Raw genomic sequence first — 72,089 nt, 5'->3', positions numbered from 1 at the left:
TCATCGTTTTTTTTTTTTTTTCATACTTTCCTATCATGGTTAAAAGGCAAAAGATATTCTTTAAACTGATGGCAGTTAAGCTCCATTCACAAAAAAATTGAGTTCAAGTCCCGGGTCATGTTTTTTTTAGTTTTTTTGTTTTTTCATACTTTTGGGATTTTGACGACAGGTCCCGGGTCATCGTTTTTTTTTTTTTTTCATACTTTCCTATCATGGTTAAAAGGCAAAAGATATTCTTTAAACTGATGGCAGTTAAGCTCCATCCACAAAAAAATTGAGTTCAAGTCCTGGGTCATGTTTTTTTTTTTTCAAACTTTTGGGATTTTGACGACAGGTCCCGGGTCATCGTTTTTTTTTTTTTTTTTCATATTTTCCTATCATGGTTAAAAGGCAAAAGATATTCTTTAAACTGATGGCAGTTAAGCTCCATCCACAAAGAAATTGAGTTCAAGTCCCGGGTCATGTTTTTTTTTGTTTTTTTGTTTTTTCATACTTTTGGGATTTTGACGACAGGTCCCGGGTCATCGTTTTTTTTTTTTTTTCATACTTTCCTATCATGGTTAAAAGGCAAAAGATATTCTTTAAACTGATGGCAGTTAAGCTCCATCCACAAAAAAATTGAGTTAAAGTCCCGGGTCATGTTTTTTTTTTTTCATACTTTTGGGATTTTGACGACAGGTCCCGGGTCATCGTTCTTTTTTTTTTTTTTCATACTTTCCTATCATTGTTAAAAGGCAAAAGATATTCTTTAAACTGATGGCAGTTAAGCTCCATCCAAAAAGAAATTGAGTTCAAGTCCCGGGTCATGTTTTTTTTTTTTTTTTTTTCTCATACTTTTGGGATTTTGACGACAGGTCCCGGGTCATCGTTTTTTTTTTTTTTTCATACTTTCCTATCATGGTTAAAAGGCAAAAGATATTCTTTAAACTGATGGCAGTTAAGCTCCATCCACAAAGAAATTGAGTTCAAGTCCCGGGTCATGTTTTTTTTTGTTTTTTCATACTTTTGGGATTTTGACGACAGGTCCCGGGTCATCGTTTTTTTTTTTTTTTCATACTTTCCTATCATGGTTAAAAGGCAAAAGATATTCTTTAAACTGATGGCAGTTAAGCTCCATCCACAAAAAAATTGAGTTCAAGTCCTGGGTCATGTTTTTTTTTTTTCAAACTTTTGGGATTTTGACGACAGGTCCCGGGTCATCGTTTTCTTTTTTTTTTTTTCATATTTTCCTATCATGGTTAAAAGGCAAAAGATATTCTTTAAACTGATGGCAGTTAAGCTCCATCCACAAAGAAATTGAGTTCAAGTCCCGGGTCATGTTTTTTTTTGTTTTTTCATACTTTTGGGATTTTGACGACAGGTCCCGGGTCATCGTTTTTTTTTTTTTCTCATACTTTCCTATCATGGTTAAAAGGCAAAAGATATTCTTTAAACTGATGGCAGTTAAGCTCCATCCACAAAAAAATTGAGTTCAAGTCCCGGGTCATGTTTTTTTTTTTTCATACTTTTGGGATTTTGACGACAGGTCCCGGGTCATCGTTTTGTTTTTTGTTTTCATACTTTCCTATCATTGTTAAAAGGCAGAAGATATTCTTTAAACTGATGGCAGTTAAGCTCCATCCAAAAAGAAATTGAGTTCAAGTCCCGGGTCATGTTTTTTTTTTTTTTTTTTTTCATACTTTTGGGATTTAGACGACAGGTCCCGGGTCATCGTTTTTTTTTTTTTTTCATACTTTCCTATCATGGTTAAAAGGCAAAAGATATTCTTTAAACTGATGGCAGTTAAGCTCCATCCACAAAGAAATTGAGTTCAAGTCCCGGGTCATGTTTTTTTTTGTTTTTTTGTTTTTTCATACTTTTGGGATTTAGACGACAGGTCCCGGGTCATCGTTTTTTTTTTTTTTTCATACTTTCCTATCATGGTTAAAAGGCAAAAGATATTCTTTAAACTGATGGCAGTTAAGCTCCATCCACAAAGAAATTGAGTTCAAGTCCCGGGTCATGTTTTTTTTTGTTTTTTTGTTTTTTCATACTTTTGGGATTTTGACGACAGGTCCCGGGTCATCGTTTTTTTTTTTTTTTCATACTTTCCTATCATGGTTAAAAGGCAAAAGATATTCTTTAAACTGATGGCAGTTAAGCTCCATCCACAAAAAAATTGAGTTAAAGTCCCGGGTCATGTTTTTTTTTTTTCATACTTTTGGGATTTTGACGACAGGTCCCGGGTCATCGTTCTTTTTTTTTTTTTTCATACTTTCCTATCATTGTTAAAAGGCAAAAGATATTCTTTAAACTGATGGCAGTTAAGCTCCATCCAAAAAGAAATTGAGTTCAAGTCCCGGGTCATGTTTTTTTTTTTTTTTTTTTCTCATACTTTTGGGATTTTGACGACAGGTCCCGGGTCATCGTTTTTTTTTTTTTTTCATACTTTCCTATCATGGTTAAAAGGCAAAAGATATTCTTTAAACTGATGGCAGTTAAGCTCCATCCACAAAGAAATTGAGTTCAAGTCCCGGGTCATGTTTTTTTTTGTTTTTTCATACTTTTGGGATTTTGACGACAGGTCCCGGGTCATCGTTTTTTTTTTTTTTTCATACTTTCCTATCATGGTTAAAAGGCAAAAGATATTCTTTAAACTGATGGCAGTTAAGCTCCATCCACAAAAAAATTGAGTTCAAGTCCTGGGTCATGTTTTTTTTTTTTCAAACTTTTGGGATTTTGACGACAGGTCCCGGGTCATCGTTTTCTTTTTTTTTTTTTCATATTTTCCTATCATGGTTAAAAGGCAAAAGATATTCTTTAAACTGATGGCAGTTAAGCTCCATCCACAAAGAAATTGAGTTCAAGTCCCGGGTCATGTTTTTTTTTGTTTTTTCATACTTTTGGGATTTTGACGACAGGTCCCGGGTCATCGTTTTTTTTTTTTTCTCATACTTTCCTATCATGGTTAAAAGGCAAAAGATATTCTTTAAACTGATGGCAGTTAAGCTCCATCCACAAAAAAATTGAGTTCAAGTCCCGGGTCATGTTTTTTTTTTTTCATACTTTTGGGATTTTGACGACAGGTCCCGGGTCATCGTTTTGTTTTTTGTTTTCATACTTTCCTATCATTGTTAAAAGGCAGAAGATATTCTTTAAACTGATGGCAGTTAAGCTCCATCCAAAAAGAAATTGAGTTCAAGTCCCGGGTCATGTTTTTTTTTTTTTTTTTTTTCATACTTTTGGGATTTAGACGACAGGTCCCGGGTCATCGTTTTTTTTTTTTTTTCATACTTTCCTATCATGGTTAAAAGGCAAAAGATATTCTTTAAACTGATGGCAGTTAAGCTCCATCCACAAAGAAATTGAGTTCAAGTCCCGGGTCATGTTTTTTTTTGTTTTTTTGTTTTTTCATACTTTTGGGATTTAGACGACAGGTCCCGGGTCATCGTTTTTTTTTTTTTTTCATACTTTCCTATCATGGTTAAAAGGCAAAAGATATTCTTTAAACTGATGGCAGTTAAGCTCCATCCACAAAGAAATTGAGTTCAAGTCCCGGGTCATGTTTTTTTTTTTTCATACTTTTGGGATTTTGACGACAGGTCCCGGGTCATCGTTTTGTTTTTTGTTTTCATACTTTCCTATCATTGTTAAAAGGCAGAAGATATTCTTTAAACTGATGGCAGTTAAGCTCCATCCAAAAAGAAATTGAGTTCAAGTCCCGGGTCATGTTTTTTTTTTTTTTTTTTTTCATACTTTTGGGATTTAGACGACAGGTCCCGGGTCATCGTTTTTTTTTTTTTTTCATACTTTCCTATCATGGTTAAAAGGCAAAAGATATTCTTTAAACTGATGGCAGTTAAGCTCCATCCACAAAGAAATTGAGTTCAAGTCCCGGGTCATGTTTTTTTTAGTTTTTTTTTGTTTTTTCATACTTTTGGGATTTTGACGACAGGTCCCGGGTCATCGTTTTTTTTTTTTTTTTTCATTTTTTTCTTATCATGGTTAAAAGGCAAAAGATATTCTTTAAACTGATGGCAGTTAAGCTCCATCCAAAAAGAAATTGAGTTCAAGTCCCGGGTCATGTTTTTTTTTTTTTTTTTCTCATACTTTTGGGATTTTGACGACAGGTCCCGGGTCATCGTTTTTTTTTTTTTTTTCATATTTTCCTATCATGGTTAAAAGGCAAAAGATATTCTTTAAACTGATGGCAGTTAAGCTCCATCCACAAAGAAATTGAGTTCAAGTCCCGGGTCATGTTTTTTTTTGTTTTTTTGTTTTTTCATACTTTTGGGATTTTGACGACAGGTCCCGGGTCATCGTTTTTTTTTTTTTTTCATACTTTCCTATCATGGTTAAAAGGCAAAAGATATTCTTTAAACTGATGGCAGTTAAGCTCCATCCACAAAAAAATTGAGTTCAATTCCTGGGTCATGTTTTTTTTTTTTCAAACTTTTGGGATTTTGACGACAGGTCCCGGGTCATCGTTTTTTTTTTTTTTTTCCATATTTTCCTATCATGGTTAAAAGGCAAAAGATATTCTTTAAACTGATGGCAGTTAAGCTCCATCCACAAAGAAATTGAGTTCAAGTCCCGGGTCATGTTTTTTTTTGTTTTTTTGTTTTTTCATACTTTTGGGATTTTGACGACAGGTCCCGGGTCATCGTTTTTTTTTTTTTTCATACTTTCCTATCATGGTTAAAAGGCAAAAGATATTCTTTAAACTGATGGCAGTTAAGCTCCATCCACAAAAAAATTGAGTTCAAGTCCTGGGTCATGTTTTTTTTTTTTTCAAACTTTTGGGATTTTGACGACAGGTCCCGGGTCATCGTTTTTTTTTTTTTTTTTCATATTTTCCTATCATGGTTAAAAGGCAAAAGATATTCTTTAAACTGATGGCAGTTAAGCTCCATCCACAAAGAAATTGAATTCAAGTCCCGGGTCATGTTTTTTTTTGTTTTTTTGTTTTTTCATACTTTTGGGATTTTGACGACAGGTCCCGGGTCATCGTTTTTTTTTTTTTTTTCATACTTTCCTATCATGGTTAAAAGGCAAAAGATATTCTTTAAACTGATGGCAGTTAAGCTCCATCCACAAAAAAATTGAGTTCAAGTCCTGGGTCATGGTTTTTTTTTTCAAACTTTTGGGATTTTGACGACAGGTCCCGGGTCATCGTTTTTTTTTTTTTTTTTTCATACTTTCCTATCATTGTTAAAAGGCAAAAGATATTCTTTAAACTGATGGCAGTTAAGCTCCATCCAAAAAGAAATTGAGTTCAAGTCCCGGGTCATGTTTTTTTTTCTTTTTTTTTTCTCATACTTTTGGGATTTTGACGACAGGTCCCGGGTCATCGTTTTTTTTTTTTTTTCATACTTTCCTATCATGGTTAAAAGGCAAAAGATATTCTTTAAACTGATGGCAGTTAAGCTCCATCCACAAAAAAATTGAGTTCAAGTCCCGGGTCATGTTTTTTTTTTTTCATACTTTTGGGATTTTGACGACAGGTCCCGGGTCATCGTTTTTTTTTTTTTTTCATACTTTCCTATCATTGTTAAAAGGCAAAAGATATTCTTTAAACTGATGGCAGTTAAGCTCCATCCACAAAAAAATTGAGTTCAAGTCCTGGGTCATGGTTTTTTTTTTCAAACTTTTGGGATTTTGACGACAGGTCCCGGGTCATCGTTTTTTTTTTTTTTTTTTCATACTTTCCTATCATTGTTAAAAGGCAAAAGATATTCTTTAAACTGATGGCAGTTAAGCTCCATCCAAAAAGAAATTGAGTTCAAGTCCCGGGTCATGTTTTTTTTTTTTTTTTTTTTTCATACTTTTGGGATTTTGACGACAGGTCCCGGGTCATCGTTTTTTTTTTTTTTTTCATACTTTCCTATCATGGTTAAAAGGCAAAAGATATTCTTTAAACTGATGGCAGTTAAGCTCCATCCACAAAAAAATTGAGTTCAAGTCCCGGGTCATGTTTTTTTTTTTTCATACTTTTGGGATTTTGACGACAGGTCCCTGGTCATCGTTTTTTTTTTTTTTTTTCATACTTTCCTATCATTGTTAAAAGGCAAAAGATATTCTTTAAACTGATGGCAGTTAAGCTCCATCCAAAAAGAAATTGAGTTCAAGTCCCGGGTCATGTTTTTTTTTTTTTTTTTTTTTCATACTTTTGGGATTTTGACGACAGGTCCCGGGTCATCGTTTTTTTTTTTTTTTTCATACTTTCCTATCATGGTTAAAAGGCAAAAGATATTCTTTAAACTGATGGCAGTTAAGCTCCATCCACAAAGAAATTGAGTTCAAGTCCCGGGTCATGTTTTTATTTGTTTTTTTGTTTTTTCATACTTTTGGGATTTTGACGACAGGTCCCGGGTCATCGTTTTTTTTTTTTTTTCATACTTTCCTATCATGGTTAAAAGGCAAAATATATTATTTAAACTGATGGCAGTTAAGCTCCATCCACAAAAAAATTGAGTTCAAGTCCCGGGTCATGTTTTTTTTTTTTCATACTTTTGGGATTTTGACGACAGGTCCCGGGTCATCGTTTTTTTTTTTTTTTCATACTTTCCTATCATTGTTAAAAGGCAAAAGATATTCTTTAAACTGATGGCAGTTAAGCTCCATCCAAAAAGAAATTGAGTTCAAGTCCCGGGTCATGTTTTTTTTTGTTTTTTCATACTTTTGGGATTTTGACGACAGGTCCCGGGTCATCGTTTTTTTTTTTTTTTCATACTTTCCTATCATGGTTAAAAGGCAAAAGATATTCTTTAAACTGATGGCAGTTAAGCTCCATCCACAAAAAAATTAGGCAAAAGATATTCTTTAAACTGATGGCAGTTAAGCTCCATCCAAAAAGAAATTGAGTTCAAGTCCCGGGTCATGTTTTTTTTTTTTTTTTTTTTTCATACTTTTGGGATTTAGACGACAGGTCCCGGGTCATCGTTTTTTTTTTTTTTTCATACTTTCCTATCATGGTTAAAAGGCAAAAGATATTCTTTAAACTGATGGCAGTTAAGCTCCATCCACAAAGAAATTGAGTTCAAGTCCCGGGTCATGTTTTTTTTTGTTTTTTTGTTTTTTCATACTTTTGGGATTTTGACGACAGGTCCCGGGTCATCGTTTTTTTTTTTTTTTTTATACTTTCCTATCATGGTTAAAAGGCAAAAGATATTCTTTAAACTGATGGCAGTTAAGCTCCATCCACAAAGAAATTGAGTTCAAGTCCCGGGTCATGTTTTTTTTTGTTTTTTTGTTTTTTCATACTTTTGGGATTTTGACGACAGGTCCCGGGTCATCGTTTTTTTTTTTTTTTCATACTTTCCTATCATGGTTAAAAGGCAAAATATATTATTTAAACTGATGGCAGTTAAGCTCCATCCACAAAAAAATTGAGTTCAAGTCCCGGGTCATGTTTTTTTTTTTTCATACTTTTGGGATTTTGACGACAGGTCCCGGGTCATCGTTTTTTTTTTTTTTTCATACTTTCCTATCATTGTTAAAAGGCAAAAGATATTCTTTAAACTGATGGCAGTTAAGCTCCATCCAAAAAGAAATTGAGTTCAAGTCCCGGGTCATGTTTTTTTTTGTTTTTTCATACTTTTGGGATTTTGACGACAGGTCCCGGGTCATCGTTTTTTTTTTTTTTTCATACTTTCCTATCATGGTTAAAAGGCAAAAGATATTCTTTAAACTGATGGCAGTTAAGCTCCATCCACAAAAAAATTAGGCAAAAGATATTCTTTAAACTGATGGCAGTTAAGCTCCATCCAAAAAGAAATTGAGTTCAAGTCCCGGGTCATGTTTTTTTTTTTTTTTTTTTTTCATACTTTTGGGATTTAGACGACAGGTCCCGGGTCATCGTTTTTTTTTTTTTTTCATACTTTCCTATCATGGTTAAAAGGCAAAAGATATTCTTTAAACTGATGGCAGTTAAGCTCCATCCACAAAGAAATTGAGTTCAAGTCCCGGGTCATGTTTTTTTTTGTTTTTTTGTTTTTTCATACTTTTGGGATTTTGACGACAGGTCCCGGGTCATCGTTTTTTTTTTTTTTTTTATACTTTCCTATCATGGTTAAAAGGCAAAAGATATTCTTTAAACTGATGGCAGTTAAGCTCCATCCACAAAGAAATTGAGTTCAAGTCCCGGGTCATGTTTTTTTTTTTTCATACTTTTGGGATTTTGACGACAGGTCCCGGGTCATCGTTTTTTTTTTTTTTTCATACTTTCCTATCATTGTTAAAAGGCAAAAGATATTCTTTAAACTGATGGCAGTTAAGCTCCATCCAAAAAGAAATTAAGTTCAAGTCCCGGGTCATGTTTTTTTTTGTTTTTTCATACTTTTGGGATTTTGACGACAGGTCCCGGGTCATCGTTTTTTTTTTTTTTTCATACTTTCCTATCATGGTTAAAAGGCAAAAGATATTCTTTAAACTGATGGCAGTTAAGCTCCATCCACAAAAAAATTGAGTTCAAGTCCCGGGTCATGTTTTTTTTTTTTCATACTTTTGGGATTTTGACGACAGGTCCCGGGTCATCGGTTTTTTTTTTTTTTTCATACTTTCCTATCATTGTTAAAAGGCAAAAGATATTCTTTAAACTGATGGCAGTTAAGCTCCATCCAAAAAGAAATTGAGTTCAAGTCCCGGGTCATGTTTTTTTTTTTTTTTTTTTTCATACTTTTGGGATTTAGACGACAGGTCCCGGGTCATCGGTTTTTTTTTTTTTTCATACTTTCCTATCATGGTTAAAAGGCAAAAGATATTCTTTAAACTGATGGCAGTTAAGCTCCATCCACAAAGAAATTGAGTTCAAGTCCCGGGTCATGTTTTTTTTTGTTTTTTTTGTTTTTTCATACTTTTGGGATTTTGACGACAGGTCCCGGGTCATCGTTTTTTTTTTTTTTCATACTTTCCTATCATGGTTAAAAGGCAAAAGATATTCTTTAAACTGATGGCAGTTAAGCTCCATCCACAAAAAAATTGAGTTCAAGTCCCGGGTCATGTTTTTTTTTTTCATACTTTTGGGATTTTGACGACAGGTCCCGGGTCATCGTTTTTTTTTTTTTTTTTTCATACTTTCCTATCATTGTTAAAAGGCAAAAGATATTCTTTAAACTGATGGCAGTTAAGCTCCATCCACAAAAAAATTGAGTTCAAGTCCCGGGTCATGTTTTTTTTTTTTCATACTTTTGGGATTTTGACGACAGGTCCCGGGTCATCGTTTTTTTTTTGTTTTTTTTTCATACTTTCCTATCATTGTTAAAAGGCAAAATATATTCTTTAAACTGATGGGAGTTAAGCTCCATCCACAAAAAAATTGAGTTCAAGTCCCGGGTCATGTTTTTTTTTGTTTTTTTGTTTTTTCATACTTTTGGGATTTTGACGACAGGTCCCGGGTCATCGTTTTTTTTTTTGTTTTTTTTTCATACTTTCCTATCATTGTTAAAAGGCAAAAGATATTCTTTAAACTGATGGCAGTTAAGCTCCATCCACAAAAAAATTTAGTTCAAGTCCCGGGTCATGTTTTTTTTTTTTCATACTTTTGGGATTTTGACGACAGGTCCCGGGTCATCGTTCTTTTTTTTTTTTTTCATACTTTCCTATCATTGTTAAAAGGCAAAAGATATTCTTTAAACTGATGGCAGTTAAGCTCCATCCACAAAAAAATTGAGTTCAAGTCCCGGGTCATGTTTTTTTTTATTTTTTTTTCTCATACTTTTGGGATTTTGACGACAGGTCCCGGGTCATCGTTTTTTTTTTTTTTTCATACTTTCCTATCATGGTTAAAAGGCAAAAGATATTCTTTAAACTGATGGCAGTTAAGCTCCATCCACAAAGAAATTGAGTTCAAGTCCCGGGTCATGTTTTTTTTTGTTTTTTTGTTTTTTCATACTTTTGGGATTTTGACGACAGGTCCCGGGTCATCGTTTTTTTTTTTTTTCATACTTTCCTATCATGGTTAAAAGGCAAAATATATTCTTTAAACTGATGGCAGTTAAGCTCCATCCACAAAAAAATTGAGTTCAAGTCCCGGGTCATGTTTTTTTTTTTCATACTTTTGGGATTTTGACGACAGGTCCCGGGTCATCGTTTTTTTTTTTTTTTTTTTCATACTTTCCTATCATTGTTAAAAGGCAAAAGATATTCTTTAAACTGATGGCAGTTAAGCTCCATCCACAAAAAAATTGAGTTCAAGTCCCGGGTCATGTTTTTTTTTTTCATACTTTTGGGATTTTGACGACAGGTCCCGGGTCATCGTTTTTTTTAGTTTTTTTTTCATACTTTCCTATCATGGTTAAAAGGCAAAATATATTCTTTAAACTGATGGGAGTTAAGCTCCATCCACAAAAAAATTGAGTTCAAGTCCCGGGTCATGTTTTTTTTTGTTTTTTTGTTTTTTCATACTTTTGGGATTTTGACGACAGGTCCCGGGTCATCGTTTTTTTTTTTTTTTCATACTTTCCTATCATGGTTAAAAGGCAAAAGATATTCTTTAAACTGATGGCAGTTAAGCTCCATCCACAAAGAAATTGAGTTCAAGTCCCGGGTCATGTTTTTTTTTGTTTTTTTGTTTTTTCATACTTTTGGGATTTTGACGACAGGTCCCGGGTCATCGTTTTTTTTTTTTTTCATACTTTCCTATCATGGTTAAAAGGCAAAAAATATTCTTTAAACTGATGGCAGTTAAGCTCCATCCACAAAAAAATTGAGTTCAAGTCCCGGGTCATGTTTTTTTTTTTCATACTTTTGGGATTTTGACGACAGGTCCCGGGTCATCGTTTTTTTTTTTTTTTTTTTCATACTTTCCTATCATTGTTAAAAGGCAAAAGATATTCTTTAAACTGATGGCAGTTAAGCTCCATCCACAAAAAAATTGAGTTCAAGTCCCGGGTCATGTTTTTTTTTTTCATACTTTTGGGATTTTGACGACAGGTCCCGGGTCATCGTTTTTTTTAGTTTTTTTTTCATACTTTCCTATCATGGTTAAAAGGCAAAATATATTCTTTAAACTGATGGGAGTTAAGCTCCATCCACAAAAAAATTGAGTTCAAGTCCCGGGTCATATTTTTTTTTGTTTTTTTGTTTTTTCATACTTTTGGGATTTTGACGACAGGTCCCGGGTCATCGTTTTTTTTTTTGTTTTTTTTTCATACTTTCCTATCATTGTTAAAAGGCAAAATATATTCTTTAAACTGATGGCAGTTAAGCTCCATCCACAAAAAAATTGAGTTCAAGTCCCGGGTCATGTTTTTTTTTTTTCATACTTTTGGGATTTTGACGACAGGTCCCGGGTCATCGTTCTTTTTTTTTTTTTTCATACTTTCCTATCATTGTTAAAAGGCAAAAGATATTCTTTAAACTGATGGCAGTTAAGCTCCATCCAAAAAGAAATTGAGTTCAAGTCCCGGGTCATGTTTTTTTTTTTTTTTTTTTTCATACTTTTGGGATTTTGACGACAGGTCCCGGGTCATCGTTTTTTTTTTTTTTTCATACTTTCCTATCATGGTTAAAAGGCAAAAGATATTCTTTAAACTGATGGCAGTTAAGCTCCATCCACAAAAAAATTGAGTTCAAGTCCCGAGTCATGTTTTTTTTTTTTCAAACTTTTGGGATTTTGACGACAGGTCCCGGGTCATCGTTTTTTTTTTTTTTTTTCATACTTTCCTATCATTGTTAAAAGGCAAAAGATATTCTTTAAACTGATGGCAGTTAAGCTCCATCCAAAAAGAAATTGAGTTCAAGTCCCGGGTCATGTTTTTTTTTTTTCAAACTTTTGGGATTTTGACGACAGGTCCCGGGTCATCGTTTTTTTTTAATTTTTTTTCTCATACTTTTGGGATTTTGACGACAGGTCCCGGGTCATCGTTTTTTTTTTTTTTTCATACTTTCCTATCATGGTTAAAAGGCAAAAGATATTCTTTAAACTGATGGCAGTTAAGCTCCATCCAAAAAGAAATTGAGTTCAAGTCCCGGGTCATGTTTTTTTTTTTTTTTTTTTTATCATACTTTTGGGATTTTGACGACAGGTCCCGGGTCATCGTTATTTTTTTTTTTTCATACTTTCCTATCATGGTTAAAAGGCAAAAGATATTCTTTAAACTGATGGCAGTTAAGCTCCATCCACAAAGAAATTGAGTTCAAGTCCCGGGTCATGTTTTTTTTTGTTTTTTTGTTTTTTCATACTTTTGGGATTTTGACGACAGGTCCCGGGTCATCGTTTTTTTTTTTTTTTTCATACTTTCCTATCATGGTTAAAAGGCAAAATATATTATTTAAACTGATGGCAGTTAAGCTCCATCCACAAAAAAATTGAGTTCAAGTCCCGGGTCATGTTTTTTTTTTTTCATACTTTTGGGATTTTGACGACAGGTCCCGGGTCATCGTTTTTTTTTTTTTTTTTCATACTTTCCTATCATTGTTAAAAGGCAAAAGATATTCTTTAAACTGATGGCAGTTAAGCTCCATCCAAAAAGAAATTGAGTTCAAGTCCCGGGTCATGTTTTTTTTTGTTTTTTAGTTTTTTCATACTTTTGGGATTTTGACGACAGGTCCCGGGTCATCGTTTTTTGTTTTTTTTCATACTTTCCTATCATGGTTAAAAGGCAAAAGATATTCTTTAAACTGATGTCAGTTAAGCTCCATCCACAAAAAAATTGAGTTCAAGTCCCGGGTCATGTTTTTTTTTTTTCAAACTTTTGGGATTTTGACGACAGGTCCCGGGTCATCGTTTTTTTTTTTTTTTTTTCATATTTTCCTATCATGGTTAAAAGGCAAAAGATATTCTTTAAACTGATGGCAGTTAAGCTCCATCCACAAAGAAATTGAGTTCAAGTCCCGGGTCATGTTTTTTTTTGGTTTTTTAGTTTTTTCATACTTTTGGGATTTTGACGACAGGTCCCGGGTCATCGTTTTTTTTTTTTTTTCATACTTTCCTATCATGGTTAAAAGGCAAAATATATTATTTAAACTGATGGCAGTTAAGCTCCATCCACAAAAAAATTGAGTTCAAGTCCCGGGTCATGTTTTTTTTTTTTCATACTTTTGGGATTTTGACGACAGGTCCCGGGTCATCGTTTTTTTTTTTTTTTTCATACTTTCCTATCATTGTTAAAAGGCAAAAGATATTCTTTAAACTGATGGCAGTTAAGCTCCATCCAAAAAGAAATTGAGTTCAAGTCCCGGGTCATGTTTTTTTTTGTTTTTTTGTTTTTTCATACTTTTGGGATTTTGACGACAGGTCCCGGGTCATCGTTTTTTTTTTTTTTTTCATACTTTCCTATCATGGTTAAAAGGCAAAAGATATTCTTTAAACTGATGGCAGTTAAGCTCCATCCACAAAAAAATTGAGTTCAAGTCCCGGGTCATGTTTTTTTTTTTTCATACTTTTGGGATTTTGACGACAGGTCCCGGGTCATCGTTCTTTTTTTTTTTTTTCATACTTTCCTATCATTGTTAAAAGGCAAAAGATATTCTTTAAACTGATGGCAGTTAAGCTCCATCCAAAAAGAAATTGAGTTCAAGTCCCGGGTCATGTTTTTTTTTTTTTTTTTTTCTCATACTTTTGGGATTTTGACGACAGGTCCCGGGTCATCGTTTTTTTTTTTTTTTCATACTTTCCTATCATGGTTAAAAGGCAAAAGATATTCTTTAAACTGATGGCAGTTAAGCTCCATCCACAAAAAAATTGAGTTCAAGTCCCGGGTCATGTTTTTTTTTTTTCATACTTTTGGGATTTTGACGACAGGTCCCGGGTCATCGTTTTTTTTTTTTTTTTTCATACTTTCCTATCATTGTTAAAAGGCAAAAGATATTCTTTAAACTGATGGCAGTTAAGCTCCATCCAAAAAGAAATTGAGTTCAAGTCCCGGGTCATGTTTTTTTTAGTTTTTTAGTTTTTTCATACTTTTGGGATTTTGACGACAGGTCCCGCGGGTCATCGTTTTTTTTTTTTTTTTCATACTTTCCTATCATTGTTAAAAGGCAAAAGATATTCTTTAAACTGATGGCAGTTAAGCTCCATCCAAAAAGAAATTGAGTTCAAGTCCCGGGTCATGTTTTTTTTTTTTTTTTTTTTCATACTTTTGGGATTTTGACGACAGGTCCCGGGTCATCGTTTTTTTTTTTTTTTTCATATTTTCCTATCATGGTTAAAAGGCAAAAGATATTCTTTAAACTGATGGCAGTTAAGCTCCATCCACAAAGAAATTGAGTTCAAGTCCCGGGTCATGTTTTTTTTTGTTTTTTTGTTTTTTCATACTTTTGGGATTTTGACGACAGGTCCCGGGTCATCGTTTTTTTTTTTTTTTCATACTTTCCTATCATGGTTAAAAGGCAAAAGATATTCTTTAAACTGATGGCAGTTAAGCTCCATCCACAAAAAAATTGAGTTCAAGTCCTGGGTCATGTTTTTTTTTTTTCAAACTTTTGGGATTTTGACGACAGGTCCCGGGTCATCGTTTTTTTTTTTTTTTTTCATATTTTCCTATCATGGTTAAAAGGCAAAAGATATTCTTTAAACTGATGGCAGTTAAGCTCCATCCACAAAGAAATTGAGTTCAAGTCCCGGGTCATGTTTTTTTTTGTTTTTTTGTTTTTTCATACTTTTGGGATTTTGACGACAGGTCCCGGGTCATCGTTTTTTTTTTTTTTTTCATACTTTCCTATCATGGTTAAAAGGCAAAAGATATTCTTTAAACTGATGGCAGTTAAGCTCCATCCACAAAAAAATTGAGTTCAAGTCCTGGGTCATGGTTTTTTTTTTTCAAACTTTTGGGATTTTGACGACAGGTCCCGGGTCATCGTTTTTTTTTTTTTTTTTCATACTTTCCTATCATTGTTAAAAGGCAAAAGATATTCTTTAAACTGATGGCAGTTAAGCTCCATCCAAAAAGAAATTGAGTTCAAGTCCCGGGTCATGTTTTTTTTTATTTTTTTTTCTCATACTTTTGGGATTTTGACGACAGGTCCCGGGTCATCGTTTTTTTTTTTTTTCATACTTTCCTATCATGGTTAAAAGGCAAAAGATATTCTTTAAACTGATGGCAGTTAAGCTCCATCCACAAAAAAATTGAGTTCAAGTCCCGGGTCATGTTTTTTTTTTTTTTTTTCTCATACTTTTGGGATTTTGACGACAGGTCCCGGGTCATCGTTTTTTTTTTTTTTTTTTCATACTTTCCTATCATTGTTAAAAGGCAAAAGATATTCTTTAAACTGATGGCAGTTAAGCTCCATCCAAAAAGAAATTGAGTTCAAGTCCCGGGTCATGTTTTTTTTTTTTTTTTTTTCATACTTTTGGGATTTTGACGACAGGTCCCGGGTCATCGTTTTTTTTTTTTTTTTTCATATTTTCCTATCATGGTTAAAAGGCAAAAGATATTCTTTAAACTGATGGCAGTTAAGCTCCATCCACAAAGAAATTGAGTTCAAGTCCCGGGTCATGTTTTTTTTTGTTTTTTTGTTTTTTCATACTTTTGGGATTTTGACGACAGGTCCCGGGTCATCGTTTTTTTTTTTTTTTCATACTTTCCTATCATGGTTAAAAGGCAAAAGATATTCTTTAAACTGATGGCAGTTAAGCTCCATCCACAAAGAAATTGAGTTCAAGTCCCGGGTCATGTTTTTTTTTGTTTTTTTGTTTTTTCATACTTTTGGGATTTTGACGACAGGTCCCGGGTCATCGTTTTTTTTTTTTTTTCATACTTTCCTATCATGGTTAAAAGGCAAAATATATTATTTAAACTGATGGCAGTTAAGCTCCATCCACAAAAAAATTGAGTTCAAGTCCCGGGTCATGTTTTTTTTTTTTCATACTTTTGGGATGTTGACGACAGGTCCCGGGTCATCGGTTTTTTTTTTTTTTTCATACTTTCCTATCATGGTTAAAAGGCAAAAGATATTCTTTAAACTGATGGCAGTTAAGCTCCATCCACAAAAAAATTGAGTTCAAGTCCTGGGTCATGGTTTTTTTTTTTCAAACTTTTGGGATTTTGACGACAGGTCCCGGGTCATCGTTTTTTTTTTTTTTTTCATACTTTCCTATCATTGTTAAAAGGCAAAAGATATTCTTTAAACTGATGGCAGTTAAGCTCCATCCAAAAAGAAATTGAGTTCAAGTCCCGGGTCATGTTTTTTTTTTTTTTTTTTTCTCATACTTTTGGGATTTTGACGACAGGTCCCGGGTCATCGTTTTTTTTTTTTTTTTCATACTTTCCTATCATGGTTAAAAGGCAAAAGATATTCTTTAAACTGATGGCAGTTAAGCTCCATCCACAAAGAAATTGAGTTCAAGTCCCGGGTCATGTTTTTTTTTGTTTTTTCATACTTTTGGGATTTTGACGACAGGTCCCGGGTCATCGTTTTTTTTTTTTTTCATACTTTCCTATCATTGTTAAAAGGCAAAAGATATTCTTTAAACTGATGGCAGTTAAGCTCCATCCACAAAAAAATTGAGTTCAAGTCCCGGGTCATGTTTTTTTTTTTTCATACTTTTGGGATTTTGACGACAGGTCCCGGGTCATCGTTTTTTTTTTTTTTTCATACTTTCCTATCATTGTTAAAAGGCAAAAGATATTCTTTAAACTGATGGCAGTTAAGCTCCATCCACAAAAAAATTGAGTTCAAGTCCCGGGTCATGTTTTTTTTTTTTCATACTTTTGGGATTTTGACGACAGGTCCCGGGTCATCGTTTTTTTTTTTTTTTCATACTTTCCTATCATGGTTAAAAGGCAAAAGATATTCTTTAAACTGATGGCAGTTAAGCTCCATCCAGAAAGAAATTGAGTTCAAGTCCCGGGTCATGTTTTTTTTTTTTTTTTTTTCTCATACTTTTGGGATTTTGACGGGACTTGAACTCAATTTCTTTGTGGATGGAGCTTAACTGCCATCAGTTTAAAGAATATCTTTTGCCTTTTAACCATGATAGGAAAATATGAAAAAAAAAAAAAAAACGATGACCCGGGACCTGTCGTCAAAATCCCAAAAGTATGAGAAAAAAAAAAAAAAAAAAACATGACCCGGGACTTGAACTCAATTTCTTTTTGGATGGAGCTTAACTGCCATCAGTTTAAAGAATATCTTTTGCCTTTTAACAATGATAGGAAAGTATGAAAAAAAAAAAAAAAACGATGACCTTTTAACCTTTACCTGTCGTCAAAATCCCAAAAGTATGAAAAAACAAAAAAACAAAAAAAAACATGACCCGGGACTTGAACTCAATTTCTTTTTGGAATTTCTTTTTTTTTTTTTTTCATACTTTCCTATCATGGTTAAAAGGCAAAAGATATTCTTTAAACTGATGGCAGTTAAGCTCCATCCACAAAAAAATTGAGTTCAAGTCCCGGGTCATGTTTTTTTTTTTTCATACTTTTGGGATTTTGACGACAGGTCCCGGGTCATCGTTTTTTTTTTTTTTTTTCATACTTTCCTATCATTGTTAAAAGGCAAAAGATATTCTTTAAACTGATGGCAGTTAAGCTCCATCCAAAAAGAAATTGAGTTCAAGTCCCGGGTCATGTTTTTTTTTGTTTTTTAGTTTTTTCATACTTTTGGGATTTTGACGACAGGTAAAGGTTAAAAGGTCATCGTTTTTTTTTTTTTTTTCATACTTTCCTATCATTGGTTAAAAGGCAAAAGATATTCTTTAAACTGATGGCAGTTAAGCTCCATCCACAAAGAAATTGAGTTCAAGTCCCGGGTCATGTTTTTTTTTGTTTTTTTGTTTTTTCATACTTTTGGGATTTTGACGACAGGTCCCGGGTCATCGTTTTTTTTTTTTTTTCATACTTTCCTATCATGGTTAAAAGGCAAAAGATATTCTTTAAACTGATGGCAGTTAAGCTCCATCCACAAAAAAATTGAGTTCAAGTCCCGGGTCATGTTTTTTTTTTTTTAAACTTTTGGGATTTTGACGACAGGTCCCGGGTCATCGTTTTTTTTTTTTTTTCATACTTTCCTATCATGGTTAAAAGGCAAAAGATATTCTTTAAACTGATGGCAGTTAAGCTCCATCCACAAAGAAATTGAGTTCAAGTCCCGGGTCATGTTTTTTTTTGTTTTTTTGTTTTTTCATACTTTTGGGATTTTGACGACAGGTCCCGGGTCATCGTTTTTTTTTTTTTTTCATACTTTCCTATCATGGTTAAAAGGCAAAAGATATTCTTTAAACTGATGGCAGTTAAGCTCCATCCACAAAAAAATTGAGTTCAAGTCCCGGGTCATGTTTTTTTTAGTTTTTTTGTTTTTTCATACTTTTGGGATTTTGACGACAGGTCCCGGGTCATCGTTTTTTTTTTTTTTTCATACTTTCCTATCATGGTTAAAAGGCAAAAGATATTCTTTAAACTGATGGCAGTTAAGCTCCATCCACAAAAAAATTGAGTTCAAGTCCTGGGTCATGTTTTTTTTTTTTCAAACTTTTGGGATTTTGACGACAGGTCCCGGGTCATCGTTTTTTTTTTTTTTTTTCATATTTTCCTATCATGGTTAAAAGGCAAAAGATATTCTTTAAACTGATGGCAGTTAAGCTCCATCCACAAAGAAATTGAGTTCAAGTCCCGGGTCATGTTTTTTTTTGTTTTTTTGTTTTTTCATACTTTTGGGATTTTGACGACAGGTCCCGGGTCATCGTTTTTTTTTTTTTTTCATACTTTCCTATCATGGTTAAAAGGCAAAAGATATTCTTTAAACTGATGGCAGTTAAGCTCCATCCACAAAAAAATTGAGTTAAAGTCCCGGGTCATGTTTTTTTTTTTTCATACTTTTGGGATTTTGACGACAGGTCCCGGGTCATCGTTCTTTTTTTTTTTTTTCATACTTTCCTATCATTGTTAAAAGGCAAAAGATATTCTTTAAACTGATGGCAGTTAAGCTCCATCCACAAAGAAATTGAGTTCAAGTCCCGGGTCATGTTTTTTTTTGTTTTTTTGTTTTTTCATACTTTTGGGATTTTGACGACAGGTCCCGGGTCATCGTTTTTTTTTTTTTTTTCATACTTTCCTATCATGGTTAAAAGGCAAAATATATTATTTAAACTGATGGCAGTTAAGCTCCATCCACAAAAAAATTGAGTTCAAGTCCCGGGTCATGTTTTTTTTTTTTCATACTTTTGGGATTTTGACGACAGGTCCCGGGTCATCGTTTTTTTTTTTTTTTTTCATACTTTCCTATCATTGTTAAAAGGCAAAAGATATTCTTTAAACTGATGGCAGTTAAGCTCCATCCAAAAAGAAATTGAGTTCAAGTCCCGGGTCATGTTTTTTTTTGTTTTTTAGTTTTTTCATACTTTTGGGATTTTGACGACAGGTCCCGGGTCATCGTTTTTTGTTTTTTTTCATACTTTCCTATCATGGTTAAAAGGCAAAAGATATTCTTTAAACTGATGTCAGTTAAGCTCCATCCACAAAAAAATTGAGTTCAAGTCCCGGGTCATGTTTTTTTTTTTTCAAACTTTTGGGATTTTGACGACAGGTCCCGGGTCATCGTTTTTTTTTTTTTTTTTTCATATTTTCCTATCATGGTTAAAAGGCAAAAGATATTCTTTAAACTGATGGCAGTTAAGCTCCATCCACAAAGAAATTGAGTTCAAGTCCCGGGTCATGTTTTTTTTTGGTTTTTTAGTTTTTTCATACTTTTGGGATTTTGACGACAGGTCCCGGGTCATCGTTTTTTTTTTTTTTTCATACTTTCCTATCATGGTTAAAAGGCAAAATATATTATTTAAACTGATGGCAGTTAAGCTCCATCCACAAAAAAATTGAGTTCAAGTCCCGGGTCATGTTTTTTTTATTTCATACTTTTGGGATTTTGACGACAGGTCCCGGGTCATCGTTTTTTTTTTTTTTTTCATACTTTCCTATCATTGTTAAAAGGCAAAAGATATTCTTTAAACTGATGGCAGTTAAGCTCCATCCAAAAAGAAATTGAGTTCAAGTCCCGGGTCATGTTTTTTTTTGTTTTTTTGTTTTTTCATACTTTTGGGATTTTGACGACAGGTCCCGGGTCATCGTTTTTTTTTTTTTTTCATACTTTCCTATCATGGTTAAAAGGCAAAAGATATTCTTTAAACTGATGGCAGTTAAGCTCCATCCACAAAAAAATTGAGTTCAAGTCCCGGGTCATGTTTTTTTTTTTTCATACTTTTGGGATTTTGACGACAGGTCCCGGGTCATCGTTCTTTTTTTTTTTTTTCATACTTTCCTATCATTGTTAAAAGGCAAAAGATATTCTTTAAACTGATGGCAGTTAAGCTCCATCCAAAAAGAAATTGAGTTCAAGTCCCGGGTCATGTTTTTTTTTTTTTTTTTTTCTCATACTTTTGGGATTTTGACGACAGGTCCCGGGTCATCGTTTTTTTTTTTTTTTTCATACTTTCCTATCATTGTTAAAAGGCAAAAGATATTCTTTAAACTGATGGCAGTTAAGCTCCATCCAAAAAGAAATTGAGTTCAAGTCCCGGGTCATGTTTTTTTTTTTTTTTTTTCTCATACTTTTGGGATTTTGACGACAGGTCCCGGGTCATCGTTTTTTTTTTTTTTTTCATATTTTCCTATCATGGTTAAAAGGCAAAAGATATTCTTTAAACTGATGGCAGTTAAGCTCCATCCACAAAGAAATTGAGTTCAAGTCCCGGGTCATGTTTTTTTTTGTTTTTTTGTTTTTTCATACTTTTGGGATTTTGACGACAGGTCCCGGGTCATCGTTTTTTTTTTTTTTTCATACTTTCCTATCATGGTTAAAAGGCAAAAGATATTCTTTAAACTGATGGCAGTTAAGCTCCATCCACAAAAAAATTGAGTTCAAGTCCTGGGTCATGTTTTTTTTTTTTCAAACTTTTGGGATTTTGACGACAGGTCCCGGGTCATCGTTTTTTTTTTTTTTTTTCATATTTTCCTATCATGGTTAAAAGGCAAAAGATATTCTTTAAACTGATGGCAGTTAAGCTCCATCCACAAAGAAATTGAGTTCAAGTCCCGGGTCATGTTTTTTTTTGTTTTTTTGTTTTTTCATACTTTTGGGATTTTGACGACAGGTCCCGGGTCATCGTTTTTTTTTTTTTTTTCATACTTTCCTATCATGGTTAAAAGGCAAAAGATATTCTTTAAACTGATGGCAGTTAAGCTCCATCCACAAAAAAATTGAGTTCAAGTCCTGGGTCATGGTTTTTTTTTTTCAAACTTTTGGGATTTTGACGACAGGTCCCGGGTCATCGTTTTTTTTTTTTTTTTTCATACTTTCCTATCATTGTTAAAAGGCAAAAGATATTCTTTAAACTGATGGCAGTTAAGCTCCATCCAAAAAGAAATTGAGTTCAAGTCCCGGGTCATGTTTTTTTTTATTTTTTTTTCTCATACTTTTGGGATTTTGACGACAGGTCCCGGGTCATCGTTTTTTTTTTTTTTCATACTTTCCTATCATGGTTAAAAGGCAAAAGATATTCTTTAAACTGATGGCAGTTAAGCTCCATCCACAAAAAAATTGAGTTCAAGTCCCGGGTCATGTTTTTTTTTTTTTTTTTCTCATACTTTTGGGATTTTGACGACAGGTCCCGGGTCATCGTTTTTTTTTTTTTTTTTTCATACTTTCCTATCATTGTTAAAAGGCAAAAGATATTCTTTAAACTGATGGCAGTTAAGCTCCATCCAAAAAGAAATTGAGTTCAAGTCCCGGGTCATGTTTTTTTTTTTTTTTTTTTCATACTTTTGGGATTTTGACGACAGGTCCCGGGTCATCGTTTTTTTTTTTTTTTCATACTTTCCTATCATGGTTAAAAGGCAAAAGATATTCTTTAAACTGATGGCAGTTAAGCTCCATCCACAAAGAAATTGAGTTCAAGTCCCGGGTCATCGTTTTTTTTTTTTTTTTTCATATTTTCCTATCATGGTTAAAAGGCAAAAGATATTCTTTAAACTGATGGCAGTTAAGCTCCATCCACAAAGAAATTGAGTTCAAGTCCCGGGTCATGTTTTTTTTTGTTTTTTTGTTTTTTCATACTTTTGGGATTTTGACGACAGGTCCCGGGTCATCGTTTTTTTTTTTTTTTCATACTTTCCTATCATGGTTAAAAGGCAAAAGATATTCTTTAAACTGATGGCAGTTAAGCTCCATCCACAAAGAAATTGAGTTCAAGTCCCGGGTCATGTTTTTTTTTGTTTTTTTGTTTTTTCATACTTTTGGGATTTTGACGACAGGTCCCGGGTCATCGTTTTTTTTTTTTTTTCATACTTTCCTATCATGGTTAAAAGGCAAAATATATTATTTAAACTGATGGCAGTTAAGCTCCATCCACAAAAAAATTGAGTTCAAGTCCCGGGTCATGTTTTTTTTTTTTCATACTTTTGGGATGTTGACGACAGGTCCCGGGTCATCGGTTTTTTTTTTTTTTTCATACTTTCCTATCATGGTTAAAAGGCAAAAGATATTCTTTAAACTGATGGCAGTTAAGCTCCATCCACAAAAAAATTGAGTTCAAGTCCTGGGTCATGGTTTTTTTTTTTCAAACTTTTGGGATTTTGACGACAGGTCCCGGGTCATCGTTTTTTTTTTTTTTTTCATACTTTCCTATCATTGTTAAAAGGCAAACGATATTCTTTAAACTGATGGCAGTTAAGCTCCATCCAAAAAGAAATTGAGTTCAAGTCCCGGGTCATGTTTTTTTTTTTTTTTTTTTCTCATACTTTTGGGATTTTGACGACAGGTCCCGGGTCATCGTTTTTTTTTTTTTTTTCATACTTTCCTATCATGGTTAAAAGGCAAAAGATATTCTTTAAACTGATGGCAGTTAAGCTCCATCCACAAAGAAATTGAGTTCAAGTCCCGGGTCATGTTTTTTTTTGTTTTTTCATACTTTTGGGATTTTGACGACAGGTCCCGGGTCATCGTTTTTTTTTTTTTTCATACTTTCCTATCATTGTTAAAAGGCAAAAGATATTCTTTAAACTGATGGCAGTTAAGCTCCATCCACAAAAAAATTGAGTTCAAGTCCCGGGTCATGTTTTTTTTTTTTCATACTTTTGGGATTTTGACGACAGGTCCCGGGTCATCGTTCTTTTTTTTTTTTTTCATACTTTCCTATCATTGTTAAAAGGCAAAAGATATTCTTTAAACTGATGGCAGTTAAGCTCCATCCAAAAAGAAATTGAGTTCAAGTCCCGGGTCATGTTTTTTTTTTTTCTCATACTTTTGGGATTTTGACGACAGGTCCCGGGTCATCGTTTTTTTTTTTTTTTTTCATACTTTCCTATCATGGTTAAAAGGCAAAAGATATTCTTTAAACTGATGGCAGTTAAGCTCCATCCACAAAAAAATTGAGTTCAAGTCCCGGGTCATGTTTTTTTTTTTTCATACTTTTGGGATTTTGACGACAGGTCCCTGGTCATCGTTTTTTTTTTTTTTTTTCATACTTTCCTATCATTGTTAAAAGGCAAAAGATATTCTTTAAACTGATGGCAGTTAAGCTCCATCCAAAAAGAAATTGAGTTCAAGTCCCGGGTCATGTTTTTTTTTTTTTTTTTCTCATACTTTTGGGATTTTGACGACAGGTCCCGGGTCATCGTTTTTTTTTTTTTTTTTTCATATTTTCCTATCATGGTTAAAAGGCAAAAGATATTCTTTAAACTGATGGCAGTTAAGCTCCATCCACAAAGAAATTGAGTTCAAGTCCCGGGTCATGTTTTTTTTTGTTTTTTTGTTTTTTCATACTTTTGGGATTTTGACGACAGGTCCCGGGTCATCGTTTTTTTTTTTTTTTCATACTTTCCTATCATGGTTAAAAGGCAAAAGATATTCTTTAAACTGATGGCAGTTAAGCTCCATCCACAAAAAAAATAAGTTCAAGTCCTGGGTCATGTTTTTTTTTTTTCAAACTTTTGGGATTTTGACGACAGGTCCCGGGTCATCGTTTTTTTTTTTTTTCTTCATATTTTCCTATCATGGTTAAAAGGCAAAAGATATTATTTAAACTGATGGCAGTTAAGCTCCATCCACAAAGAAATTGAGTTCAAGTCCCGGGTCATGTTTTTTTTTGTTTTTTTGTTTTTTCATACTTTTGGGATTTTGACGACAGGTCCCGGGTCATCGTTTTTTTTTTTTTTTCATACTTTCCTATCATGGTTAAAAGGCAAAAGATATTCTTTAAACTGATGGCAGTTAAGCTCCATCCACAAAAAAATTGAGTTCAAGTCCCGGGTCATGTTTTTTTTTTTTCATACTTTTGGGATTTTGACGACAGGTCCCGGGTCATCGTTCTTTTTTTTTTTTTTCATACTTTCCTATCATTGTTAAAAGGCAAAAGATATTCTTTAAACTGATGGCAGTTAAGCTCCATCCAGAAAGAAATTGAGTTCAAGTCCCGGGTCATGTTTTTTTTTTTTTTTTTTTCTCATACTTTTGGGATTTTGACGGGACTTGAACTCAATTTCTTTGTGGATGGAGCTTAACTGCCATCAGTTTAAAGAATATCTTTTGCCTTTTAACCATGATAGGAAAATATGAAAAAAAAAAAAAAAACGATGACCCGGGACCTGTCGTCAAAATCCCAAAAGTATGAGAAAAAAAAAAAAAAAAAAACATGACCCGGGACTTGAACTCAATTTCTTTTTGGATGGAGCTTAACTGCCATCAGTTTAAAGAATATCTTTTGCCTTTTAACAATGATAGGAAAGTATGAAAAAAAAAAAAAAAACGATGACCTTTTAACCTTTACCTGTCGTCAAAATCCCAAAAGTATGAAAAAACAAAAAAACAAAAAAAAACATGACCCGGGACTTGAACTCAATTTCTTTTTGGAATTTCTTTTTTTTTTTTTTTCATACTTTCCTATCATGGTTAAAAGGCAAAAGATATTCTTTAAACTGATGGCAGTTAAGCTCCATCCACAAAAAAATTGAGTTCAAGTCCCGGGTCATGTTTTTTTTTTTTCATACTTTTGGGATTTTGACGACAGGTCCCGGGTCATCGTTTTTTTTTTTTTTTTTCATACTTTCCTATCATTGTTAAAAGGCAAAAGATATTCTTTAAACTGGTGGCAGTTAAGCTCCATCCAAAAAGAAATTGAGTTCAAGTCCCGGGTCATGTTTTTTTTTGTTTTTTAGTTTTTTCATACTTTTGGGATTTTGACGACAGGTAAAGGTTAAAAGGTCATCGTTTTTTTTTTTTTTTTCATACTTTCCTATCATTGGTTAAAAGGCAAAAGATATTCTTTAAACTGATGGCAGTTAAGCTCCATCCACAAAGAAATTGAGTTCAAGTCCCGGGTCATGTTTTTTTTTGTTTTTTTGTTTTTTCATACTTTTGGGATTTTGACGACAGGTCCCGGGTCATCGTTTTTTTTTTTTTTTCATACTTTCCTATCATGGTTAAAAGGCAAAAGATATTCTTTAAACTGATGGCAGTTAAGCTCCATCCACAAAAAAATTGAGTTCAAGTCCCGGGTCATGTTTTTTTTTTTTTAAACTTTTGGGATTTTGACGACAGGTCCCGGGTCATCGTTTTTTTTTTTTTTTCATACTTTCCTATCATGGTTAAAAGGCAAAAGATATTCTTTAAACTGATGGCAGTTAAGCTCCATCCACAAAGAAATTGAGTTCAAGTCCCGGGTCATGTTTTTTTTTGTTTTTTTGTTTTTTCATACTTTTGGGATTTTGACGACAGGTCCCGGGTCATCGTTTTTTTTTTTTTTTCATACTTTCCTATCATGGTTAAAAGGCAAAAGATATTCTTTAAACTGATGGCAGTTAAGCTCCATCCACAAAAAAATTGAGTTCAAGTCCTGGGTCATGTTTTTTTTTTTTCAAACTTTTGGGATTTTGACGACAGGTCCCGGGTCATCGTTTTTTTTTTTTTTTTTCATATTTTCCTATCATGGTTAAAAGGCAAAAGATATTCTTTAAACTGATGGCAGTTAAGCTCCATCCACAAAGAAATTGAGTTCAAGTCCCGGGTCATGTTTTTTTTTGTTTTTTTGTTTTTTCATACTTTTGGGATTTTGACGACAGGTCCCGGGTCATCGTTTTTTTTTTTTTTTCATACTTTCCTATCATGGTTAAAAGGCAAAAGATATTCTTTAAACTGATGGCAGTTAAGCTCCATCCACAAAAAAATTGAGTTAAAGTCCCGGGTCATGTTTTTTTTTTTTCATACTTTTGGGATTTTGACGACAGGTCCCGGGTCATCGTTCTTTTTTTTTTTTTTCATACTTTCCTATCATTGTTAAAAGGCAAAAGATATTCTTTAAACTGATGGCAGTTAAGCTCCATCCAAAAAGAAATTGAGTTCAAGTCCCGGGTCATGTTTTTTTTTTTTTTTTTTTCTCATACTTTTGGGATTTTGACGACAGGTCCCGGGTCATCGTTTTTTTTTTTTTTTCATACTTTCCTATCATGGTTAAAAGGCAAAAGATATTCTTTAAACTGATGGCAGTTAAGCTCCATCCACAAAGAAATTGAGTTCAAGTCCCGGGTCATGTTTTTTTTTGTTTTTTCATACTTTTGGGATTTTGACGACAGGTCCCGGGTCATCGTTTTTTTTTTTTTTTCATACTTTCCTATCATGGTTAAAAGGCAAAAGATATTCTTTAAACTGATGGCAGTTAAGCTCCATCCACAAAAAAATTGAGTTAAAGTCCCGGGTCATGTTTTTTTTTTTTCATACTTTTGGGATTTTGACGACAGGTCCCGGGTCATCGTTCTTTTTTTTTTTTTTCATACTTTCCTATCATTGTTAAAAGGCAAAAGATATTCTTTAAACTGATGGCAGTTAAGCTCCATCCAAAAAGAAATTGAGTTCAAGTCCCGGGTCATGTTTTTTTTTTTTTTTTTTTCTCATACTTTTGGGATTTTGACGACAGGTCCCGGGTCATCGTTTTTTTTTTTTTTTCATACTTTCCTATCATGGTTAAAAGGCAAAAGATATTCTTTAAACTGATGGCAGTTAAGCTCCATCCACAAAGAAATTGAGTTCAAGTCCCGGGTCATGTTTTTTTTTGTTTTTTCATACTTTTGGGATTTTGACGACAGGTCCCGGGTCATCGTTTTTTTTTTTTTTTCATACTTTCCTATCATGGTTAAAAGGCAAAAGATATTCTTTAAACTGATGGCAGTTAAGCTCCATCCACAAAAAAATTGAGTTCAAGTCCTGGGTCATGTTTTTTTTTTTTCAAACTTTTGGGATTTTGACGACAGGTCCCGGGTCATCGTTTTCTTTTTTTTTTTTTCATATTTTCCTATCATGGTTAAAAGGCAAAAGATATTCTTTAAACTGATGGCAGTTAAGCTCCATCCACAAAGAAATTGAGTTCAAGTCCCGGGTCATGTTTTTTTTTGTTTTTTCATACTTTTGGGATTTTGACGACAGGTCCCGGGTCATCGTTTTTTTTTTTTTCTCATACTTTCCTATCATGGTTAAAAGGCAAAAGATATTCTTTAAACTGATGGCAGTTAAGCTCCATCCACAAAAAAATTGAGTTCAAGTCCCGGGTCATGTTTTTTTTTTTTCATACTTTTGGGATTTTGACGACAGGTCCCGGGTCATCGTTTTGTTTTTTGTTTTCATACTTTCCTATCATTGTTAAAAGGCAGAAGATATTCTTTAAACTGATGGCAGTTAAGCTCCATCCAAAAAGAAATTGAGTTCAAGTCCCGGGTCATGTTTTTTTTTTTTTTTTTTTTCATACTTTTGGGATTTAGACGACAGGTCCCGGGTCATCGTTTTTTTTTTTTTTTCATACTTTCCTATCATGGTTAAAAGGCAAAAGATATTCTTTAAACTGATGGCAGTTAAGCTCCATCCACAAAGAAATTGAGTTCAAGTCCCGGGTCATGTTTTTTTTTGTTTTTTTGTTTTTTCATACTTTTGGGATTTTGACGACAGGTCCCGGGTCATCGTTTTTTTTTTTTTTTCATACTTTCCTATCATGGTTAAAAGGCAAAAGATATTCTTTAAACTGATGGCAGTTAAGCTCCATCCACAAAAAAATTGAGTTCAAGTCCTGGGTCATGTTTTTTTTTTTTCAAACTTTTGGGATTTTGACGACAGGTCCCGGGTCATCGTTTTTTTTTTTTTTTTTTCATATTTTCCTATCATGGTTAAAAGGCAAAAGATATTCTTTAAACTGATGGCAGTTAAGCTCCATCCACAAAGAAATTGAGTTCAAGTCCCGGGTCATGTTTTTTTTTTTTCATACTTTTGGGATTTTGACGACAGGTCCCGGGTCATCGTTTTGTTTTTTGTTTTCATACTTTCCTATCATTGTTAAAAGGCAGAAGATATTCTTTAAACTGATGGCAGTTAAGCTCCATCCAAAAAGAAATTGAGTTCAAGTCCCGGGTCATGTTTTTTTTTTTTTTTTTTTTCATACTTTTTGGATTTAGACGACAGGTCCCGGGTCATCGTTTTTTTTTTTTTTTCATACTTTCCTATCATGGTTAAAAGGCAAAAGATATTCTTTAAACTGATGGCAGTTAAGCTCCATCCACAAAGAAATTGAGTTCAAGTCCCGGGTCATGTTTTTTTTAGTTTTTTTTTGTTTTTTCATACTTTTGGGATTTTGACGACAGGTCCCGGGTCATCGTTTTTTTTTTTTTTTTTCATATTTTCCTATCATGGTTAAAAGGCAAAAGATATTCTTTAAACTGATGGCAGTTAAGCTCCATCCAAAAAGAAATTGAGTTCAAGTCCAGGGTCATGTTTTTTTTTTTTTTTTTCTCATACTTTTGGGATTTTGACGACAGGTCCCGGGTCATCGTTTTTTTTTTTTTTTTCATATTTTCCTATCATGGTTAAAAGGCAAAAGATATTCTTTAAACTGATGGCAGTTAAGCTCCATCCACAAAGAAATTGAGTTCAAGTCCCGGGTCATGTTTTTTTTTGTTTTTTTGTTTTTTCATACTTTTGGGATTTTGACGACAGGTCCCGGGTCATCGTTTTTTTTTTTTTTTCATACTTTCCTATCATGGTTAAAAGGCAAAAGATATTCTTTAAACTGATGGCAGTTAAGCTCCATCCACAAAAAAATTGAGTTCAATTCCTGGGTCATGTTTTTTTTTTTTCAAACTTTTGGGATTTTGACGACAGGTCCCGGGTCATCGTTTTTTTTTTTTTTTTTCATATTTTCCTATCATGGTTAAAAGGCAAAAGATATTCTTTAAACTGATGGCAGTTAAGCTCCATCCACAAAGAAATTGAGTTCAAGTCCCGGGTCATGTTTTTTTTTGTTTTTTTGTTTTTTCATACTTTTGGGATTTTGACGACAGGTCCCGGGTCATCGTTTTTTTTTTTTTTCATACTTTCCTATCATGGTTAAAAGGCAAAAGATATTCTTTAAACTGATGGCAGTTAAGCTCCATCCACAAAAAAATTGAGTTCAAGTCCTGGGTCATGTTTTTTTTTTTTTCAAACTTTTGGGATTTTGACGACAGGTCCCGGGTCATCGTTTTTTTTTTTTTTTTTCATATTTTCCTATCATGGTTAAAAGGCAAAAGATATTCTTTAAACTGATGGCAGTTAAGCTCCATCCACAAAGAAATTGAATTCAAGTCCCGGGTCATGTTTTTTTTTGTTTTTTTGTTTTTTCATACTTTTGGGATTTTGACGACAGGTCCCGGGTCATCGTTTTTTTTTTTTTTTCATACTTTCCTATCATGGTTAAAAGGCAAAAGATATTCTTTAAACTGATGGCAGTTAAGCTCCATCCACAAAAAAATTGAGTTCAAGTCCTGGGTCATGGTTTTTTTTTTCAAACTTTTGGGATTTTGACGACAGGTCCCGGGTCATCGTTTTTTTTTTTTTTTTTTCATACTTTCCTATCATTGTTAAAAGGCAAAAGATATTCTTTAAACTGATGGCAGTTAAGCTCCATCCAAAAAGAAATTGAGTTCAAGTCCCGGGTCATGTTTTTTTTTTTTTTTTTTTCTCATACTTTTGGGATTTTGACGACAGGTCCCGGGTCATCGTTTTTTTTTTTTTTTCATACTTTCCTATCATGGTTAAAAGGCAAAAGATATTCTTTAAACTGATGGCAGTTAAGCTCCATCCACAAAAAAATTGAGTTCAAGTCCCGGGTCATGTTTTTTTTTTTTCATACTTTTGGGATTTTGACGACAGGTCCCGGGTCATCGTTTTTTTTTTTTTTTCATACTTTCCTATCATTGTTAAAAGGCAAAAGATATTCTTTAAACTGATGGCAGTTAAGCTCCATCCACAAAAAAATTGAGTTCAAGTCCTGGGTCATGGTTTTTTTTTTCAAACTTTTGGGATTTTGACGACAGGTCCCGGGTCATCGTTTTTTTTTTTTTTTTTTCATACTTTCCTATCATTGTTAAAAGGCAAAAGATATTCTTTAAACTGATGGCAGTTAAGCTCCATCCAAAAAGAAATTGAGTTCAAGTCCCGGGTCATGTTTTTTTTTTTTTTTTTTTTTCATACTTTTGGGATTTTGACGACAGGTCCCGGGTCATCGTTTTTTTTTTTTTTTCATACTTTCCTATCATGGTTAAAAGGCAAAAGATATTCTTTAAACTGATGGCAGTTAAGCTCCATCCACAAAAAAATTGAGTTCAAGTCCCGGGTCATGTTTTTTTTTTTTCATACTTTTGGGATTTTGACGACAGGTCCCTGGTCATCGTTTTTTTTTTTTTTTTTCATACTTTCCTATCATTGTTAAAAGGCAAAAGATATTCTTTAAACTGATGGCAGTTAAGCTCCATCCAAAAAGAAATTGAGTTCAAGTCCCGGGTCATGTTTTTTTTTTTTTTTTTTTTTCATACTTTTGGGATTTTGACGACAGGTCCCGGGTCATCGTTTTTTTTTTTTTTTTCATACTTTCCTATCATGGTTAAAAGGCAAAAGATATTCTTTAAACTGATGGCAGTTAAGCTCCATCCACAAAGAAATTGAGTTCAAGTCCCGGGTCATGTTTTTATTTGTTTTTTTGTTTTTTCATACTTTTGGGATTTTGACGACAGGTCCCGGGTCATCGTTTTTTTTTTTTTTTCATACTTTCCTATCATGGTTAAAAGGCAAAATATATTATTTAAACTGATGGCAGTTAAGCTCCATCCACAAAAAAATTGAGTTCAAGTCCCGGGTCATGTTTTTTTTTTTTCATACTTTTGGGATTTTGACGACAGGTCCCGGGTCATCGTTTTTTTTTTTTTTTCATACTTTCCTATCATTGTTAAAAGGCAAAAGATATTCTTTAAACTGATGGCAGTTAAGCTCCATCCAAAAAGAAATTGAGTTCAAGTCCCGGGTCATGTTTTTTTTTGTTTTTTCATACTTTTGGGATTTTGACGACAGGTCCCGGGTCATCGTTTTTTTTTTTTTTTCATACTTTCCTATCATGGTTAAAAGGCAAAAGATATTCTTTAAACTGATGGCAGTTAAGCTCCATCCACAAAAAAATTGAGTTCAAGTCCCGAGTCATGTTTTTTTTTTTTCAAACTTTTGGGATTTTGACGACAGGTCCCGGGTCATCGTTTTTTTTTTTTTTTTTCATACTTTCCTATCATTGTTAAAAGGCAAAAGATATTCTTTAAACTGATGGCAGTTAAGCTCCATCCAAAAAGAAATTGAGTTCAAGTCCCGGGTCATGTTTTTTTTTTTTCAAACTTTTGGGATTTTGACGACAGGTCCCGGGTCATCGTTTTTTTTTAATTTTTTTTCTCATACTTTTGGGATTTTGACGACAGGTCCCGGGTCATCGTTATTTTTTTTTTTTCATACTTTCCTATCATGGTTAAAAGGCAAAAGATATTCTTTAAACTGATGGCAGTTAAGCTCCATCCACAAAGAAATTGAGTTCAAGTCCCGGGTCATGTTTTTTTTTGTTTTTTTGTTTTTTCATACTTTTGGGATTTTGACGACAGGTCCCGGGTCATCGTTTTTTTTTTTTTTTTCATACTTTCCTATCATGGTTAAAAGGCAAAATATATTATTTAAACTGATGGCAGTTAAGCTCCATCCACAAAAAAATTGAGTTCAAGTCCCGGGTCATGTTTTTTTTTTTTCATACTTTTGGGATTTTGACGACAGGTCCCGGGTCATCGTTTTTTTTTTTTTTTTTCATACTTTCCTATCATTGTTAAAAGGCAAAAGATATTCTTTAAACTGATGGCAGTTAAGCTCCATCCAAAAAGAAATTGAGTTCAAGTCCCGGGTCATGTTTTTTTTTGTTTTTTAGTTTTTTCATACTTTTGGGATTTTGACGACAGGTCCCGGGTCATCGTTTTTTGTTTTTTTTCATACTTTCCTATCATGGTTAAAAGGCAAAAGATATTCTTTAAACTGATGGCAGTTAAGCTCCATCCACAAAAAAATTGAGTTCAAGTCCCGGGTCATGTTTTTTTTTTTTCAAACTTTTGGGATTTTGACGACAGGTCCCGGGTCATCGTTTTTTTTTTTTTTTTTTCATATTTTCCTATCATGGTTAAAAGGCAAAAGATATTCTTTAAACTGATGGCAGTTAAGCTCCATCCACAAAGAAATTGAGTTCAAGTCCCGGGTCATGTTTTTTTTTGGTTTTTTAGTTTTTTCATACTTTTGGGATTTTGACGACAGGTCCCGGGTCATCGTTTTTTTTTTTTTTTCATACTTTCCTATCATGGTTAAAAGGCAAAATATATTATTTAAACTGATGGCAGTTAAGCTCCATCCACAAAAAAATTGAGTTCAAGTCCCGGGTCATGTTTTTTTTTTTTCATACTTTTGGGATTTTGACGACAGGTCCCGGGTCATCGTTTTTTTTTTTTTTTTCATACTTTCCTATCATGGTTAAAAGGCAAAAGATATTCTTTAAACTGATGGCAGTTAAGCTCCATCCACAAAGAAATTGAGTTCAAGTCCCGGGTCATGTTTTTTTTTGTTTTTTTGTTTTTTCATACTTTTGGGATTTTGACGACAGGTCCCGGGTCATCGGTTTTTTTTTTTTTTTCATACTTTCCTATCATTGTTAAAAGGCAAAAGATATTCTTTAAACTGATGGCAGTTAAGCTCCATCCACAAAGAAATTGAGTTCAAGTCCCGAGTCATGTTTTTTTTTTTTTTTTAGTTTTTTCATACTTTTGGGATTTTGACGACAGGTCCCGGGTCATCGTTTTTTTTTTTTTTTTCATACTTTCCTATCATGGTTAAAAGGCAAAAGATATTCTTTAAACTGATGGCAGTTAAGCTCCATCCACAAAGAAATTGAGTTCAAGTCCCGGGTCATGTTTTTTTTTGTTTTTTTGTTTTTTCATACTTTTGGGATTTTGACGACAGGTCCCGGGTCATCGTTTTTTTTTTTTTTTTCATACTTTCCTATCATGGTTAAAAGGCAAAAGATATTCTTTAAACTGATGGCAGTTAAGCTCCATCCACAAAAAAATTGAGTTCAAGTCCCGGGTCATGTTTTTTTTTTTTCATACTTTTGGGATTTTGACGACAGGTCCCGGGTCATCGTTTTTTTTTTTTTTTTTCATACTTTCCTATCATTGTTAAAAGGCAAAAGATATTCTTTAAACTGATGGCAGTTAAGCTCCATCCAAAAAGAAATTGAGTTCAAGTCCCGGGTCATGTTTTTTTTTGTTTTTTTGTTTTTTCATACTTTTGGGATTTTGACGACAGGTCCCGGGTCATCGTTTTTTTTTTTTTTTTCATACTTTCCTATCATGGTTAAAAGGCAAAAGATATTCTTTAAACTGATGGCAGTTAAGCTCCATCCACAAAAAAATTGAGTTCAAGTCCCGGGTCATGTTTTTTTTTTTTTTTTTTTTCATACTTTTGGGATTTTGACGACAGGTCCCGGGTCATCGTTTTTTTTTTTTTTTTCATACTTTCCTATCATGGTTAAAAGGCAAAAGATATTCTTTAAACTGATGGCAGTTAAGCTCCATCCACAAAGAAATTGAGTTCAAGTCACGGGTCATGTTTTTTTTTCTTTTTTTGTTTTTTCATACTTTTGGTATTTTGACGACAGGTCCCGGGTCATCGTTTTTTTTTTTTTTTTTTTTTTTCATACTTTCCTATCATGGTTAAAAGGCAAAAAATATTCTTTAAACTGATGGCAGTTAAGCTCCATCCACAAAAAAATTTAGTTCAAGTCCCGGGTCATGTTTTTTTTTGTTTGTTTTTGTTTTTTCATACTTTTGGGATTTTGACGACAGGTCCCGACAGGTCATTGTTTTTTTTTTTTTGTTTTTTTTTTTTCATACTTTCCTATCATGGTTAAAAGGCAAAAGATATTCTTTAAACTGATGGCAGTTAAGCTCCATCCACAAAAAAATTGAGTTCAAGTCCCGGGTCATGTTTTTTTTTTTTTTTTTTTCACACTTTCCTATCATTGTTAAAAGGCAAAAGATATTCTTTAAACTGATGGCAGTTAAGCTCCATCCACAAAAACATTGAGTTCAAGTCCCGGGTCATGTTTTTTTAGGGCCCAAGCCCTGAAAGGGCGCAGAGCCCTATTGTTCTTCTAAGGATTTTTTGTTATTAGGGCCCAAGCCCTGAAAGGGCGCAGAGCCCTATTGTTCTTCTAAGGATTTTTTGTTATTTAGGGCCCAAGCCTTGAAAAGGCGAAGGCCCTATTGTTTTTCTTAGGATTATTATTTATTCTTCTTCTTCTTTATTATTATTATTTTACTACCATTTGGGCACTTTTGGGGGCCTTAACGTGCTCAAAAACTCTTGAAACTTTGCACAAATGTCAGAACCCGCGGCCATCAGGGCCGGACTGAAGCTGGTACCCGGGCGTGGCAGGGGCGCTCGGCAGCGCCCCCTGGAATGGGATTCAAAAACATTTCCATATATCAAACACGCTTGCATGTAATAATATGAAACTCGGTACACATATAGATACAACTTTCGTGCTCTAAGTTTTACGCCAGTCCAACAGGAAGTCGGCTATTTTGGGTTGTATGGAAACGCATGTTCTGGCATTTGAATCACTTCTCCTAGAGAATTCATCCGATGACCACGAAACTCGGTGTGCATGAAGCCAAGACATGGAGGATGATAAATTGCGAGGGGATTTTTGATATCTCGAACGGTTTGGCCGTGGCGAGGAAACGAATTTATGGCGAATATTGGAAACAGGAAGTGTGTTATAACTTCTGCATACATTAATTGATCTTGATGAAACTTCAGCAGTGTGTTCGCTGTAAGAGGCCGATCACATGGATGTGACTATTGTGAGTCAAAGTTATAGCGCCACCAACTGGCAGCAGGAAGTGTGTTACTTTCGAAATACTTTGAAATCACCCTCTTATTTTTACCCGATTTGCTTCAAACTTCATCTGTATAATGTAAACACACGACAGATGTAGACCTGTGAAAGGATTATTGATATCTTTAATACTGTCGCCATGGCAACGCTTTAAACTTTTATATTCTTTTTGGATGGATTTGAGGCTCTTAACATGCTTCAAATTGCATGAAACTCAACATGCATTTGACATTTATTGTGTAATAGACATGTGCGAAGTTTCAGAAACGGGCGTGGTAAGGGGCTCAGTAGCGCCACCTTTAGTCAAAAATGGGGTATTAGTTTTACCTACAGTAACCAAACTCGGTACGTATATTCTTCTCTTCGATCCGGACAACTTTCTAATTTACAGTCATTAGCTCCGACCAACAGGAAGTCAGATATTGTGGTTTGAATGTGTATTTTCTCTCTCTCTGTCTCTCTGCCATTCTGTGTGTGTCTGTCTGTGTGGGGAGGGGAGGGGAGGGGAGGGGGGATGTGTGTGTGTGTGTCTGTCTGTGTGGGGAGGGGAGGGGAGGGGATGTGTGTGTGTGTGTGTGTGTGTGTGTGTGTGTGTGTGTGTGTGTGTGTGTGTGTGTGTGTGTGTGTGTGTGTGTGTGTGTGTGTGTGTGTGTGTGTGTGTGTGTGTGTGATTTTGGTTGGGTGACAGTTGTAGGTTACAGTTTGACAAGAGTTTATAGTTTAACAAAAGCACAATGTTGTGTTTCATTGCGAGTGTACACAAATATAAGGAAACACTTTGCATTTTGAATGATGTTCTGTATGAACAAAATGACGGAGTATGTTTTTATGTCTCCATTGTTCGATCGAGCCACACACACACACACACACACACACACACACACACACACACACACACACACACACACACACACACACACACACACACACACACACACACACACACACACACACACACACACACACACACACACACACACAGCATTCCAGCATTGCAATCTTGACATCGCAGCATGTTCATTATAGCCTTAATAAAATATAATAATAAAATAGTCAACCTTACATATAAAAACTACACTGCTCTGTTTAAATAGTCAGTTGTACAGTTTGTGCCGTTCATAGTAAGCACCGCTCCACTGTGATGTTTCCAAGCACATTTTTGCGCATTTGAAGAGGATAATTTTTCTATATTGGAACGTGAGTGTACAAAGTGTACAAAGTACAAAGCCTATAAAAAGAATAGTTTAGCATCCAAAAATTTTAATAATATATATATTATTATTATATATATATAATAATATATATGTTAAAAATAGGGGGGGAAAAGAATTTACATTATATATATATATATATATATATATATATATATATATATATATATATATATATATATAATTAAAGCTGCAAGCAGCGATGGAGGGCCCAAGCCGGTGGCACCGCCACCCGGTGCCTTTAGTGCAACTAAAGGCACCAGGGTGGCGGTGCCACCGGCTTGGGCCCGCAATCGCTGCTTGCAGCTTTAATTTTTCACTTGTCTTTCTAATACAGTATGAGTACAGACTTTCTTTGCTCAGAATGTTATAAGATTTACAATTTCAACAGCTCCAATTTGAACCTGTTCTTAAATGTAAACGCATGAAAATAAAGTTGCTGGTTCAGCAGGTTCAGAGAGAGAGAGAGGAACCTGGATGATTTACAGCAGATACGTTTGCACAGATGCTGTGAGCTTCTCTGAAACACCCTACTGGAAACATCTAACAGCTACAGCATACAATAAGAGAGAGAGTGAGAGAGAGAGATAGAGAGAGAGAGAGAGAGAGAGAGAGAGAGAGAGAGAGAGAGAGAGAGAGAGAGAGAGAGAGAGAGAGAGAGAGAGAGAGAGAGAGAGAGAGAGAGAGAGGGGGGATGTCATTAAGTTACTCAGATGTGGGAATAATACCTCTAAAGTCATTATCAAGCTTCTGTCGAGATTTGACATTTTAAAGACTCCTCACTCTTTGATAAGTCGACAAGTTCAGTCATTCTGTGATTTAGGTTCCTAAAGAGAAACAGTTGATGTGCTCATATGCATTGCTTTGTCCTTAAAGGGAAGGGAATAGTACTTGACTGCATGTAATATCAATCGCAATAGATTATTAAACGTGTTTCCATTAATCTTACAATGCAAGTCTATGGAGCAAAACAAGCCAGTTTACTGCCTTTATATTTGATAGGAGTTAAAACATAAAATCACTTGCGATTAAATACTTATACTTCATATAATGTGCATTTAATGTTTATTCAGGTGCAATTGCTTTGCCCCATAGACTTCCATTGTAAATGCATTATCATTATTTTTTACAAATGTTGGGATGAGTTGAGAAACTGCAACTTTACTTTTAAGACGCAGAATGACAATTCCAGCGACCTGACACAACAAAGCTTGGGCACTCCAATTATCATAAGCAAAGCTGTCTACATCAGAGTTATAGATAATTAATTGAACACGAGGGCACCAGGAGTGAAGTAAATCATCTCTGTTTACAAGTCTAAGAGGAGCTAAGCACCTGCGGTATCAGTTGAGTCTAGAGAGCTGGAAGGCCGTCAGTGACAGCAGACAGTGAAGTGAACAGTCTGTGCTGTGATTGGGGTTGCAGATATCCAGCTGAGATCACCAGCTGCTCTCATGTTCATATGCACCTCTCTCTCTCTCTCTCTCTCTCTCTCTCTCTCTCTCTCTCGCTCTCTCGCTCTCTCTCTCTCTTCCTTTCTACCCTATTTCTCTCTATCAGCCTAATTTTCAGTTTCAGATCCCCTTAGAAAAGCAGAGGGGAAACTGAAAGATGTGATGTGTAATGGGGCTTTATCCTCCTCATCTTTGAAACTGGGGTTTTATGGGAATATCACTACTCTTGTTGACAGCCTGTTCTGGGGAAATGAATGGGAAACTCCACTGGAGACTTACTGGGGATTACCTGGATACTGGAAAACAAATGAGATCTTTTTAATATCTCAAGTGATTCTAGACAGCAACGATATCAAAAGGAGAGTAAAACAGAGACTTTTCTCATGAGAAAAAGGCTCACACATGCCTCTGCATCGATGTTGTTTATACAGGGTTTTCCATTATATTTCACAAGACTGTTTTCTTTATAAATATCTATTATTGTTATTATTATCTATTATTATCTACAATTGATCAACATTAGTCCACAAAGTCTGGTCACTTTATTTAAAAAAAAAACAACAACAACATTATTTATATAATATTTAAAAATAGCATTATATTATATTTAGAATTGAATTGTTATTTTCCTGAAAATATATACAGTATATATATATATATATACTGTATATATTTTCAGGAAAATAACAATTCAATTCTAAATATAATATAATAATATATAATATATTCTTCTAAATCCTTCTTCTGGGGATTTATCCTTTTCAAAATAAGTCTAAAGTAAGTTTACATTTACAAATATAATTTTACATATATTAAAAATATTATTGTATTACTTTGAATTTTGAATATTATTCATTGTTTTTCCCTGAAAATCTCATTTTTCATATTCTTTTTTATCATCATCGTGCTCTTTTCTCCTCCCTGTTAATCCATCACTGTTATTGCTGTATTCTTAGCATGTAGCACTCTGGCTCTCGCATCCCTTATGACTCCTTTTGTTCCTTGCTCTCTATCTTTTTTTGGCCCTCCCATTTTCCCACCTGTCCCAGGCCTGTCTGTATCCTAGAGTGTGACAAGTGTGTGTATAATGAAGGCCCATTAGGAGAGACAATGGCAGCAGCTCCGTGCTGCATATGTTCAGTGGTCAAATGTTGATGACAGCTGGGCCAACACACACACACACACACACACACACACACACACACACACACACACACACACACACACACACACACACACACACACACACAGACCTCCCTGGGTGTCCCGCAGTCTGGCAGACGAAACGATGCAGACAGCTTCAACAGGAGGCTCAACCTGAGGATATAAACGGGGTGTGGGGGTCGTGCATGACACTGACAATGGCACCATGACATTTTTGTCAGGCTGTTCCACTGTGTGGGTAATAAATTAAAGGTAAATCATTAGTTTCTGAGTATAAATCTTAATATCAGAGCCAGTTATACGATTAATCCATATCCAAGAATTTTGATGGATATTAAGTCATACGCATCTGCCTTCTTCGCCAATGGTAGATTTGTATGTTCCTGCCATATGTATCATAATAGTGTAGGAGGTAGAAAAGTGCCATGTTTCATAACATAAAACATGTAAAAGACAAATATGTGCACGAAAAAATCTTAGCAATTAGTTGAGTATGCCAAATTTTGTGATGACAAATTACTGTATGCTTTCTTTATGTAGGCCTATTGATAGGACAACAGCTTTTTCATTTGAATTCACAGTCCCATCACTAAAAGGATGATCTACACAAAAACTTTACAGAAGAATTGAGCACTTTAACCAAAATGTAAGCATTTATTAACGTTTATAACGCTTATTCTCTCACCAATGCTGCATTAATTTGAGGAAAAATACAGTAATTAAATAGAAAATAACTGTTGATATATGTTGATATATTTTAAAATGTAATTTATTCCTGTGATGCAAAGCTGTATTTTCAGCATCATTACTCCAGTCTTCAGTGTCACGTGATCCTTCAGAAATCATTCTGATATGATGATTTGCTGCTCAAGAAACATTTCTGATTATTACCAATGTAGAAAACAATTGTGCTGCTTATCACAATCAAAATATAATAGGAATATCACAATATTCCTGTTTTTACTGTATCCGTGATCAAATAAATGCAGCCTTGAGCATAAGACTAAAAACAACAACATTAAAATATACTGACACCAAACTTTTGAACAGTATGTTCTATATTTCTGACCTATTCAACAAATTTGCTAACCAGCCTCACCAACTATACAGAGAGCATTTCCACACAATCCTCCAAAATTCACAGACCAATAGCCTAAAAAGAGGCACACTTTAACAATTCTTCTTTAAGCTGTTTGTAATCTTTATGTAAACCATTGTTACCACATGGATCACCAAACTGAAATGTTTGTTTATAATTGCTTATAATGACTGACAATGAAGTGACATAAAGAGGCTTTCTTTTTTATTAAAACACCTCCAACAACAAAGAAATAGCCTCAAGTCAATCAAACCGCATGTACTGTGCATTTTCACCTGCCTCTTGCCGCAGTGAATCCCAGCGCACACAAACACGAGACTTCACAGCCTTCAGCCATACAGATACAAAAGACAAGAAGGCTGTAGAGCTTTCAGCTGAACCGCTAAACCTCCTGAAGAATATTAAGCTATTATTTGACACAGGGCTTGTTGCCTCCCAGAAGTACCACAGAACAATACTGCCTAAAGATGAAAGGATGAAGAGACATGAATGGAAAGAGAAATGAGGAGATATGAAGTGGTAATAATCTTAAAGCAGAAACTCTGTTGTTGTGTGTGTGAAAGAGTGTTAATATACTGTCGAAATGGCCTGAACTGAAGACAGGACATAATTACTTAGTCTTGTGTTATGAAGATCAATAACATCAACATGGGATTCATGAAGTGAGCAGTTCAGCTGCAGACAAATGTTGTGTATTACATATACACCAACTGAATATGAAGCACTCTATCTTGTTGTCACCAAATGCACGGATTCATCTGTTTCCACACTTGATTATCAAACCATGTCCTATGAATATCACTTCATCATGTCTTGTTTAAAATGCGTATGTGAGTAAAGTAAAAATAGTATCATTAACCCACTCTCTGGCCTTCATACACACACACACAGATACACAAAGGAAAAGAAGTGGACTGCCCTCTGCTCCTCACAGCAAACTGAGCAGTGTGGCATGAATTATTCAATCACTTTCACACGGCTTGAATAACAGATGGCCAGTGGGCTTTTCACACAGGAAAAGAGCACCATAACATGAACTTATGGGTTAATTAAACGGACACGTGTGTATTTCGGGCAGAAAAGGGGAGTTATGTAATGGAAAATGACATTAAACCTGCTTTGGATCCTTAGTAGAGAGGGGACCTCTTTTCTCTTTGTCTTCCTGAAGTGAAGACTTGGGAATCACTGCCATCTTGTGGAGGATTGTTAATCTTATGTGCAGTTGGAACATAGACCAAAAAAAAAAAAAAAAAAGATAGAATGGTAAGTAGGCTATACACGACGTATATAACATGATATTATGCATTTTATACGCAAATCTTTATTTACTCACCCTCATATGTTACAAAACCGTACGAATTTTCTGTGGAACAAAAATTTACACATTACACGTCTTTTCCATCAACAACAGTTTGTGTCCACAGCTGACAACGACTTGACGCTGTTTATGATACATTTGTGTGAGGAACAGACCAAAATTTAAGTCATATTGATGATCTTTCAAACCAGAGGTATTAACTCGAAAACGCTGCGATCATATGAATCAGTGAGTTAACTGTGTAGGAATGATTCGTTCAATCCAAATTATAATCAATATCAAATCCGACTCAAAAGAATGATTCATTTACTGATTTGGAATATTATTCACATATAAGTCTTAAAGGTGCTGTATGGAGTTTTTCTACTAAAATGAATCCATTTTTTATTACCTGTGTGTGAAAGGGTTGTAATCTCACAATAAAATGATCCACTTGGCGGGTTTTGCTATTAGCCTAACGTTACCTCTGAAAGCAAGTATTCCTATTTCTATGTGATGCTCCGGGTCGGATTTGCCGCGAAATCCAGTGACGTGACTGAGACCTGCATGCGCGCTCCCGAGCGTCTCGCCTCGTCTACTGACTTTGCACTCAACAGCGACGACACTGCAACTTTATGACATGGAGTCTGCTAATACTAGGAAACGACCAGCACAACACAGACTCCAACACAAACTCCACATAATAATAAAAAACAAAAGAAAGCACGAGCACTCGCTTGTAAACGTATTGGTTGCAATCTGAAACATCACCGCTAGATGCCGCTGAAAACTCCATACAGCACCTTTAAAGGTATGTGAATTCAGCTTTTTGGGGGTCTTATGGACTATCTAAACCTCTTTTATGTAAAATATCTTATCCAGGACCGTACTCAATAACGAAGAGCATTTTGCAAGATCACTCTTATTTTGTTAACATTTTCAGATTCCGCAAGGTTGAGACACAAAACCTTGAGACTTTAAGGAGCAGCTCCACCATAAAAAATAAAAAAAATAATAATAATAATTACCCTGCAGTACAGGCACATAATTCATCAGATAATAAACATTGCAAGAGTGAAGCACAAACAGAAACTACACACAAGTAAGAGCACAACAACTATTTTAAAATTTCAGTATTTTAATAATTCACCCAGTTCTGTTTGTTGCTCTGCACAAATGAATTGATTACAAGAAAATTAATGAAAAACAAAACAAAAAAACAATCTAAAGTTCAAAGGTTCAGTTGCTCATCATATAGGCTAGTGAGTGTTTAGAGGGTTGAGAAAAGCACTGACAGCTAATACTCATCCACATCAAGAGCTATGAAATTCAAAACTCGACCAACAAACCAAAAACAATTAATGCCAAGCAGGAATACATCAATCTGACAATAACAACAAATACAACCCAGTAGTGTGCATGAGAGCATCATACACTCATGAAACGGCAGGAATTTGATCACTTTTCTCCAGAAAATATTTGATGGGAGGATACCTTCACAATATAAAATGGCAGATTTCAACATTTTGAAATATGACTTCATAAATGGAAAGCCCACTGAACAAGTCTAAGTGTTGTCTATAACCAGACCATCGTGGTCAGAAATGCCATTTACTATATTTGAGTATGTTTTCAAATAAGCATACAGCCTTTATGCAGTCAAGAAAAGCTCTTTCATAACTTTTCCTGGAGAAATATAATATGAGTTCACACACAAACTTTCATCAAAGTCACAAACTGTTCCAGGGTGAAACACACATAGTTCAGTTTTAACATATTGAAACACCTGCATGATACCATGTTATTCTGGTAAAAAATAATGCATGCTTTGGCTTGTTAGGAAAGTTAAAATGTTAAAAATTAAACCTTCGACCAAAGCAGAGATTTAACACAGTGCTATTACAGAGTACACAACAAACATTGTGACATGACAGTCTTATTTACCGTTTTATGAGATATAAACAATACAAATGATAACCTGTTTTAGGTTATGTTGGCACATTGAAAGCTGGACAGTGTAGTCATATAAAGATTAATGAATAAACTGAACATGGAAAAAGGAAGAGGAAAATATAAACAAATAAAAAATAAACATTTGGGGGAAACAATGATTTCTAATATACAGGTGATTCTTGTAAAAAAAAAAAAAAAATTAGTTAAAACTGTGCCGCTCCCAAATCCGTGGGTTTTCCTAGAGATTCTTAAGTCTTTAATTTTGTCATTCTGTCTGCCCACTAGCATTATCATAAACTCCTTTCTAAGCTCAGACTCATCCTTTTCCTTCCAGAACCGAAGCTTGTATTGGGGCCAGACGCCCCTGGTGGTCACACAGCAGAACAGCAGCGGTTCTCAAACAGCTGTTCAATGACGGAGCTGTCAGCTAATGTGGACACGTCACCTAAATCCCGTTCATTACACGCTATCTTCCTCAAGACGCGACGCATGATCTTACCTTTAAAAAAAAAATCCAGAAGAACACACGAATCATCAGAAATATTAACGTTTTAATAATAATAATAATAATAATAATAAATAATCTATTCAATATTATTACCTGATCTGGTTTTTGGAAGGCTGGGTGCATTTTGAATATAGTCAGGCGTAGCTATGGCACCAATCTTCTCTCTCACTGTTTGATAAAGGAAATGAAAAGGAAGCAAACAAAAAAAGGAAATACTTTAAGTTTGATGATATAAAATCACTTTCGCTGTATAGGAAAGAGCAGTTCAAACATCCTGGCTAATATTTACTTTTGTGTTTTATAGAAGAAAGAGGATCATATGGGGTTTGACTTACATGAGAGTTCATAAATTAAAGTTTTTGCATGAACCATTCATTGAAGCACACATACCTTGCTTTTTAAGCTCCGCCTCCAGCTTCTGGTTGTAGTTGATTCCGTCATTGAGGGTGACGAAACAGTAGAGACTCTCGCCTTTGACAGGGTGTGGTCTCCCCACAACCGCTGCCTCGGCCACGGCTTCATGCTCCACCAGAGCCGACTCCACCTCTGCAGTGCTCAGCAAGTGTCCTGGAACAAACAGATATAAGCAGCAGCAATATGAGCTTTTGCTCTATTACAGGATATTTATTGTACTGGTACTGATATGTAAACTACTTCAACGCTTTGTAAATCTCTAGATTCATATCAGTAAAGAGATAGAAAGCATGCAAGAGACTAATGTCTAATGTATGGCATCAATTTAATCAAAATCATTAATCTGCATTATTTCAACATCTGTAGGTCCGAGCCAAACATTCTCTCTCTCCACACTGGGGGAAATTACGCAACGGGAGACTTAAACAAAAAAAAAAATTTGTATGGGTATTGTGCAAATCACCAAACGTACAAAATGTCCTCATCCTCTACTCACCAGACACATTCAGCATGTCATCTATCCTTCCAGTGATCCAGTAGTACCCGTCTTTATCTCTACGACAACCTGGACAGACAAGACACGCTTAACTGAAGCACGAACTCTCACTTTTCACAATTATATGAAGCACACTTACTGTAAAACTGAAAACGAATCACAGCGCAAATTACCGTCTCCAGTCACGTAATATCCAGGAAATTTCTTGAAGTAGGTGGTCTCGAACCTCTGGTGGTTCCCATACACTGTTCTCATCACACCTGGCCAAGGCTGTTTAAACACCTGAGGAAGAGAGTGGAGTGAACACACAGTTCTTAACACTACATGATTCATTAGTGTTAAGGATTTTAAAATGAACATGGAAATCAAACAAAATGTATGGTAATCATATCACCTCTTAACTAAAAATACAAAGTATGAGAAAAAAAAAAATGACACACACACACAAAAAAGAGATCACTGTACCAGATAGCCTTCACTCGGTCCTTCAAGTTCCTCCCCCGACTCATTGAGAATAGCAGGTACAACCCCAAAAAAGGGAAATGTCTACAAACATCAACCACCATACAGAGGTTAGTAAGCGATTCTACCGCAATAATCTCAAATTAACATGCTTCTGTTGTGTAGAAATTATTTTACATTAACTGTGGTAATGAATACTATGCAATTTTATAATTGATTAAATTCTGCTGTTAATCAACTTGTATCCTTAAATGGTTACTTTGAGCAAATATAAACACTTCTGTTAAAAATGTGGGGTCAGTAAGATTTTTTTTTATTTTAAATACTTTTATTAAAAAGTGATAGTGAAGACATTTATAATGTTCTATTTCATTTAAACGCTTTTCAGTTTCCAGAAAACTATGAAGCAGCACAACTGTTTTTACCATATTTTTTTTAAATCAAATACATGCAACCTTGGTGAGCATAAGATACTTCTTTCCAGAACATAAAAAAAAATTACTGACCCCAAACCTTTGACCACTAGTGTATGTTTTTATTCATTGCTACATTTTTATTATGTATTCATAGCACAAAGTTCACTCACGGCAGAGCCAGGCTTCAGGGGCGTAGCGGCCGGCAGAGGGGTCATCACATGCCCACCCTGAGGAACAGAAAAAAAAAAAAAGACAAGTGACCTTATGGTAGACGGCTTCAAATCAACATAGATGTTACTGCTGTGGCCTGAGTGTTATAATTCAGTTCATACCGTCTCAGTCTGCCAGAAGGTGTCCACCACCGGACATCTCTTCTCTCCCACCACGCTGTAGTACCACTGCCAGGCTTCTGGGTTTATGGGCTCCCCTACTGTCCCCAAAATCTTCAGGGAGGTCCGCTTATACCTGACCACACAAACCATTGCACAGTTTTGTAAATTTGACTATTTTTGTAAAATGTGGTAAATAGTAATAAAGACTGGGTAGATGTATGACATACTGGCACCAGTTGTATGCAAAAACACACTGCACACAATGCACAGCGAATGGACGTATAAACGTGGCTCTGTTAGCAGACTTTGTACACAAAGAGACGAATACTATCAAGTGTAACTATATGATATCATTCTAGTAGTTCTCATAAAGTTACATCATCAAGTGTTATCTGGAAATGGGAGAAAGTATCCTAGATAGATAACATTACCAAGCAATGGCAATTATAAATAAACATTCATAATACTGTAAATAGACTCAATACTTATTCCTAAACACTATACTTCATTATGTAAACACTATATTATATATAAACACTACACACACAGTGTTTCAATGAAAAATATTACTGGATAAGAATTTCACAAAAAAATATTTTAAGGTCATAAATATTGTGATAGCTGAATATAACAATGTGGGTGTGGGTGTGGGTGTGAGTGTGGGTTGGGGGGGGGGGGGATGCACTGACTATTTACGGTCAGTAGGATTGTTTTATACTTTTGACAGAAGTCTCATATGCTCAACAAGGCTGCATTTATTTGAAGAAAAATACAGTATAACAGTAATCTTGTGAAATATTACTACAATTTAAAATAACTGTTTTCTATTTTAATATATTTAAAATGGAATTTCTTCCTGTGTTCAAAGCTGAATTTTCAGCATCATAACTCCAGTCTTCAGTGTCACACGATCCTTCAGAAATCATTCTAATGTGATGATTTTGTGCTCAAGAAAGATGTATTATTATGATCAGAGTTGAAAACAGTTGTGCTTACATTCTTTGATGAATAGAAAGTTCAAAAGAATATTTTATTTATAATAAATCGCTTGTAACATTATAAATTAGGGATGCATCAAATTTTTTTGTAGCTAAAATTTTCAGCCAGTCAGTTTTCGGGTCGAAATGGTATTGGAGGGCCAAAATCTGTGGCCAAAACAGACGCTATGTTTGAATAAATCTGTCATGAAAACAAATTATTAGTTTATTGTCGTTTAAATGTTTATATTTCACCAACAAACTAGAGTAGAAACAATTCTGTTATTAAAAAGTTGATATAAAAACTGCCTTATGTGCAATTTAATTGTTTATACAACTCCATTTTAGCTATTTGAGTGTTGATTAAAGTTTGATTAATTAATTGGTTTTCAGCCAAGTGCATCCTGAATTCTTGCATTTCAATTTCAGTGCATCCCTATTATAAATATATTTACAGTCACTTAAAAGTATTACATTTAAAATTCCTTTGTAAAGATTTTAAAAATTATTTTAATATTTTATTAATTTCCATGATTTCTCCAGGCCTGTAAATCCAATTTTAAAATGGTCTGATATTATGAAAACAGTCTGAAATTTCCCATGATTACAGAAACCCTCTCTAGTGTACTAAACCTAGGACAGACACAATAGACACCAAACTCACTTCTGAACGGGCTCACTGCCGTACTTCATCAGTAGCCGGATGGCGGTGGGTGCTGTGTAGAACTTGGAGACTTGATATTTATCAACAATCTCCCACATTCGGCTCACATCCGGGTATGTGGGAAGACCCTCAAACTAGAAACATAAGATTAAATTTTTTTATTTATATTATACAACAATAAAGGCCTTTGTAGATAAGTCAATATGCTTTCAATCACTTAAAGACAGTGACTACAAAGAGAAAAATCAGGATGTTCCCCTCACCAACACACTGGTTGCGCCATTGGCCAAGGGCCCATATGTGATGTATGAGTGACCGGTGATCCAACCAATGTCCGCAGTGCACCAGTACACATCATCAGAGTGATAATCAAACACCAACTTAAAGGTGGCCGCAGTGTAGAGCATGTAGCCACTCACGGTATGCAACACACCCTAGTGGAGTGGTAGAGTGTGAGAAAAAAAGGGACAAATAAGACCTGTGTACGAAAAGTAAATGACGCACAAAAGTAGTTTTGGGAGGATTGGGTTGTTTGGAGGTTCTACCTTAGGTTTCCCAGTAGAGCCACTGGTGTAGAGGATGAAGAGCGGGTCCTCTGAATCACACCACACAGGCTCACACTCCTCCGAAGCTCCACCAATCAGAGTGTGCCAACACATATCCACCTCAGGATTCCACGGCACCTGCACCAATCACAGCACAGAGAGCGCTCATAGTTAACTCGACTCGTGTAACTTTGTTCACTCTTCCTGGTGTCAGACAGAGGTGTAAAGTCCAGGTTCAGAAAGTAAAAGTCCTCCTCAGTATTTTGTTCCAATCACCTGGATTTGCTAATTAGCAGTTTTTCAGCCAGGAGATAGAACTAAATAGTGAAATCAGCTGGCTGAGTTCATGGGTGGAATAAACATATGGAAGGACTTTTACTTTCTGACCCCTGGACTTTACACCTCTGGTGTCACACTTCAGAGAACGATACAACATTTAGGGAACCTGATGTTATCAAATCAGTCTGTGAAGGTTATAAACTGCTGGATTGAACAGAACAAATGCTGCTTTCAAGTCATGGGAAGTGGTTTTGGTTGTTTTCAGAGGTGGAACTCAATGAATTAATGAATATTATATAATAATATATTACATAATATAATATTTGGCAACATAGATGCTTTTGTGTTCGCTCGCAAAAGTTTTGTGTTCTTTGCGAGCGAGCGCAAAGCCTCTCGGGGGAACGCAAAACATTTTCGAGAGAAAGCGAAAGCATTCACAAATAATTTTTCCTCCCATATCATATTTTTTTCCTTCACCATGTCCCTTTAGGGGCTCCGTAATAAACCCTCCAGTCAACATGCCCCATAGACTTCTACTGTAATCACTCTATAACTACAATTGGTTTTCTATTTGTTTTTATAATGGAAAAATCATTGTAGTGTCAAGCATTCGTTCATCTCGTAAATACAACTATTCCAGAATGACTTGAAAAGCAGCAAAAGATGAAATGAAAAGATTGTATGCAAATAATGCATATAATACGTTAATTAGAGGCACACATTGGTATTTATTTCAGTCAGACTTATTAGACAGATTCAGTTCAATCTAACCAAAGTGAATGCAGCACAAATGCCCGTCTGCTTTAGCCAAAGGCGTTTTCAAAACTGAAAGAGAAAGCATCTGAAAAGATCAGGTTTAGTTAACACAAAAACACTACGGACAAGTAAAAAGAGACATGAACGCAACAGAGGAATCTAAAGATCTAGTTTTTCATGCAGTTCAGAGACAGAGTGAACACTAAGTTCATTTAAGTGACAAGAGCATTAGCATGGAGCTCATAGGTGAGAGTTAGTCTTTGACTACACAGAGAACCGTCAAATCCATTAGACTGAGCGGAAAAGGTTTAGCACATAAAACTGCTAACAGTGAGCGTTTAGAGTCTAGTCACTACCATGACATAAGAGCTTCCCAGATACATTTGTGATTAAATCGCAAAGTGTATGTGAGGAGATCATTTAGGACATGAACACACTTGTCATTTAACAGATGTGGTACTTTTACTTTTACTAGGAACAGTAAAAGGTTTCAGTGCTAGCTCATGGATCAGAACTGGCGATCAAATCAAGTGGAAACACTTCATAATAACCATTAACAAAACAGGTCAGTAGTTGACATTTCAAAATTTTTACATCTCTGAATGTAATGAGGTATTAAGTAATTATTTAATGTTTTATAATGTCAAAACATTAAATGTTTTATAATGTCAAAACATTAAATGTTTTATAATGTCAAAATATTAAATGTTTTTGATGTTAATGAACATTTTTATGAAGTGTTACTGAACAAACCAATACTAGACAATGAAAGACTGTTTCAGTCAAAAAAAAAAAAATCTTAAAAAAAGAGAAATAAACATGACAAACACTTCCATATAAAAGTTTGAGGTCAGTAAGATTATATATATATATATATATATATATATATATATATATATATTATTCAGCATGTATACTTACCATTGAAAAAAAGTATTAGTAATAAAGTAAAATTAGTTTATTTTTTGGATGAAATCTAAGAGATTTTTTTGTCCCTTCATTGAAAGCTACACAATTACCACTTTATTGCTTCAAAAAGTTCAGAAAGAGATCATACGTCAAGCGGACATGTTTGACCTTCTGTTTACTACAACTGATGTGTATGTTGATTATTTATATGTGAATAAAAGGCTTAAATTAAATCGGTTCATCAAATAAAGCGACTGAGTTTCTTCTAGAAATTGGAACTAAACAGCTCAATTCATATGGATTAGTTTAACAATGTCTTTATGAACTTTTGTATTAGTTGTGCAGCTGTCTAAGGAGGGATAGAAAGCTCTGAGATTTCATCAAAAAGATAGATCTTCATTTGTGTTCCGAAGATGAACGAAAATATTACGGGTTTGGAACAGGATTCCAATCATTTTTAACTATCCCTTTAAGGCTAATCTATGAAGACATTTATAATGATACTATAATGTTACTATAATTTTACTAAACTATCAAATAAATGCTGTAAAACCTCTACATTCTTTAAAATATCCTGAAAACACAATTCCATTTAAATATTGAGCTGTACAACGGTTTTCAACATTGATAATAATAAGAAATGTTTATTAATGTAACAAAGCATCACTCGAAGTGGGATCCATAAGCAAGCTTTTATTAAAATCGTGGTCAATCAGGTAATGGTCAGATACCAGCAAACACAGAAACGTGGGACAGACAAAGTCGTGGCCGAAAAGCAGGCAGGAGATCAGGGCAGGCGGAGAACAATCACAGATAAGTAACAAAGCAGATAGTCCAAAAGGCCGGCAGCAGAGAATCATAGGGAACAAACTGGGTCACAACACATAGGCAATACAGAAGAAAACGTGACAGGGCCCCCTCCCTGCGAGTGACTCCTGGCGCGATATCGGTATCCCACGCGGTCGAGGGGCCGCCTCTCTGTATGAGTTTGGAGGAATCCCTCCACGAGAGGTCGAGAATATATAAGAATAATATTGGGGTTGAGAATATTGTTAGCGTTGACCCAAGAACGCTCCTCTGGACCATACCCCTCCCAATCAACCAGATACTGGAGAATTCTTCCCCAGCATCTGGAGTCCAGCAGTTCTATGACCTGGTAAGCCTCCTCGCCCTTCACCATGATGGGTAGGGGACCCTGACCACCTGACACCTCCCCCCCCTCCTCATTCGGACCAACAGCGGGCTTAAGCAGAGATCCATGGAGGGTGGGAGAAATACAATAATGATTAGGCAGGGCAAGGCGGAACGAAACAGGTGTGATTTGATGGATAATTTGAAATGGACCCACGTACCTGGGACTGAGTTTCTTGCAAGGAAGCCAAAGACGTAAGTCTCTTATGGACAGCCACACCCATTGGCCAGAACTGTACTAAGGACCGGGACAACGATGACAATCAGCCTGTACACTTTGTCGGCGAATGTCGTGCTGGAGGTGAATGTGAGCCTGATTCCATGTCTCCTCACTTCTAAGTAACCAGTCATTCACTGCCAGGACATTAGTCGGTTCCCCAGACCAAGGGAATAGAGGCGGTTGAAATCCCAAAATGCATTGAAAGGGGGTCAATCCTGTAGATGCCTTTTGGATGGAATTCTGGGCGTACTCAGCCCATATTAGGAAGTGACTCCAATCATTCTGATGCTGATTACAGTATGATCGTACTATATCCTCTGGTAATCCATAGAATTGGAACACCAAGTGACATAAATGTTCAACTGTCAGCAGGGCGGTAGGTAGCTTGGGTAGAGGTATGAGGCGGCAGGCTTTCTGTTTATGACAGTGAGAATTGTGGTGTGACTGTTACAGATCTACCAGCCTCCAACAAAGTCGATAGCAATGTGGGAACAGGGGTGTGGATGAAGGGGAAGAGGTTGCAGCAGGCCGGCTGGTAGTTGTCTTGGTTTCTGAGGATTTCAGGTACAAAGATTTTACTAGGTGGACATTCAGCTGGAATTTGGACCTGAGCATTGGCCTGTTCAATTTCATTCATAATAGTCCATTGGATGGGAGCAACAATGAGGTCGGGAGACAATTGTTTTTGGACGTTGGGGAAATTGATCAAGCTCATACTGTCTGGAGAGAGCATCCGCCTTTGTGTTCTAGGACCAAGGACGATAAGTGCCCACAAAATTTAAGCGGGTGAAGAACAGAGACCAGCGAGCTTGCCTGGGGTTGAGTCTTTTGGCAGATCGTAAGTATTCCAGATTCTTATGATCGGTTAGGACTGTAAATGGATGAGTAGAACCCTCTAACCAGTGACGCCACTCCTCAAAAGCTGCCTTTAGGGTCAAAAGCTCCCCATTTCCAACATCATAGTTCCGTTCTGCTGCGTACAGTTTTCTGGAGTAGAATGCACAAAGGTATAGTTTGGGAGGTAACCCCTGTCTTTGAGATAAGATAGCCCCCAGGCCAGAGTTTGAAGCGTCCACTTCAACGATGAAGGGGAGTTCGGGATTGGGGTGATGCAAAATCCTAAGAGTGGCAAAGTCAGAAGTCAGAAGGATGGCTCGGGATCTGCTGATGGGCAGAAAACTCGGGGACAGAGAAAGGACCATGTATTGGTACTACTACGAGGCTGTCTTTTTTTCCCCCACATGCAGCACCCAATAGCTGTGGAGTCATTGACGGATTCAGAGTGGGTGGAACCGATCGTGCACGCTGGTGATCGGCGTGCGGAAGGGCACGACCACCAAATATGCTGATTGCCCTGACCCAAGAGGAGGAAGCTTGTTTGCAGGTGTACTTCTGTGAGATCAGGCCAGGGAACATCCACCAGGAGAAGGCATGCAATACCTTTTTTCTTGCATCCTCTGGCGAGGCGGTCAACAGCATATCACGAGACCTCAATCGCCTACATGAATTGCACAAACTGACCCACTTCACGAGTCAGGATGTGCGCAGGGCCGTTATTATTGCTGCGCATAAGCTACCAGAGGCCCAACGGGAGACCGTGCAGTTGTACCTGGACCATAGCGCTCGTCTGGTCGGACCTCAGGATGCTGTTGACGCATGCTGCTGGATTCCTCGTCGGTCAATTCTTCGGACGACGACCAATTGTTAGATTAATTGGTTACAGCCGGAGGCAGCTCGGATCAGCCAACTGCCTGGAAAGACTTCTCTTCCTTTGTGACCAGATTTCCTGCTTCACTGGATGGCCAGCCCCTTACGAAAAAGCAGTGTGTCGGATCCCGGTTTCCTGAAAACCGCACGTTCTATGACAAGTGGCGGCTCTCACAGTACGCCCAGAGACGGGAATATTTGCTGTCATACTTGACAACTTTGCGGTCGAATGCTTGCAGAGTTTTGAAGGCAGTTTAGGCAGGAGGGGTGGAAGTCCAACTACCCAAAGCCAGGGGAGATTCAACGTTTTTGGAAACCAGCTTCCCAGCTCACCATAGAGCAGGGGTTTTCAAAGTCTAAGACAGTGGGCCTCCCTTTTGACACAACTTACCCAATGGCGAGCGCGGATTTTTTGGCCAGAGGCTAGAGACTACAGCCAGTAGTAGTAGCTAGTTCCGCATGTTTTCAACCCACCCATAGAGGGTGGGGTCTCACTAACAGAATGTACAAATAGTGTCAGCCATCTTTTTTTGGAAGCTAAGCTAACAGACTCTTGTTCTGTGGAGAAAGCTGAGTAGTAGGGGTTACCATACATCCTTTTTCCCGGACATGTCCGGCCGTCGAGATCATCCAAAATGTCCGGGATTCGGCTTTTGCTTTCTACAGTTGCCATTCATTTTTTACATGCACACCTTTTGTTTCAATCTAACTGAATTCATTCTGATTGGTGAATCTGAATGTAGTGTTTACATGAATGCTAAACAAGTGATCGGTTGATGTGCGTTTTAGCATTGCTAAGAAAATTCCCGCTCCTCCCTGAGAGATACGAGACCGGTGCGTCTCACAGGTGCCGCTCATCAATAATCACGCCACCCGCCTTGCATCGTTCTCCCCTCTCAGCCTTGTCCTGCTCGCCACAGTAGTAAACAATGAATGGCGACTGTAGAACGCAAAAGCCGGGCAAATTCCGGGCAGACTTGTCACGGAGACTCACGATAAAACGGCGTCTTTTAAGTTACAAGACAACTAGTAGCCTAGTTGTTTAACTGAGCTTTTACTGGTAGGCGTGGCTTGGGAGTGGCTTCGTAGGGCAGCGAAGTGTCTTTCATCCACATGAGCCAAAAATTTATTTTCTGGCTTTTCTCAGTCTAGAAGGCTCCAAATTCAAAAAAAAAATTCACATTTCTACTACATAAATGACCCATTTTAAATACACATTCATCATACCAGAGGTGAAGTATCCCTTTAAGGCTAATTTATACTTCTGCGTCGGACCTACGCAGGAGCCTCAACGTGTTGGTTTTCATTTATACATCTGCATCATTGTCCGCGATGACGCGCAATTACACATGCAGAGGGAGCATGTGAAACCCGAGGGAGGGGTTCTAGCAAACCAATCACAGCGATTGCGCCCGCGTAGAATTGACGCGTTGTTACATTTTTGGAGAGGTGCACGTCAGGGTACGCCGAAGCTACACACAGCCTACGATGTAGCTACGGTGGGAGTTTGACGCAGAAGTAAAAATTTGGCTTTACTGAGCACAAGAGACTTCTGTCAAAATCTTACCAACCCCAAACTTTTGAACAGCAGTGTATAAAGTTGTAATTGTGAGAACTCTGTGAACATCATATTGTGCAATACAGTCACAATTAAGTAATGTCACAATTGTGAGAATTGTAATTACACTTTCATTTACAACTCTGAGGAGAAAAACACAGTTTTAACACTCACAATACTGTAAACTAGACTACTTTAAAAACAAAAATCAAAAAGGAACGTTCTAAATTATTTTCAACATAATGTCAACTTAAATACCTCATCTATGGTCTGCTGTCAATTACAACAGTTTATTTCTAGTAATCACTTAGTTTTTACAGTTTGTGTAAAAAGAAATAAAAAGTCCAAACAAGTCAATTATCATAGGTAATCGACTGAATACAACAGATGCCATGCATTAAGACATTATTTAGCTCAAATGAAGACATTAAGTTGTTAATAAGTCAGAATATGCCTTTAATTTATGGCCTTATAATTGAACGCCAAGTCTGATGAGTGTCTACATGGTGAAATGCATTTTTAAAAGCAAACACACAGCAACACACAAACATCATGTTGTGTGAGAATGTGAGGACAGTGCTAAAGGTCTCGAGCCGTCCCTAAGAGCAAGAGAGCCGCCCATGAGCACACAAACAGGTGTTAAGACAGGAGGAGTTAAAAAAAAAAACACACACACACGATGCACAAAGGAAACATGAAATACCTGTGGGGACGGACGGACCTTCCTTACTCTTTTCTGTTTCTCCTGCTAAAGGGGGTTAATGGAGAGATTACTCACACCGAAAGAGGAAAAGGACACAGACATGGACCCACATTGATGGAGAAAAAAAAGTCCTTTTGCATAAAAAGTCAAATTGACAAATTGATAAAATGTCAAATTGCATAAAAAGTCAAATATTAAAACAACAGGTTTAAAAGAGGTCAGCTTGCATAGGTGAGCGTCACACATAAAACGTTCAACTGTTTCAAAGGTCTTCGGCACAATAGCTCAGAGAAATCACGCCAGACCTTTATGGATTTACAATAGTAACACAAAGCCTTTGTTAAATAACCAAGAGATATCTGTAACACACAGGACATGACAAGAGATAACATTTGAGAGACCAGAACAAAGACTTTATGAAAGGGATACTGCAGTCATTTTTTTCATCTGAATCTATTCCCCACTTACATGGACAGATATCCATTGATTCGGGTGTAATAATAATAATCATTCTTTTTTAATTAAATCAAACCTCAGAATAGTCTCAAAGCCATGTGCTCATGATGGAAACAGTTTTGAACCTGGTCTGCATCTGTTCTAACATCATTCCTTCCTCTCTGTTTGCAATTATATTCATGTATTATGAGTAATTAGTTAGTAAAGAAGTGTTTTTTAAAAGTAAATCTCAGCAATTTTATGTGCACTACTGTTCAAAAGTTTGGGGTCAGTAAGATTTTGTTTTAATTTGAATAAATACTTTTCAGCAAGGATGCATTAAATTTATTAATTTGACAGTAAGACATTTATAATGTCACAAAAGATTTCTATTTCAAATAAATGCTGTTCTTTTGAACTTCCTATTCATCTAAGAAAAATGTATCAGTTTCCACATAAATATTAAGCAGCAAAACTGTTTTCAACATTGATAATGTTTTTTGAGCAGCAATATTAGATCATCATAATCATATTAGAATGATTTCTGACAGATCATGTGACACTGAAGTCTAGAGTAATGATGCTGAAAACTCAGCTTTGACATCATAGGAATAAATGATTATTTTTTATTATATTTAAAAAACATTTTTTTATTTTAATTTGATTTTTAAAATTCAAGTTTTTACTGTATATTTGTTCAAATGAACACCGTCTTTGTGAGCATAAAGCATTAAAACAATCATACAGACCCCAAACTATTGAACGGTAGTTTAAATTGGTCACCCTGGTCTCTATTGGTATCGGCAATTGAAAAAAAAACCATTGTGCTTGCTTTAATATCTATTTTTGACCTATCAAAATGCATTTGTAACAGATATAATCCAATGAAAAAAAACTCAGTGTGCTCTGGGACTCTACTAAGATAAGCTTGAGATAAAAAAACAACTGTAGCACTACAGATAGGTCCAAACGAGTAAGAAACATGAAAAAAGTAACATGAAAAAAATGAAGAATGAAGTCTGTTAGTTGTATGGCAGTGGTGCAGAGGTTAAGCTTTACCTGCAGGTCGGGACAGGAGCGTTTTGCTGGGGGTGACCGCGAGCCCGGCGGTGAGCCCTCATCTTCCTTTGTCAGGTGTTTTAGCATTATACATTTCTCCACCGTGAAAGACCTGACAGTGTGAAAGACATTAGAGAATCAAGTGAACAGAAAAGACACTGTTAAGCATGTACACAGCTACAGTGGCCACTTTATCAGGGGTCCAGAATTTCTTCCTCAAAATCGTTTCCAATATGAACGCACTTCCATTCTCCAAAACTGACTAAATAGTTGTTTGTTGTTAGTTTTTTTTCACTGTGTGACTAAAGGCTGCTGCACGACAGTAAATGTTCAAAATGAACATTTAGAGACAAAAATTGTTGCGAAGAACTGAATCAGAACCAAACATTTTTCCAGTCTTCAAGAATGGCCCTCTACTGCTACTATTCCACATTTGACAAAATTAATCTAATAAAGTTGCCACTGTGCGTTTACGTGCACATAAGCATTGCACGCCTACTTAACTAAAGTTTATCATACTTGTCCCTGCATTTCTGTAGCGCTTCATCGGCTATCAGCTTCAGATTGATCAGCTTATCACCGCGGTAAAACCCATCTAGGGAGAGAAAGAAACACAATAAAACAACTTATTTGCTTGCATTTCACAGAAAATCCCGAAAAGACAAAGACAGTAAATAATTATTAGGTGATAACACATGTTGATCTTATGGCTGAAATGTTTATTTTATGGTTATAGTCCACTCACAAGCTCAAAGACTTCGGCGCTACCTACACGTCTAGTTTCAGTGGAACATCTTTTTTACAATTACAATCAGGCGCTGGTAATATCCTGACATTTTTTCGCAAGACTGATCATTATAGTTACGAATGAACCATATGAATGAGCCCATTTTCAGAAAACTCAGCAAAGTACTGAACATAATGCTTTAGTTTAAATTCCAGACTAGGGCTGCATGATTAATCATATTTTAATTGTGATTACAATATCTGCTTCTCTTGATCAATTCAAAATAATCGTTGAAATATCAGCCTGCTGGTTATTTATCCTGAAAACGTTTTGCCAATTTTACATTTTCATTATCTTGCATTGGTAACGACCAGCCTTCATTATCTTTCCTGCTTGGGGTTGCCAGATATCAAGAGAAGAAATCCCCCAAACTGAGCTTTTCTCTTAAAAGTATACGTTTTCTATCCTGTGTTTACTTAACATTACGGCCCAGTAAAAGCGTTGATGATCTGACAACACCGACAAACATGTAAGTTAAAGTTTAGCAATTGTGAAATTCTGCTGGAATAAAAGCGTCATACAGCCAGCCCGCGTTCCTTCACGTGGCCACGTGTGCGATTTGCTGCTACTAAATCTGCGAAGGAAACTTTTTTTCTCTGACAAATTGTAATAAATCCAAACATGCATCTCGACCACATTGTGTGCAATCATGGTTGACGAATAAATGCACTTATGCAACTATGTGCTAGAATACAAAGTAAAAATGTAACATTTGGAATTACGATTAGGAGCCACTGTGTGTTCGTGTTTAAATTATCTTGATCGTGATTAATAATTGATTATAATTTAAGAAAATAATCGTGATTATCAGTTTAACCCTTATTATGTAGCATCATTCCAGTCTTCAAAAATAGCCTAATGATGGATTATGGGATTCATCCAGACTATATTTATCCCAAAACTCATTCTCCTTTCGAAACATGTCAAACTCTTGGAGTGGAGTTCCCTGTTACTACAAAAAAAAAAAAAAGAAAGAAAGAAAGAAAAAAAAGAAGAAAATTCACAGGCACAGGCTAAATAGCTTTTGATAGTAATACGATTACTGCCACTTTCAATTCACAGACTTGTGAACAATGTGAAATGCAGCAGTAGATGGAAACTCAGCAGATTAACTTTGGGGTTAGCAGAGTTTATATACTTTGAGTAAATTATGCTAGATTTTTTTGCCATGCTTTTCTTACCGGCTGTTATAAGAAGACAGCACTGAGAGTCCATGATCCTCTCACACAGCGACTCGGCGGAGAAACCAGCAAACTGGGATATGAACACAAAAACGTGAATAAATATAATGTTGCAAAAACATTTTTCCTTTGTATAAAACAAATGCCTTTTTGGCAAACAGTTCAACTGTTGAAAGAGAGAAAAAAAAAAGCCTTGCACACCTTGCAAAATATGTATACCGTATTTTCTGGACTATACGTTTTTTTTTCATAGTTTGGCTGGTCCTGCGACTTATAGACAGGTGCGACTTATATATCAAAATTAATTCAGACTGAGATGAACCAAGAGAAAACATTACCGTATACAGCCGCGAGAGGGCGCTCTAGTTGGCGGAGTTGTTCAGAAGCGACACAGAGGATGAAGAACTCAATGGATTCAGTGTTGTGGAATGAGATCGCGGGAGCTTGGTGAACTTGCTTACTGGTAACTTGCTTGTTGGACTCGCTAACTAATATTAATTTAGCCTATTCAACCTCCCAGCTGTATTTTCTTTATGCTATTGTGTAGCTGAATAACTGGTAATGTGTTACGTTAACATACCGGACGCCTATTCAGCCTGTTGTTCTGTGTGCTATTGTGTAGTTGGATAACTTGCCTTCCCAGATTAAATGTCTGTTCTTGGTCTTGGATTTTGTGAAATAAATTTCTAAATAAATGCAACTTATATGTTTTTTTACTCTTCATGACACATTTTTTGACTGATGCGACTTATACTCCGGAGCGACTTATAGTCCAGAAAATACGGTAGGTACTTTTGTTTTTTAAAGCTGATTGGTTACAGTGCTCCAGCTAAATTCCAAGGGAAGACAAAGGAAATTAGTCTCAAATGACAAAGGACTGACCACAATAGAGTGAACCGCTCCAATCCGAGCGCAGGCCAACATGGCCACCACCAGCTCCACCACCATGGGCATGTAAATAGACACACGGTCACCTTTCTTCACTCCTGCACAGTCAGAGAGAGAGTAAGAGAGCAAGCGACGACAAGAGGACATTGCCTTAATACACTACATCGGTGTTAAATCTTTAACCTGCTGCTGGTCCATTATACCATTCTTAAACAGTTCAACTGCATTTGTGTGAGCATACCTTGTGACTTGAGGACATTAGCAAACTTGCAGACTTGCTGGAGCAGTTCTCTGTAGGTCACCGTCTTCTCATCTCCAGGTTCATTTCCCTCCCTGTACAAATCAATGCCAGAAATGTTACTCTCAAAAGCATTCAATAATTTGTTTACTTATCAGTGAGAGTTAAATCTCTTTTTTGGCCCATTTTACCTGTAAAAGAAAACCTGCTTAATAATTATGCACACCTGAATATAAACCGTTTTTCACTCCCAGCACTTCCTTAACATTTATATATCACTTATGAATGATTAAATACAAAATGAACAGTAGTTATTAAGATGTGTGTGGTTTGGAATAGGTCAAATGTGCTTGGAAATAAAATATGATCAGAATATCAACTTGCATAATAATTATGCACACACTGTATAAAAAAGTATTGTTATTTAGCAAAGATGCATTAAATTGATCAAAATTACAGTAAAGACTACAACGTTATAAGAGTTATTTTTAAGAAATCAAGATTTCTATTTCAAATGTTTTTTTAACGTTCTATTCAAAGAATCCTGAAAACATTTATCATGGTTTACACATAAATAAAGCAACAAAAACTGTTTTCAACATTGGTAATAGTAAGAACCATTATTAATAATTCATCAACAATAATAATTGAGCATGATTTCTGGAGGATCATGTGACACTGAAGACTGGTGTAATGATGCTGAAAATACAGCTTTGCATCACAGGAATAAATTACATTTTAAGATATATTCAAACGTAGAACAGTTCTTTAAAATTGTAATAATATTTCACAATATTACCGTTTTTATTGTATTTTTGACCAAATAAGAGCATTAGAGACCACCCCAAACTTTTGAATGGTAGTGTATTTCTCGTAGACATAATTTCTTACTTAGTTAGCCTAATTTATTCACAGTCATAATCGTGTACATTGATCCTTGAGTACTGATACTATGTTCAATGGCAAAGTATGAACTTGAGACACTGAGCAAATGACAAAAACAGATTTGAGCATCTCTAGATTCACTGGCATGTTCAATTTAAACTTTCAGTGTTTGTTTCTGATATGTTCCAATTACTGTAAACCTCTGATAATACTATTTTGCCGTGAGATGTGTCCTTAAATGTCCCCTACAAGTTAACGTTTAACTTTTTTTCTCGCTTGACTTTGGATGTCAGCAGACATTCTTAAAACACAGCTGCAATCTGACACAGAAAGGAGAAGCCTAAAAGACCACAACTGCTGAAGAGAGTCAAGCTTGAGTGTTTCAAACTGAATTCTGTAATGATTTGAACTTATGTTGAAACAATAAATGATTGAAAGCTTTACAATTGCTAAACTGGCATTGCAAAAGCAGAGAATTAGCAACTGCCCCCAAGCAACATTCGTTACACGTGAAGTGCTTGAAGGCTATTTTTGATCTGAACTCTAATGAACAATAACTGCCAAAAAAGTCCAGATGAACTGCATGGACAGCATTCAGCACAGATAAACCTGATCCACTGCAATGCACATGAACAAATGAAGCCTATGAAGATGCAACAGTAAAGATACACTTCATTCTGGTTGGACCGCTATTGGCAGGACCTGGATCAAGCTTACTAAAATAGCTCCAATGTGCCCCTGTCTGTCAGCAAGCCTGTGTGTTAAATTATTACACGGATATAATAACAGCATAGCAATACTGTATCGACTCAGGTCATCTGAAAGTGGACTAAACCATGTAGGTTTTGTGGCTTAATATACAGGTTTTAACCTAAATACAAGTGTGGTTTAACCTAGTGGTTATAGTGCGGGGCTGGTTACTGAAAGGTTGTAGATTGAAATTTGATAAGGGCCGAACCATGAGCAATCATCATAAACCAATGTTATTTTAGAGGTATTAAAGTGCCCCTATTATGCTTTTTCGAATATTCCCTTTCATGCAGTGTGTAATAAAGCCGTTTGTGAATGTAAAATGTCTGCAAAGTTTTAAAGATCACAGTGCATGACAAATAAAGTTATTGTCTCCTAAAAGAAAGAATCGATTCTGAACTGCTGAAACAAGTCATCAGCAATTCCAGTCTCACTTCCTGTTACACACCTACGAAACAAATTAGCAAAATCCCTGCTTATGGTCTTCATTGGCTGCCCACGAACAACGTCTACTTTGACCTGCCCTCAAAAACTTTAGTAGGACTGGAAGAGTTTGGTTTGTGTTGTCGAAATGTCGAGAAGACGCGGTTTTCAGAGCTGCAAATCCACTTCACTTCACAAAAAAAACGAGTCGTTCCGGTCGTTACTGTTCGTATCATCGTATAATAAGTGCTGAGAAAGCTCTGGGGATGAAATTGAGATATGGTAATGGCCGTTTCGTTTCATAGACCATTCACAACAGACTGGGCCATCTGAACAATCAGAGCAGGGTAGACCAGACTGAGCCGCCTGACCAATCAGAGCAGAGTAGACCAATCACAACAGACTGAGCCGTCTGACCAATCAGAGCAGAGTAGATCAATCACAACAGACTGAGCCGTCTCACCAATCAGAGCAGACAGAGTAGACCAATCACAACAGACTGGGCCGTCTGACCAATCAGAGCAGAGTAGACTAGAGCTATCAAAATGGCTGAAAACCTAAATTCGAATTTCTTTCTTAAATATTAGCACATTTGGAATTACATTCAAATTCTAAAGGAAATAGAGGGAAAAAAGTACTGTATCTCCTATGCCCATAAGAGAGTGCAATAACCAAATCAAGCATTGCATGATTTGCATCTTTTATTGAAATGATATGACATTCACTTTTTAAAGTGCATTAACTTTTGAAACAATCGTTCTTAAATCAAATATAATATCCTTAATTAGTTACAATAGTGCATAAACTGTGCATCAGTTACAGTAAACATGTTTCAACAGACAGCGTAATGTACTGACGTTACATGAACACAAAATAGCAAACTGCAATTCAGAAACAATCCACTTCTACTTACTACACACATCTACATATTGTTCGTCAAAAACACCAGGCGGTCAACTTGATCTGCAGCGAGTGCGGAGCGCTTTTTGTTGCCAATGTTTTCAGCTGATGAAAACACGCAATCAGCTCTGACCGATGTGTCCGACTCTAACTCTTAGACACACCAAAACTTCAAATGCACGTTTTTTTTTTAAATTCGAAGAATATTCTAAATTATAATTTTTATTTGAAAGCCCTAGAGTAGACCAATCACAATCACTGGGCCGTCTGACCAATCAGAGCAGAGTAGATGGGCGGTAAGTAGGGGTTTAGAAAGACTGAATCTTCGAACAAACCTTTTACAGACTCTGAGAAATGAGGTGATGTTTTAATGTATAATATGGAAAAAATTAAAGTGTTTTTTGACCTTGGATGCATGTAAACCTATTGAAGGAGACCTCCAAAACAAAATTAGCACTTTAAGTGTACTCTAATATGTTGTTTTGTATTATAATATTGGCAAATTAGATGAAAATCAAAACATCGACATCACCATTCTCAAAATAAAACACAAGACTCTTAATGTCACATGCACAACTTCCGGGTAAACTGAAACATTTAAACCACATGCTTCACAAATACTAACCAGTAAAAAGCCACTCTGTCACCCAGTTTCCTCTCATGGACGATGCGGTCCAAAACATTATAGCAGATGTTGGTTGTGGCGCCTTCCATGCACTTCACGTAAATCTCACCCTTGGTCACGTCAAAATTGTAGTCCAGGAACTTCCCAGTGTATTTTGTCTTCCAGAAAAAATCTTTGGCGACATCTCCCCAGAACTCTGGACACAAAGGGACAAACAAATGCTGATTCAGAACTTGTGTACAGAGAACCAGAGCAAACCCACAGACAAATTCACCATCTATCAATGGTACTAGTAAAGACGGTTTATAAAAATAAAATAAAAACTTTCAAAATGTTTTTACAAATTAAAGAACATCCAAAATAATAATAAATGAATACATTAATGAAGTATTATAATTATTATTAAAAATATTTTATTTCAATGTAAACAGGGATGTTTACATTGAGTCATTTGACCTATGTATGGATTTTTATCGTTAAAAAAAGTACAACAACAATAAACACATAAATTATGTAATTATTAAAAAATTAACGAATATATTCTATTTTATACATTAATTATAGATACAAGGCTACATGAAGCTTTGCTGGCTATATCTAACAAAGATTTAAAGCAAATAAGTTTACAACATCAAATACACCTAACCGTAACTCAGAAATAGAGCAGGTGGTTATAGATACAAACTGCTGTCTACCAAGGGCACAAGGCTTTAAAAAAACAGCCATGTGGGGTACGCGTTTTTATTATTATTATTCTTCTCGAAAATATCCGTTTTTAACCTGTATAATCTGTCCTAAAGCATGGAACTCACCCTCAGGAGAATCGACAGAGTTGATGTAGAGCTCTTTGTATTTCTCAAAACTGGGGATGTGCGCTACTTTCTTCAAGTCCTCTGAAGCATGTAACACGTCCTCGCCTGGTGCCTTATCAGGGATCATTTTAATAACCAATTAAATGAACGCAACTAATACAAAGACAGTAAGAAAGCACACACAGTGATCTGGCCTAACGTGTGTAAGTCACTTCCGTGTGCGAGAGTTTCACTCCCATTCAGGCGCCGTGTGTATTTGAGCCTGAAATTGTTAACAACCCGAGGAAAATCTAGATATAGTTTTAAATCTAGATGTGAATGCGCTGCTTTTGTTTTAATAAAGAAGCCGCGATTCAGATTGCAAGAACGAGTTGTCCGGGACGCGTTATAAATTGCACTTTAAATAATTATTACTATTTTAAGCAAGATCGAAATGTTGCTCCAACGACACTAGACGGATTAAAAAAGTAAGTTTGGATTTAGAAGAAGTCTCACATATATATAAAAAAATTAAGATGCACTTGCGAGCTGTCAGTCAGACAGCAGGTCTCCTTTAGCTGGAGGTTATCTTGTGCAAGGTCGATTAAAGCTGGAAATAATTCCCCGCATTTGAGAGAAAACGTAGCCTGTAACTGAAACAGACATGTAATTAAAATAGCCGTGCATGCAGTATGATATTATTCATTCTTCCACGCGTAGATTACAAATCCTCAGTGTGTCTGCAGGAGGACAGCCATTGAAGAGTAGAAATAATGTAAACGACTAGAATGGCAAATTACTTAAACGTAAATTCTTAAATGGGCGGGGCTTAACGTACCGGATGTTGATTCGTATTGGCTCCTTCACAATGTACATTTTATAAAAAGAAAAAAAAAGAAAAATACTTATACAATACTATATTCAGCAAACAAGAAAATATGCCCGAGCAAATTTTTAAAAATACACAAACTAAAAAAGTGTCAATGACAGAATTTAATCATTAAACGGATAGTTCACCTAAAAATGAAATTCCATTTAATTTTCCCAAAATCTCCAATTCTGTTCACCTAAAAATTAAATTTGACAAAAATCTCAATTCGGTCCAAAACTTGTAGTAATTTCTTTCTTCTGCTGAACAGAAAAGATGATATTTTGATGAATGTCAGTAACCAAACACTTGATGGGCTCCATTGACTTCCATAATTTTTTTCCCCAATCCCATGGAAGTCCATGCTGGCTACCGTCAACTGTTTGGTTACCCATATTCTTCTTTTGTGTAAAACTGAAGAAAGAAACTCATACAGGTTTGGAACAACTTGAGGGTGAGTAAATTATGAGAGAATTTTCATTTTTGGGTGAACTATCCCTTAAACATCAAAAAGCTGGGGTGTTTAGTTAGTGAAAATTGATTTATTTGAAATCTATTCAAGTGTTTACATATATTAAGCACATTGCAGACAATACATTTGGAGATTTTGCAATTTTTAGTCTTCTAATCAAAAGGGATTTCAAGTATTGTAACAACTTTAAAAAAAAACCCCGTAAATATCTGCTCTATTATATATATAGGCTATATCTAGTATATAAAGAGGGGATCATTAAAAAAATATATTCAAAACAGTTGCAAAAGGAACTCTCAACTACCGGTATATCATATATTTTATTATTAAATGTTGCTATGGTCTTATAAGACAATTAAAAAAATAGAATGAGACAATAAGGCTCCGGGTTTCTGGGCCGCCAAACGCCCCCTAGAGGAGAACCCGAGGCGGTCTGAAGCAGTTAGAAAGACTTGCGCGAAATGACAGCACGAGATGAACGTGTGTTTGAGCTCACAGTGACCTCTACCGGCCGGAGGACAATCGTTGTCAGTGACGCCAAATATTCTGACATTCATTCTTGTTAAAAAAAAATTAAAAACCCAACCACCTTTAATCTGATTTGAAACCACTTTTACCTATATACAAAAGTGCGCTAGAGGCTGTTATTTTAGTGCACAACTATGGATGCTTTATATGTTTAACTGATCATCTTTTATCTGGCTATTTTAACTGAAGTTAAAACTTATCCAAACACTTGCTTTGACAGTGTACCACACACACACACCACTTGATTTAACTTATGCTCATTCAAAGACACATTGGTCAACAGTGAATCTTAGGAAACTGTATCCTGTCATAAAATAATACAGAACAGTTTTTTTAATACCAACTCAATTGATTTCCTTTACCCATTGTTAATTAAATTCCCTTCTAATTTAATCATAAAACTTCTCAAATAGTTATGGATGGAGGCTCGCATGGAGCCTAACAGTCATTATTACCAACGCTAATGCACTCACATTATTAAAAACAAACACAGGAGTCAAATTTTACTTTTTATTTTACAAAGAAACTTCCGGATCCCATCCTTAAAAGTTAGATGTTCCTGTAAAGAGAGAATGCAATCATTAGAATCATAATCATCCGGCTGTCTGATTTAAACAGATCAGCAATTAAACCACATTCAATCAACAGCTATTACAATCAAAAGGCTTTTTTAAGTATTTTGCATTATTATAAAAAACAAGACTCTTCAAAGCAGTTTCAATACAAACAGTTTCACATTAGCACATATTTGATTTGTCATTTTGCAAGACTTGTTATCTTCAGAACACAAATGAATGAGATCAGAGATTTCTGTCCCTCCACAGACCACAACAAGTAGTTTGACAGTTAAAAAAAGTTAATAAAGAGTGTAAGTTTGTTACACAGCATGCTTGAGCTTCCACAAGAGGTTTGTTCTCGCAGGTTGGGTTGAGCTTCTGTTTATGTTCGCTGGTCAATGCTTATTTGTGAATAAAAGCGTACATTTAATCTGTTCTTCATATAAAGTGATTGAGTCTCTTCAGAAAATTTGCTCAATTCATATGGATGAGTTTATGAGCATGAAGCCTCAAAGTGTCAGTTGTGTAGCTGTCTATGGAGGGTATCATAGAAATCTCTCAGATTTCATCAAAAAGATCTTAATTCGTGTTCCGAAGATGAACTAAAGTCTTACGGGTTAGGAACATGAGGGAGACTAGATGACAATTTTCATTTTTGTGTGAAATAAACCTATAATGTTCTCACTGAAAATTACAACTAGGACACTAGTCCTAGACACAGTGTTTAAAGAACACTTTAAACACTAGTTGTTTTATACAGCATTTACAAGCCGACAGGACATTCAGAGGAAAAAACAGCAGCATTAGTCGTCCACTGACAGGAGCTTACTTTGCCACAATACTGTCTGTCTTTGCAAGCCTCAGGAGGGAGTCATCAGCTTCACCCTGTAGATGACAACACAAACCTCTTGAGACCACAACACCTTCCAAATTTTACACATGAGGTAATGACACTAAAATGGGCTATAAGTGTGATCCAACACATACCATTCTACGGATGGCGCCACAGATGGCGTAAGTCTTGAACTGGCCATTGAACCTGCCTGTTGCCCGGTCCACCTGTGTAACAAACAGATCGTGAGGCTCATTGAAAACACAACACAGAGGTTTCGTTGGTGCGATTATAATAGACTAATAGCTATTGGCATCTAACAGAAACGTCACAATATACAACAGTTTTGTTCAAGGAAAAATACACATTGTTTTCCATTTTCCGAGTTAATGTTGTCAAAATAAGAAGTGAACAAACAATTACATGTCATTTTACTTTGTATGCATTTACACCAATTTCAATGTATACCAACAGTTTTGCAAAAAAATCAAAAGCCATGTTTGTTTTTAGCAAAATCTGGAGTAAATAGTGTAAAATAAGTGTTCATATTTTGTGTACACTTACTTGCTGTAATAAAATTTTATTTCGCTTGTATATACTATCAAATTGCATTTAAAAAAGTATGTCTATGAAGACCAGTTTTCTAATGGTCAAAGTTAACTCATGTCAAACCTCAGCAATGTTGAGTTGGATGGAGGCATGGTCCTTGGCACCGATGATTCTGTTGCTAGCAGAGCTGGGAATAAAAAAAAACCTTAATATTAGCTAATTTAATAGGGCTTGGGCGTCGTGACGTCATACTTGGTGTGGCGGCCATGTTGATGGCCTCGCGAATGTAAACATAACGTTACAGCAAGTGGAACGAGTAGAAGAAGCAGAGTTGGAAGAAAGAAAAAAGATGTTAAAATCCCGAAAAGGATGCGGAATTTACCGTGATACACTAAATAAGGAAGCCAGGGACCGGTATGTGGACAAAATCGGTACTATTAACGGTTTGGATCTATATGAAATTGGAAAAAAAAGAGTTGAGCACCGACAACGACTTGCTGCCGCCGGTTTGCATAACCGATATCTTCGGCTACCTAGTTTGTTTTGTGAGCGCCTACACCTCAGAACAGTTCCGAAGCTACAAATCATTGGAGTCGCATGTAACTTACAGTTCACCAATGGGTGGGTTCAGGAGCTGCAGATCATAAAGCCGGCAAACAGTGGGAACACAGTAACGTTAATCCGGACAAAGGTAAGCTGTGCTTCACCTAACTGCTAATGTTAGTTTAGTAACAACCATTCACACATGTAGCTGCTACTTTTAACTATGTGTTTCAAAAGTATATACACGTAACGTTATTTGAGCTTTTTTCCCGCTGTCTTCCCGTTTTAGTATTTTCTTGTAAAATATCCCGTATTTTAATAACGTTACAATTTTGTAGTACAATTTTTTTTTTGTCAGCAGAGGGATAGCAACAGAAAGATGAGTGTTAAAATTTGTACAAAACAAACTAGGTAGCCGAAGATATCGGTTATGCAAACCGGCGGCAGCAAGTCGTTGTCGGTGCTCAACTCTTTTTTTCCAATTTCATATGGATCCAAACCGTTAATAGTACCGATTTTGTCCACATACCGGTCCCTGGCTTCCTTATTTAGTGTATCACGGTAAATTCCGCATCCTTTTCGGGATTTTAACATCTTTTTTCTTTCTTCCAACTCTGCTTCTTGTACTCGTAACGTTATGTTTACATTCGCGAGGCCATCAACATGGCCGCCACGCCAAGTATGACGTCACGACGCCCAAGCCCTATAGAGCTGATAAGTCCCGCCCCTTCCGAAAACCCCGCTGGACCTCAAAGTTGAAAAAGCGTCAATGCAAGTGAATGAGAGAAAATAATTATTTTCTGGTCCCGTTTGAATTGTGCCATGAATGTGAACATATGTTGTCTGTGAATTTTTTATATAATCTTTCGTGTGAAGAATGCTACAATTTAGCGGGTAGAAGTTTGATACGGGTAGACTTTGTGTGAGAGCACTTTGTGGACTACAACTCTTCGCTGCTTTCGGCGCGTTTGAAACGTCAACACCACTAGCTCACGGCTCTAGCTCACGGATCCCGCTAGACATGGCTGTGTCTTTGGTGCACTTCACCGCCTTCTTTCAGGGAGAGGACAAAATCGTTGAGGTTGGCGAAAACCACGGGTAAGTCAACTTTATGCGGTGACGTCACATAGGCGACATGTAGTCTTTCTCGTTATTTCTTTTCCACAACTGCTAGCCGACGAATCATACCATATACTGTCAAACTTGTAACATGAAAGATTATTGATTTGAGGGGTTGTACGGAGGGGGCGGGACTTACCAGCTCTATAGAGCTGGTAAGTCCCGCCCCCTCCGTAAAACCCCGCTGGACCTCAAAGTTGAAAAACCGTCAATGCAAGTGAATGGGAGAAAATAATTATTTTCTGGTCCCGTTTGAATTGTGCCATGAATGTGAACATATGTTGTCTGTGAATTTTTTATATAATCTTTCATGTTACAAGTTTGACAGTATATGGTATGATTCGTCGGCTAGCAGTTGTGGAAAAGACATAACGAGAAAGACTACATGTCGCCTATGTGACGTCACCGCATAAAGTTGACTTACCCGTGGTTTTCGCCAACCTCAACGATTTTTTCCTCTCCCTGAAAGAAGGCGGTGAAGTGCACCAAAGACACAGCCATGTTTAGCGGGATCCGTGAGCTAGAGCCGTGAGCTAGTGGTGTTGACGTTTCAAACGCGTCGAAAGCAGCGAAGAGTTGTAGTCCACAAAGTGCTCTCACACAAAGTCTACCCGTATCAAACTTCTACCCGCTAAATTGTAGCATTCTTCACACGAAAGATTATATAAAAAATTCACAGACAACATATGTTCACATTCATGGCACAATTCAAACGGGACCAGAAAATAATTATTTTCTCCCATTCACTTGCATTGACGTTTTTTCAACTTTGAGGTCCAGCGGGGTTTTCGGAAGGGGCGGGACTTACCAGCTCTATAAGATTTGGGCACTCACCGTATTTATAACTTGTATTTAACTGTTCTAACGCGACTGTCAAATGTAAAACTGAATTCTAGCACACAACAAAAGACAGCTAATGCCAATTTACATTAGTATTAATATAGGTATTTGATCGAAGGTTTATACAACTTAACGTGAACTCACCATTTACGGGGGACGTACAGGTCCACGAATTCACCAGCATCGTTCTGCATCTTGACTTTACTTGATGACTGTCAATCAGCTCAGTCTGCATCACACAAAGAAATCAGTCGATCAAATAACATTCTTTACACGTTGGAGGCGAAGTTGATTCTTATATTTTTAAACACGTATTTCAATCGCAGACAGTGAAGTGAAGGGTCTGGAGAGCGGCCGCGATGCTCTCCACATGTGTAGCGACTCAGCACTGCGGAGTTATTCTCGATAAAACGCGCAGAAAACGCGAATATCAGATACATCTTGTGTAGAACAGTTACGTGCATCGGTGGTATGAGAAAAACGTTGTAAATGTTGGCTTGAAACAGTAAAAAATACAACAGTAACCTAGAGCTCATGGTGTTCTTACCGAATTTCACAAATGGCCGACGCGGAAAGGAAGGAGAAAGGGCCAGGAAGTGACGTAACAGGAAAGACAGGATAAGAGTGCATGCTCTTTATTTAACATAATACATATTTATTCTCATCATTGCCGAAATGGGAAACTTTACAAACAAACCTTTGTAAAAGGAAAAGTCCGATTTGTGAAATAAAAAGTCGCAATTTCCTTTTTCCTTTTTACATTTCGTGGCGTAAACAAGCGTCTAGCCTACATCTTTCAGACTAACGTTAGTCTTTTCATCTATTTTTAAAGACATCACAAAACAAAAAGTTTATAAAAACAATAAAAAATGTAAAGCTTTTTAAAATTCATGTAACTGCCCTACTTTTATATAGAACCGTTTATCCCAGTATGTTTGTATTTTGTACATAGGCTGTTGATTTTTTATTTTATTTTAGTTGTTGCTATTCTCTGTTTCACATACTCTGAACTGTACTACAATGCCTTATATTTGTTTTGCATTGTACTTGTCTGTAATTGAACTAAATAAAATACATTTCCTTTAAAGTTTTCCCTCTTGCGCATTGAGTCAGAAATCTCCATTTAAGTAGGCAGCACACTTCTATTCCTATATTATGACGTTTTTTTTTTTTTTTTTTTTTTTTACAGAATATATATATAAAATTATATATACCATACAAAAGCATATATATATATATATATATATATATATATATATATATATATATATATATATACTTCTTTTTGTGGCAGTATCCAAACCATTAAAAACCTTCAACTCTAACATGCAATAAAA

The 72,089-nt window shown here is 35.8% G+C and overlaps 2 protein-coding genes across 3 annotated transcripts; both read right to left on the bottom strand.

Annotated features, from left to right (window-relative positions):
* Nucleotides 1–42,516: 42,516 nt before the first annotated feature.
* On the bottom strand, nt 42,517–65,221 carry acss2 (acyl-CoA synthetase short chain family member 2). Of its 2 annotated transcripts, XM_079588487.1 has the most exons (19): nt 64,466–65,221; nt 63,654–63,849; nt 60,074–60,165; nt 59,827–59,930; nt 58,945–59,017; nt 57,496–57,571; nt 56,977–57,088; nt 55,483–55,527; nt 48,160–48,297; nt 47,878–48,048; nt 47,615–47,748; nt 45,974–46,106; nt 45,812–45,868; nt 45,229–45,309; nt 44,937–45,045; nt 44,764–44,832; nt 44,244–44,420; nt 43,947–44,021; nt 42,517–43,844 (listed from the first exon to the last, which is right to left on the bottom strand). In XM_079588487.1, exons 1-19 carry the CDS (start codon nt 64,590–64,592, stop codon nt 43,717–43,719), a joined length of 2,097 nt encoding a protein of 698 aa, XP_079444613.1. In that variant the 5' UTR covers nt 64,593–65,221; the 3' UTR covers nt 42,517–43,716. The 2 variants fall into 2 exon arrangements, with proteins under 2 accessions (XP_079444613.1, XP_079444614.1); XM_079588488.1 differs by lacking the exon at nt 55,483–55,527.
* Nucleotides 65,222–66,808: 1,587 nt separating this feature from the next.
* rps21 (ribosomal protein S21) lies at nt 66,809–71,362 on the bottom strand. The gene is made up of 6 exons (XM_079589061.1): nt 71,300–71,362; nt 70,897–70,981; nt 68,374–68,437; nt 67,857–67,928; nt 67,699–67,754; nt 66,809–66,871 (listed from the first exon to the last, which is right to left on the bottom strand). Exons 2-6 carry the CDS (start codon nt 70,944–70,946, stop codon nt 66,862–66,864), a joined length of 252 nt encoding a protein of 83 aa, XP_079445187.1. The 5' UTR covers nt 70,947–70,981; nt 71,300–71,362; the 3' UTR covers nt 66,809–66,861.
* Nucleotides 71,363–72,089: the final 727 nt, after the last annotated feature.

This window comes from Phoxinus phoxinus (assembly GCF_949152265.1).
Source record: "Phoxinus phoxinus genome assembly, chromosome: 18".
Classification (NCBI taxonomy): Eukaryota; Metazoa; Chordata; class Actinopteri; order Cypriniformes; family Leuciscidae; genus Phoxinus; species Phoxinus phoxinus.
The sequence above is the reverse complement of the archived record's forward strand: the minus strand, read 5'-3'. Positions and strand labels throughout refer to the sequence as shown.

Excerpts from the sequence above, each read along its gene's own strand:
- acss2 (XM_079588487.1), bottom strand. The coding sequence starts at position 64,592 with ATGATCCCTGATAAGGCACCAGGCGAGGACGTGTTACATGCTTCAGAG. Across the intron at positions 57,572-58,944 it reads CTGTCTTCTTATAACAGCCG|ATGGGTTTTACCGCGGTGAT; the intron begins GTAAGAAAAGCA and ends TTCTCTCCCTAG. Across the intron at positions 45,046-45,228 it reads GACCGAGTGAAGGCTATCTG|GTGTTTAAACAGCCTTGGCC; the intron begins GTACAGTGATCT and ends TCTCTTCCTCAG.
- rps21 (XM_079589061.1), bottom strand. The coding sequence starts at position 70,946 with ATGCAGAACGATGCTGGTGAATTCGTGGACCTGTACGTCCCCCGTAAA. Across the intron at positions 68,438-70,896 it reads CTGTACGTCCCCCGTAAATG|CTCTGCTAGCAACAGAATCA; the intron begins GTGAGTTCACGT and ends TTTTATTCCCAG. Across the intron at positions 67,929-68,373 it reads TCCAACTCAACATTGCTGAG|GTGGACCGGGCAACAGGCAG; the intron begins GTTTGACATGAG and ends TTTGTTACACAG.